Source organism: Erinaceus europaeus, chromosome 2 (genome assembly GCF_950295315.1).
Source record: "Erinaceus europaeus chromosome 2, mEriEur2.1, whole genome shotgun sequence".
Classification (NCBI taxonomy): domain Eukaryota; kingdom Metazoa; phylum Chordata; class Mammalia; order Eulipotyphla; family Erinaceidae; genus Erinaceus; species Erinaceus europaeus.
The window spans coordinates 56,991,903-57,062,941 of NC_080163.1; the positions used below are offsets into that span (position 1 = coordinate 56,991,903).

The 71,039-nt window shown below is 49.6% G+C and overlaps 1 protein-coding gene across 3 annotated transcripts; it reads right to left on the reverse strand.

The window, feature by feature from the left end:
* Positions 1-289: 289 nt before the first annotated feature.
* Positions 290-50,784, reverse strand: PDGFRB (platelet derived growth factor receptor beta). 3 transcript variants are annotated; one of them, XM_060181051.1, is made up of 24 exons: positions 50,351-50,784; positions 44,896-44,983; positions 31,131-31,176; positions 29,684-30,007; positions 28,025-28,291; positions 27,124-27,269; positions 26,834-27,008; positions 26,015-26,207; positions 25,254-25,369; positions 23,609-23,732; positions 21,866-22,077; positions 19,198-19,292; positions 17,958-18,090; positions 17,305-17,409; positions 16,942-17,052; positions 13,939-14,098; positions 12,740-12,900; positions 12,100-12,218; positions 11,495-11,617; positions 10,722-10,833; positions 9,299-9,398; positions 7,883-7,988; positions 7,055-7,287; positions 290-2,194 (listed from the first exon to the last, which is right to left on the reverse strand). In XM_060181051.1, exons 3-24 carry the CDS (start codon positions 31,150-31,152, stop codon positions 2,023-2,025), a joined length of 3,309 nt encoding a protein of 1,102 aa, XP_060037034.1. In that variant the 5' UTR covers positions 31,153-31,176; positions 44,896-44,983; positions 50,351-50,784; the 3' UTR covers positions 290-2,022. The 3 variants fall into 3 exon arrangements, with proteins under 3 accessions (XP_060037034.1, XP_007516463.3, XP_016040782.2); XM_007516401.3 differs by lacking the exon at positions 44,896-44,983 and having other exon boundaries at positions 27,124-27,251; XM_016185296.2 differs by lacking the exon at positions 44,896-44,983.
* Between the last annotated feature and the right edge of the window lie 20,255 nt (positions 50,785-71,039).

Consider the following 71,039-nt stretch of genomic DNA (forward strand, 5'->3'; position numbering starts at 1 on the left):
TCTCACTGGGTTGGTCATGTGTCTTGCCATGTGTACAGCCCAGATTCTTGCTCCAGCACCACATGGAGGTGCTATGGCAACGAAAAGGCAATCCAGAGGCAAAACCACATATGTGAGGGCCTGGCTCCACCACAAATATATAAATGAAATGAAATAAAATCCTTATTTTTACTGATGGTCATGAGACTCAAAGGGTCTCCTATGGGGACCCTGTGATGGGGCAAACCCCATCCTGCCATCTCATCAGCATGGGAACCCCATAACCCAAGAGAGACCACCAAGACCCAGGTGAAAAGCACTGGGTTTAATATTAAAATCTTTCCCTTAAAAAATAGTACACAGATAGGAAAACATGACATCATATATATATATGCACATCTGTTGTATAAACGTCAGTTAATGTGAGTCCTACTATATTTGTAAACCTAGGCGATTACATCTTTGGTACCATAGTGAATCCCTCCTTCAAGCTTTAGGGGGCTAGATAGGGAGATGCCAGCCATCACAGGGGTATTGTTGGGGTAAGGCGTTGGTCTTCTCTCACCTCCTCTGGTTCCCTTGGCCATGACCTCAGCCCCCTGGCACCTCAGAGCCTGCTGGCCTGGAGTTTATCTGGCAGTGACATGGACAGGCCCGGCAGTGAGGAAGCCAGATCCTTTGGTACTAGGCAGCTGGCAAGTAAGAAGACAACACCCCCAACTACCCATTTCTGGCGCCTCTTTCTCAGGTTCCCCATCTGAGGCTTCTTGTCCCTTCTGGGGACCTCAGGGGCCTGCACTGTCCATCACAGGAATGGCACAGACTTTAATGGCAGTGAGTCCAGTGTGCCCTTCTCTGCCTGCCTCTTTAGCCCAGGAAGTCACTGTGGGTGCTGAGCGGAGTTCTGTCCTCTTGCCATGTTGCTAGGAGCAGTCAGGGGGCCTTCCCAAGACAATGGCTGCCACTTCCAGTCAAGGTCTGGGCAGCTGGCCTTCTGAGACTTGCTGGGGACCTGGGGAAGGGAAGCCCAGAGTGTTTGGTGTGTAGCCTGGGGCCTCCCTGGGCTTTTGTTGACTCTCAGGGTGGAGGTTTGCCTTTGCTTTGTGCGAGCAACTGTGCAAGCTCTGGAATATTCTGGAATGTTCACACTGGTAGGGCAATAGAAGTCAGTGAATTTGCCTTGCTCATGTTCCCAGGAGGAAACCTGTTTCCAGAGAGAAGCGAGAGAGTCTTCCAAGGCCAAGGAGAGGGGCTGACACTGGTCCACTGGTGTGGAGGCTTCTTAAAGACATGCTAACACACAATTACAGATGTGAGGCCTGCCCAGCCCTGGAGACAGACTGGCAGTGATGAGGACAATGACTCCAGGACTCCCAGGGCCTGGAAGACTAGGACACAGGCACTTCTTATGGAAAGGTATATCCCAAGTGTGTGGGGCTAGGTGGCTACAGACCAGGGTGTCTCAGAAGTGACTGAGCCCCCTGGCATCATGAAGCATGTATGGCCCGAGACCAGCTTGGACCCAGGAAAGCAGAGACTGGCATGGGGATGGGGGGAGGGATGGGGAGAGGCTTCAGAATGAGGCACTACTGCAGCTCAGTCAGATGCCAGGGTCCTGGCCCCAGCTCCTGTGCAGATCAAAGTGCAAAGAAAGCCATGGGTCCCTTCATCAGCATTTGACAGAGTGGGACAGAGCAAAGTTCATCTCCTAAGCCCCAAGCCTCTGCCTTCACCCTCGTAATTCCAACCTGTCAGCCATGAAGTGAATGCCTACTTCTCCTTACAGACAGGGAAACTGAGTCCTTTGGGGAGAACCCTGGCTCAGAGTCACATGGCCTCATGGCCCCTGCAGTCCTGTGACCTCTCAGGCCCGTCCCTAGATTGGGGGGGGGGGATGATATGTCAGGGGCACAAGCTTTCCAGAAGGGGGCACTGTGGGAGGCAGAAGCCAACAGGCAAGGTGGGCTGGGCCAGGCCAGGAGGTGCTGGGTGCTGGGCTGTAGATGGGGAACTTCTGGAGGGCAGGCTTGGGGGGCCCACCCCCTACAGGAAACTGTCCTCCACTTCTGCCCGAGGTCCCAGGCAGCTTGGGATTGGCTGCCACTCTGGCTGAGGCTCCTCCTGGGGCTGCGGCTCCAGCTCAGGCTCCTCCTGGGGCTCCAGGGGGCTGTCACAGGAGATGGTAGATGAGGTGTTGGCTTCATTCAGGGTGGAGCTAGAGAGAGAAGAGTAGGGTATGAAAGGGTGGTAGGGAAGCATTGAGAGACAGTGACACTGGCCTAGAGCTCCCTGTGCCCAGCTATACACCATGCACCTGACACCTTTGGGCTCATTTCCTCCCCAGATGACTACTCAAAGCAGGCCCCACAAGGCAGATGTGGCTCAGAGAGTTCATGTCACTGCCCAGTGTCACAGAGCAGCAAGTGTAAGAGCTGGGACTATGGAATTGTCACCAGAACTCATTCTTTTTATATATATAGTTTGCACATGCATAACATTTCCCAATTTTCCACATAACAGTTCAACCCCCCCTACGTCTTCCTCTGCCATCATGTCCAGGACCTGAACACTCCCCACCAACCCAGAGTCTTTTACTTTGGTGCAATACACCAACTCCAGTCCAAGTTCTGCTTAGTGTTTTCCCTTCCAACCTTGTTTTTCAACTTCTCTCTATAAGTGAGATCATCCCATATCCATCCTTTTGTTTTTGACTTATCTCACTTAACATGATTTCTTCAAACTCTAAAACTCATTTTTTGCCCATCCAACCCTTACTCCCCCAAAGCCACACATAAGTTAATCTGATCCCACAATGGCTTCCAAACAGAAGTGCTCTTGGTGGTACACCTGGTTGAGGGCACAAGTTACTACATTCAAGGACCCAGATTCAAGCCACTGGCTCCCACTTGCAAGAGGGAAGCTTCAAGACTGGTGAAGAAGTGCTACTGTTTTTTTCTATCTTTGCCACCTGCCCTGCTTCTCAGTCTCTCACAAGGACCCTGGTTTGAACCCCCAGTCCCCACCTGCAGGAGGGATGCTTCACGAGTGGCAAAGCAAGTCTGCAGGTGTCTATCTCTTTCTCTTCTTCTCTTTCTCCTCCTTCCTTGTCTCTGTCTCTATTCAAAATAATTTTTTTAAAAATCAAAGAAGTGGGAAGTTGAGTGGTAGCACAGCTGGCTAAGCGCAGGTGGCACAAAGCGCAAGACCAGCATAAGGATCCTGGCTCGAGCCCCTGATTCCCAACCTGCAGGATAGTCACTTCACAAGCGGTGAAGCAGGTCTGCAGGTGTCTATCTTTCTTTCCCCCTCTGTCTTCCCCTCCTCTCTCCATTTCTCTCTGCCTATCCAACAATTACGACAGCAACAACAACAACTACAACAATAAAACAACAAGGATAACAAAAAGGAATAAATAAACAAATAAATATTTTAAAAATCAAAGAAGTGCTCTTAATGTTTTCATTTGACAGATGAGGATCCTGAGGTGCTGAGAGAGGAAGCAGTTTGTAGGAGGAGACAAAGTAAGACCAGAATTCACCACCACCACCACCACCCCCATGGTTACTAGGACTCTGAGCTTATGTCCTCTGCATCTTGGTTATCTAGAACCTTGGAACATTCCTTTTATGTGAATGCATGTGTACACCTGTGCATTTGTGTGGATAGGACTGGGACCCAGCGCAGGACTGGGACCCAGCGCATGTGTGCTTTCATACTCCAGGGATGCCGTTTCATTTAAATAGCAAGAAGTCCAGAGGGTGCTGGGGGCTTGTGGTTGGTTTCTCTCTTCTCTGTAGGGACTAGAGGGGAGAGTTGAGATGACAGGGGCTGGAGGGGTTCTTTATAGGTGTTGAGGAATTATACAGATGCAGTCTTTGCCCCCAGATTTTACCACTCCCTGCGATATCCTCGCAGTGCCCTTTTCAACCAATCCTGTCCCGACACGTCACTCCTGGTTGTTGCCCAATAAAGCCCTCCCACTTCCTCTCTCTCTCTCTCTCTCTCTCTCTCTCCCTCCGGTGATGAGGTAGCGGGGGACGGCCATTTTTTTGGCTGACTCCACGTGGCCTGAGCCACCCTGTTTGATCCGTAATAAAGATTTGTGTACTCCATTTGCTCCAGATCTCCTCTCTCTCTTCTCCACGGTGCAGCCCGACACCTGGCGCCCGAACGAGGGGCTCGACCTGCCCACTGGCAGGTAAGTATACAGCCACTTGACCCTCTGTGGACATGGGACAGGCTTTCTATCTCAGAGGTGTTTCACTTGGGGCTGCACTATGGATTCTCTTGACCATGATCGCAGTGCTTGAGAGATGTGCAGGGTCCCTTCCCATGTCTCCTTTAAGGAGCACTGACTCTGGCCTGAGAAGCAGCCCTAGTCTAGGTGACCATGAGGCTGTTGCCCAGAGACTCCTATTTTGGCAGACATGTCTTAGGCTGCTGCCACAGCTTCTGCGGCCCCTCCCTCTGCCACTTTTGCTGGAGGCAGGACGCCCTCCGGCACTCCTGATACAAAATGGCAGAATCTGAAAAATTAGTTCACAGAGCCCAAAAACAAAACTTCCCTACCATTTCTTCCCCCCTCACTCTCTCTAAATACCTTAAGCCTGCATCTGTCTAACCTCTCTGCTTTCAGTAGTCTTAAACCGTGTGAGTAAAAATGGTTCAACTAAGATGGTACAAATCTAAATTTGTGTTTAAAATGACATGTCTTCATAACAAAAGTTTTTCTCCTTGTGTATTGAAGACCATGTGTATGTGTGTGTTTAAAGTTTGGTAAACATTAACTTTAACATTAAAAATGTAACTTTAAGGCTACATTCTTACCAGGCAAAGTTAAATGAAAAATGTTTTCAACATAGTTCTCATAAAGGTAAAATTAACTTACATTTAAAGTCTGAGGTAAAAATTAGTTAAAAATCAATATATTTTAACTAAGTTGGCCTAAAAAAAACTGCGCACACCTAGGGTGTGTCTCCATCTTGAATGGATGTAACAAAAGGATAAATAAGATGATATTGATATATAAAGTTCTCAAATACCTTCTCAATCAGGAACAGTAGACTGCACAATGGTTATGCTAATGATTCTCGTGCCTGAGGCTCTAACAATGGTTCTTTGCCTTACCCCATTCTATTGAGCTTAAACTGGTTAAGCAGCCTTAAAATGAAATGAGAAAGACCTTCCAAGTTTATAAGATACTTAAACCAATTATAATCATCGAGTTATCAATTGTAGTAAACCTCTAACTTGTTACAAGTTTATTTTTTTTCACAAGTAAGTGATTACAGCTATCAAGCCTTCATACGAAGAATCATCTGTTCATATGGTAAGGTATTAAACTATAAAAAGTTCTTCCATATACAAGTTATGTGAATTAACAACATTCACATATTCTTCTACACTTAACTGATGTATCTCATCCCCCAATACTCAGTTGGCTAAGGCACCAAACTGCTTTTTCTAAAAAAAAAAAAAAAAAAAATTCAAATCAGATGCCCTGCTAACCACAAGAAGCATATTGTTTGTGTTTCTTTTACAGAAATCCCAGGAAAACCATCTGAATCCCTGCACACCCTGACATCACCCACTAGACGGCATGACTACAGTGGCACACCCCCCAAAACCCTAAATGTCACCTGACGCAATCTGAAGAACCTGATTCAGACTCCAAGGACAGAACCTTTTTACTACCTGTTTGCCTTTCCTGCTTCTGCCACGTTTTGGTGGTTCCAACTCACTCTCTACAGAAAAGCGGTCCAGTGGCTGACGTTCCTCATGGAGATAGAAGTGCAGTGTTTCATCCCCTGCCATTTCTTCCCCTAGCCACCTACTATGAACTGAGACTTCTATTAGAATTGCTGGTATATGCATTGGACACTTTAGACAATTTTACAGCAGCTTCCTTCCCTTCACGCTGCTGGTTTTTCATAGACTGACCCTGAGTAGTTCATAGACTCTACAGACTGTTGCCTTGAGGACTATACAATGCCAAATAGCCCCTCTGCTTGGTGGGTCATGCCCTCCCGCTTACAGGTCCTGCCCTTTGAGGCAGGAAATGCCCCCTCATTACGAACCCCCCAGACAGGTAACGTTTCTTTACACACCAATCCTTCCCTTGACATCACATTGGCTTTTACTACTCCCCTACTTGTCCCTTCCTGTTTTATTATATCATTTAGGTTTATGCCCAAAAGGTTTCTGCTCACCCCTACACTACTATTCCTCTGTCATAGATAGAGTCTTTTACAGACATTGAACCATCTTATGCGATGACTAGATAGAAAGATTGAAAAAGATGTAGAGATATTGTGAGGAGATGGTTGAGCCTGGCAGAGCTTAACCTATGAGATGAGTCCCTCCAGGTAAGTCTCTCTCTCTAAAGAGGGGTTGAGCACAGGGGGGACACATGAATCTCACAAGGTTGGCGGCCATGTAAGTCTTCCCTCCCCCACAGAAATGTCCTACATCTTCCCACCTGAGCACGGCATTCCTTAAAAACATTTAATCCTGCTCCATTCTATATTTCCTTACTGTGTCCATTTAGATATAAAGGAAAAGGAGGAGATGTTGAGAAATTATACAGATGCTGTCTTTGCCCCCAGGTTTTACCACTCCCTGCGATATCCTCGCAGTGCCCTTTTCAACCAATCCTGTCCCGACACGCCACTCCTGGTTGTTGCCCAATAAAGCCCCCCCCACTTCCGTGCTCTCTCTCTCGTTTTCTCTCCCCCCGGTGGTGAGGTAGTGGGGGACGGCCATTTTTTCAGCTGACTCCACGTGGCCTGAGCCACCCTGTTTGATCCGTAATAAAGATTTGTGTACCCCATTTGCTCCAGATCTCCTCTCTCTCTTCTCCGCGGTGCAGCCCAACATATAGGCTGAACCCTCCTTCAAATATGCCTGAATCCATTCTTTCTCTTCTTGCCCTTTCTACCTGGAGTCATCAAGGGTCAGGTGAGTGTCAGCTTCCATTCTCTCTTCTAGTCACTGGTAGGAGCTGAGGACATATGGACACACACACACACACACACACACACACACACCTATACTAGGCCTGGGTTAGAGCAGCTACCTGGTAAGGCTGGGGGAGCCCTCCAGAGGACCTTCATCGGAAACCTCAGGTTTGGGGTCTGGCAGGGGAATGATGTAGTCATTGTCTCCTTCATTGGGCTGCACAGCAGTGTAGAGGACAGAGCTGGTGTCCAGAGGGGGGCGGAGACCATGAAAACCAGGCAAGCGTGCCTGGGAGCGAAGGACAGCTGGGTGGTCACTCCTCAGGAACTCCTCGTCTACCTGCTGGTACTTCTGCAGGGAGAAGCATGGGGTGGCCAGGCCAGACGTGTATTAGGGCATCTCTAACAAAGTTTTTCCATTTGTTTCAGCAGCTAGGGCCTTGTCTATATACAATTCCATTGTTGCTAGGTTGCTTTTTTTCATTCAGGGACATAGAAAGAGAGATATCAAAGCACTGGAGCTACCCCCCAGTGCTGTGGCACTCCCATGTGATGCCAGGACTTGAACCTGGATCATGTGATTGGCAAAACACAAGCCATCTCTCCAGTTCTCCTGAAGTTTCCAGTTTAAATCTAAATTGGTCAGCACCCTCTCCTAAGATTTCACTTCAAAATCATCTATGCTGCTGAAATGATCAAAGCCTGTCCTTCCAACCCCTCCCTTACTTGTACCCACAGTGAAACCAAGGCCCACAGCCATGTACTCAGTTCTCTATATTTATCTTATCTTATCTTATTTTACTGAGAGAGGACCATAGTGATACTCAGCTTTGGTTTAATGTGGAGCTCACCTGGGAGTTCAGAGCCTCAAACATGAAAGTCTAACTGTCTTCCTGGCCCCTTGTACCCAGTCTCTGCTCCCCATCTGCCACCCTGCCTCACCATACCTTTTTGTAGCCTTCACCCAGCAGTCTTTCAAGCAGTAGGACCAGTTGAGAGAAGGGGGGTCGGATCTCGAACTTCTCTTCCCAGCACTTCTGCATGATCTCATAGCTGGAATGGACAGGAGTCTATTTTAAGAAGCCAATGATGGTCTGGCTTCCCCTGGAAGGGGAGGGGCTACATCTTCTAGCATGAGAAAGAGACCAATGACAGGCCAGCCTTTCTGAAAGGGGTGGAGCTACATCATTGAACTCTAGAATAGCACTGACGGAGGTTGGAACCCCAAGATGGACAGCTGCTGTCCTGCTCTGACCATACTGGGCTCTCTTGTTCCATGAACTAGACCATTTTTGGGTGAACCCATGACTCAGGCTTGACCATCAGGCATATTCAGCCCTTACTGCAGTGATTGGTTCTGGATGGACATGTGTCCCTAGTCCAGCCCTGATGACGGGCTTCGGACCTTGAGTCAGGATCTATTTACATGGATTGTGTAAGCTCCAAGAGGTAGCCAGCACAGAGGAAAGCAGGACCCTAGGGCCAAAAAGAGAGTTCTGACTTCCTGAGCCCTTGACCCAGCTGTACCTCGATTTTCCCTTTTCTTCCTTCCCTTCCCAGATATCTATTTATGTAGATATAGAAAGAAGAGAGAGACAAAGAACCAGAGCACCACTCTAGCACATTCCATACTGGGGATTAAAACTCAGGACCTAATGCTTTTATGCCCGATGGTCTAACCACTGCACCAACTCCCAAACCACTCTCCCACTCCCCCTCTCACTTCCCCCCACCTTTTCCCAATCTTCCTCTGCCTCTTCCTCCACCTCTTACTCTCTTTCTCACTCCTTCCCTCTCCTTTTTTAAGATTTTGCATAGAAACAGATAAATGGAGAGAGAAAACAAGGTGGAGAGATAGAGCGAGAGACACCTCCAGCAGTTTCCCCAATTGTAAAGCTCTCCTTTGCAGGTGGGGACCGGAGATTGAACCTACATCCTTGCACATATAATGTGTACATTCAACCAGGTGTGTCACCAACTGGCCCCCTTCCTATACCCCCCCCCACTTCTTGTGACTAGCCAGGGCCTCAGAAAGGTGTGATTTCATTTCTTCAGGTCACTTTTTCATAGAATGGGGGGGGGGTGAGGTCACTGGAGCTTCCTCTCGTGCCATGGCAGCCCCCTGTGGTTCCAGACTCGAACCTGAGCCACACATGACAAGGCAAGTGCCCTACCAGGAGAGCCATCCCTCTGACCTTGCGAGATATTTTTCCTCTCTGAGCTAACGTGTCTCCCTTAGATTCAGACTAGTAGTGCGCACACACACGCGCGCACACACACACACACACACACACTCACCCAATACACACACACTCGCCCAATACACACACACATTTACGCACGCGGAAAGAGGCTCCACTCACATCTCATCAGAGGCGTGGGTGGGCTGGGCCATCCGGTAGCCCCGCTTGATGGCGTTGTAGAACTGCTCGTTCATGGGCAGCTCGGGGTAAGGGGTGCCGCCTGGTGGGTAGGGAGACAGAGATGCACATGCTGGAGGTGCTGGGGAAGTGGCAGGGGGCCTTTTCCAGAGGTAGGGGGAGACCCACCAGCACTGCCCTGGGTGTGGGCACAGTGGCCTCACTACTGGGACATGGCAGCCCATAACAGGCTGTGGACAGAGCCTGCTGCCCTCCCCCAGATAATCAGAGAGCCACAGCCCAGCTGCCTTTTCTGGTTATTTCCTGCAGAACTGGAGCTTCATTTGTGCATGATTACAGCACTCTTGGGATGTTTTTTTTTTTCAATCAAACAGAGACAGAGATAAAGAGACAGAGAGACAAAGAGACACCATAACATCAGAGCTTCACCCATTGGGTACTGAGGCTCAGATCTGTCCCATGTTCACAGCAAGGCATATGCTCTTCCCAGTGAGCTATCTCTCTGGCTCCCTCCCCATTTGCCCAACATATAAGAGAAGGTAAATCAGGCAGAAAAGACAAAAGTACACTCCAGGCAATGAGTGTCAGTCGAGGTGTGCTTGTTCTGTTTTGTTTCTGTCATCATCAGGACTTCACTGCTCCAACCAACTTCTTCAGATAAACAGAAGCAAAGACAGCGGGAAAGACACCACACCATCGAAGCTTCCACCAGGGTAGCAGTGGCTGGGCTCAAACTTGGGTTAGATGCACCATCTTTTGGAGAGCTACCTTGACATCCCCCTCCCCTCCCCCCCCCACAACTGGCTTTTATTTTTTAAATTTTATCTTACTTTATTTTATTTTTTTAATTTTTATTTATAAAATGGAAACACTGCCAAGACCATAGAATAAGAGGGATACAATTCCACACATTTCCCACCAGAACTCGGTATCCCATCCCCTCCCCTGATAGCTTTCCTATTTCCTAACCCTCTGGGAGTATGGACCCAGGGTCACTAACCCTAAATTTATTTTATTTTATTTTTTTGACAGGACAGAGGAAAACTGAGAGATGAGGAAGAGATAGAGAGGAGAGAGAAAGATACCTGCAGCACTGTTTTACTGCTCATGAATTTTCCCCTCTGCAGGTGGGAGCTGGGGGCTTGAACTGGGTCCTTGCACATGGTGAGATGGGCACTCAACAGAAGATCACTGCCTGACCCCCCCCAAGTAAGCTTTTGGATTGTACTGCCCAAAAGCGTCAATATGCAGGAAGGGAGGTACAGAACCCCTAAGGGCTCTGCCAAGGTTACACAACACCAAGAAGACAACAGAGCCGAGCTTGAACCCCAAGACCTGTCCCACAACACCCCCCACACACACGCCCTGGGGCTGCAAGTGTGTGTGGGCAGAGGGGTGCACGTACCCAGCGTGAAGATCTCCCAGAGCAGGATCCCAAAGGACCACACGTCACTCAGGGTGGTGTAGAGGCTGTTGAAGATGCTCTCGGGGGCCATCCACTTCAGGGGCAGGAAGGTCTGTGGGTGAAGGACAGCTGCTAAGCCTAGTGGCACCCAGTCCACTCACCTCCCACCCTGGAGCCTTCTCTGTCCCCACCCCTAGGGACCTGCCCAGTAACAGCCTAGTGCTGGCTGGAGGAACACAAGGCTGTGTTTCTTTCTCCAACAGCTGGGGACACAGCAGTTTTTTGTCCAGAGAGATAGGTCCTAGAGCCCTGAAATGTGTACCCACCAGGATGCTGGAGATAAGGTGGGGGGGGGGGCAGAAATCTGCCGAGGGCTGCCCCAGCTCTCATCCTAGCTGCCTTGGTTCTCTGAGACAGACCCTTTACGCCACCTCCCTACCCCCAAGCTCAGGGCCTCAGAGTCCCCAGCTGCAAAGGGCTCACATCCTGCCTGCTCCCCCTACCCCCCGCACTCATGTCCTGCCCTGCATCCCCCAATGCTCTGCTGAGTGGACACCTTGACTTCAATGCCCTCCCAAACTCCTCAGAGTGGGTTATCCACCCCCCTGCTGTTAACAGAAATCTAGGTCCCTGCGTCTCTGTCCTCTACACACCACACACAACTGAGGGCTTTTCTTGTAGGCCCTGGCCTGTTAGCATCAGGAAGTCAAGCCACCAGGAGACCCCCTTCTGAGTTCCTAGGAGGAGATCCTAGGATAGGACCAGGCACTCACACTGCCCTTGGAGATGTAGTTTGAGTCCCGCATGATGTCCCGTGCCAGCCCAAAGTCACAGATCTTGACCAGCTTGCCTTCACAGATGAGCACGTTCCTGGCTGCCAGGTCCCTATGGACACACTGGAGAGGATGGACACAGGGGCCATTTGGGGGAGACTGTCCGTGTCAAGGGCTTGGGGAGGGCTTGGGGAAACTTATAACTTCCCTGGTGACAGAGGCACACGGCATGCACACATTTGCTATTCTCAAACAGCAGAGGGACATTGTTCCCTATAGGACTGTGGGCTTGGAGGCACTTGGCTGGTTGGGTGATGCCCCACCCCCCCACACACACTCTTGACCATTTTGCCTGCTGTGGATACATACACACTATTCTTCCCTCCTTCCCTTCCTTTCTTTCCTTCTTTCTTTCAGAGACAGAAATTGAGAGAGCAGAGAGAGATGAGGAGGAGAAAACAACACCTGTAGCTCTGTTCTACCATTTATGAAGCTTCTCCTCCACCTCCCCCATAGGTGGGGGGACAGGGCCTTCCACCTGGGTCCTTGCACATGGTAATGTGTATGCTCTACTGGGTGTACCACTGCCCGGCCTCCACACGTACGTTCTTGGAGGCCAGGAATTCCATGCCATTGGCCACCTGGTAGCTGAAGCCCACAAGATCCGTGTAGCTAAGCACAGGGGACTCGTTGATCAAAGTTGCCCGACAGGTCCTCTCGGGAGCTAAGAGATAGAGCAGGAAGGTCACCTGTCACTAAATGTCTCCCCACAGCCACAGAGCCCTGGTCTTTGGCTCCTGGGTGTCCTCAACTGGTGGTGACTACTCCTCTATATCTCCCTATAAAGAAATAATTTGAAAGTCTCTAACTTAAACCTCAGCTACTTAGTGCTGTCAGTGGCCAGGCAAACAAGTGGCATTATTTCTGGGCCACCTCTACTCAGCCTGGCCTGCTTCTCAGGGACAGTCCGTCAGCCTGAAGCCTGTTCTTTACAGATCAGCACCATCATCATCATCATCATCATCACCACCACCACCACCCCAAGGCCCAGGACCCAGACTCAGGGGCAGATGAAGGGGCTCCACCTCAGCAACTATGGGCAGGAAGGCAGTCACCCTCAATCCTGGCGTCTGTGAAAGGGGCACAAGGCCACTATCTGCCCATGGGAAGCTTCCAGGCTGGGCACAAGAAACACTTGGAAGAGTGACTTCACTACTCAAGTGTGAGGACGCTGAGAGTACCCACCGGGGGGGACGTAGTTGTCATAAGGGGTAAGGTAGTTGGAGGACTCGATGTCTGCATATTTGATGTCCCCTTTCATGTCCAGCATAGGCACATAGTCCACCGACTCGTCCTTGCTCATGTCCATGTAACCACCGTCACTCTCCCTGGGATGGGACATGTGGCTGGGGGTGAGAGGAGCACCATCAGAGGAGTGACAGTCTCAACAGTCTTTCCAGCCCCTGTCTCAGCTCTGGGGTCTGCAAGACCCTTCCACCTGTGTGTTCTTCCTGTCACTCACTCATCCTCCTCTGATCTGTCACAATGCAACTGGTCACAGTTTGAGTGAGCCCTTTTGACAAAGTCTTAAGGCCCTGGGCATGGCAGGGTAACATAAGGCCCAGTGAGTGTCCTCAGAGACCTCACACCCAAAGGTTATGACAGCACCCCAGGGCAAAGGTCATGAGACAGTTGTGGCCCAAGTTGCCTTTCCAGTTGCATCTGGCCACCCTGTGCTACAACCCCGAACCAATGTCTCCCTGCAGCACCTGCTCTCTGAGTGACAGTCGAGGGTCTACACACACACACACACACACACACACACACACACACACACACACACACACACACACACGTCTGGAGTGAGGGAAAGGCCCATCAGAGCATTGGGGAGAAGCTACTCTCATCTGTACAATAAACATACATTGCTTTGCAATCAGCCAAAGAACGAGAAAATGCTTTGGGAAATGTTGGAGAGCATGGCCTAGATGTAAATGGGTTGGGAAGCTGCAGCAGGAGCCAGGTGTGCAGAGCTGAGCAGGCAGCAGAAATCCCCAGAGCTCTGTGGAGACCACGACTGGCGAGGGGCCAGGTCTGCAGAGAGCGAGGCATGGACCTGTCTGCCATACTGCAGTCAGTCAGTAGGTGGCAGCAGACCCCACCAGCCTCAACCTGGGCTCTAATGCTAAGTCCTTGCCTGGGGTGACCAAGCTGAAGGTCTCTGAGAGCAACTTGAGAAACAGCCCTGGCTCCAGGAAAAGTCTACCTATCCTGGGCCCCCTATCAGGGTCCTGGACAAGAAAGGAATTAGTGAGCGGGCACAACACAGGGCTGCCCCCTGAATCAAATTCTGAGATTCTGTCCAGTTCTGTGGGCAGGTGTTCCTGAACAGGGTTTACCTGGGCAGGAGTTGCCTGGGCAGAGGCACCCCGGGCAGGGCTCACCTGGGCAGGCCTAGGCCAACAGGCAGGGTGTTGCTATAGAGCTCAGCGCTGGGCGGGCGACGCTTGTCAGAGTAAAGCTGCAGGAAGGTGTGTTTGTTGCGATGCAGATAGTCTACCAGGTCGCCGTACCGGCAGTACTCGGTGATGATGTAGATGGGCCCTGAGGAGGGACAGACTCAGGGATACACAGACGCCAGGGAGATTAAGGCTCCCACTAGAACAGGCTGCGTGCAGGAGAAGCAGTAGAGTCAAATGGCCAAGAGGCACAGTAGCCAGCATGTTGGGGCTCTCTTCCTGCCTCTGTGTGCAAGGTCCCAAGTGTCCCTGAGCTTTGACCAGTGGGACTAGCAAGACCACTGCAAAGGGTTGTCCTTTTAGTTGTGAGATAATGCTTTTGTCAGCTGACCAGCATATAGCAGACACACATTATTAGTTGTTATTCATAGGTTTCTTTCTTTAAAAAAAAAGATTTATTTAATTTAATTTATTGCCAAGGAGAGAGTTTCACATCAGACAGAGAGAGACAGGAACCAGAGCATGACTCTGGTACATGTGGGGCTGAGGATTGAACCCGAAACCTCAGGCATGCAAGTCCAAACCTTTACCAGTTGAACCATCTCCCAGCCACTACTCAATCTTCAGCCTAAAGCTCATTTGGGAGCCTAGTGTATAAGGCCCATAAAGGAACTGTTTATAGGGAGTCAGGCGGTGGCACAGTGGGTTAAGTGCATGTGGCGCAAAGCGCAAGGACCGGCGTAAGTATCGTGGTTGCAGCCCCCTGCAACCAGGTGAGTCGCTTCACAAGCGGTGAAGCAGGTCTGCAGGTGTCTATCTTTCTCTCCCCCTCTCTGTCTTCCCCTATCTCCATTTGTCTCTGTCCTATCCAGCAACGACGACATCAATAACAACAACAATGTTAAACAACAAGGGCAACAAAGGTGGAAATAAATAAATAAATTTTAAAAAAGAACTGCTTATTATCAGGTTACTGTCTCTATCCAAATGCAACATCTATATTTAAAGCTGATTGGTGGGAACTGAAATCTATAGCAGGAAACATTTATTTATTTATTTATTTATTTATTTTAGATACAGAGAGGGAGGGGGAAGAGAGAGACAGACCGCGGCACCAAAGCTTCCTTCAGCGTGTGGGGGACTGGCCTTGAAACTGGGCTGCATACGTGACAAAGCAGCACACTATCCAAGTGAGCCATTTCACTGGCTCTGAAATGCACATTTTGCAATGGATAACCACTGTAGACACACTGGCTCAGGGATGCTTACACACTTCTGCATTTCGTTACAGTTGCACAATACTGGGGAAAATCCCACATCTCACAATAAACAGCTGCAGAGAACAATAACATTTCCTGATTGCAACTTAACTTGCAGTCAAAGCTTCAGATAAACACAGGCGGGTGATGGGACTTTGTGAACAGAGCAGAGGCAGCTCCCAGTTCCCATGATAGTGGTCTCCACTCATAGAGCTCATCACCGCACCACCCAATCCAGCATTAGTTACTTTTAAAAATGCATTGCCTGGTTAGAGAGATACCTTCGGGTGTAGCATATGTGCCTTGGTCATGTCCCAGGGCTTGTGCCCTGGAACCACATCAAAGTACCATGGAACTGGGGGTAGGGGTGGGGGACTCTGGAACTGTGGCACTCTGGTATCTATCTATCTATCTATCTACCTATCTATTTTTCTATCTATTCATCTATCTATCTACCTATTTACCTACCTACCTATCTCTGTCTCTTCATCTGAATGGGAAGTCAATCCCAGCAGCAGTGAATGACACATGTATCAAACCCAAGCTCCGACCAAAAAGAAAAGTGTTTTGAAAGTTAAAGTTAAAAAATGTTGGAAGACTCCTCTATTTAGACATTGATTTTGAGGGCTGGTGAAATAGCTCACTTGGGTAGTGCACTGCTTTGCCATGTGCATGACCCAGGTTTGAACTCAAGTCCCACCACATAGAAGGAAGCCTTTGTGCGGTGGTGTCTCTCTCTCTCTCCCTCTCTTTCTCCATCATAAGTAAATAAATAAATAAATAATCAAAGAAATAAAATGTGTTTCCATCCATAGACTCCTGTTCCCACCAATCAGCTTTAAGTATAGGCAATGCATTTGGATTGAAACAGTAATCTGATAATAAAGTTACTTTATAGACTTTATACACTAGGCACCCAAATGAGGTTGAAGACTTATTTGTTATGGTTGCCCAATACCAAGGAAAATGAATAATCGCTGGGAGATAGGTCAACTGGTAAAGATTTGGACTTGCGTTCCTGAGGTTTCTGGTTCAACCCTCAGCCCTGCATGTACCAGAGTCATGCTCTGGTTCCTGTCTCCTTCTGTCTCATATGAAACTGTTTCCTATATAATAAAATAAATCTCTATTTTTAAAGGAATAAAAACCTATGAATAATAGCTAGAGAGTGTGTGTTCTATTCTCAATCTCTTTTTGTGTCTCTCTGTCTCTAAAGAGAGAGAAGACTGGAACTGATTTTGAGCATCCTGGGTGGTCACAGAGGATAAAGAGTTGGACTCTCAAGCATGAGGTTCTAAGTCTGAACCTTGTGTTGCATATGCCACAGATACTTTGATTCTCTAGCGTGCTCTCTCTCCCTTCCTCTCTCTTTCTCTCTATCATAAATATATCTAATTTTAAAAAGGATAGAGGAAAGAAAGAAAAGAGAGAAAGGAAGGAAGGAAACTGATTTTGAAACTTCTGGCTTTGATTGCTTCTGAGAGTGTGTGATTGCCACCCCCATGAGGGTCTGTGGAGGGAGGTGCTGCACGAGACGGGCACGTTCTCACCCCCCACCCCACAACCCCCACCGGCGCCCCAGCTGCTGGGGTCTCTGGGCGCAGGGAAGATAGGCGAGGAAGAGGCAGAGAGAGGGGAAGGGAGTTGAGTAGAGAACCTGGAGGGAGGAGTCTGCGCACTGGCGCCGCCCCCCACGCCCTCCCCCAAGCCTCGGGCAGCAATCAGCTACCTCCTTTGGTGCAGGCCCCCAGCAGGTTGACCACGTTCAGGTGAGGCCCCAGGTGGCTCATGATCTTCAGCTCCGACATGAGGGCTTGCTTCTCGCTTGTGCGCGCAGTGGCTGTGGGACAGAGCGGCCTCAGGCCCCGTCCCCTCCCCCTCCTAGAGGCCCCACCCCCTGCAGGTGGCCAAAGCAGTAGGTTGGGGGTTACAGGGGGCTCTCGGTTCATGCAGAGTCAAGGGCCGGTTGCAGTGTGACCGTCCTTCTAGGATTCAGCAACCAGGCAGGGGATGGGGTAGCGGGCTGAGTGTGGAGGGCACCTGGAAGGAGGAGGGGGAGAGATGCACGGGAGGGGCGCCCCCCAGGACTCACATTTCAGCATCTTGACAGCCACCTTCATGGTGGCCTGGGAATGGCTCAGGCCGTGGGCGGTGGCTTCCACCACCTGCCCAAAGGCTCCAGAGCCTAGGGTGCGTCCTGGGGAGAGAGGGACCCTCAGTGCAGGCCTGTCGGGAAGTCACAGCTCCAAGACCAACCCGATATCCCGGCAGCCACCCGGGACTCAGTGCTCCCTGGCACTCGGGGAGGAGGAGTCTTTTGTGGATTTGAGGTGTTCCACGGAGGCTTCTGACATCTCTGTCTTTCCCAGAAGCCCAGCTAAATCCTGCCTGCTTTCTGGACCATCTGAACCCTCAGACACCTACCACCCTTCTTCCCTCTCTTCCTCATTCCCCAGAGGGGGAGCACAGTGCTTCTATAACCTTCAGCCTCCGTAGCAGGGCGCAGACAGCCCTGGATGAGTCCTTCCTCCCTCACCATAGAGGAGTCCCACCTCAGAGCCATTCAATGACAGCACCTCAGTGGGGATCCCCAGATCATCTTGTTCCCATAGTACTGAGGAAGAGACTGAAGGTCAAAGAAGAACTCAAGTCTCCAAAGTCGGCTATGCGTGGCAAAACGTTGGGGCCAGACCCCAGGCTCCCACTCTCCTGAAGTGCCCACCTAGAGGCCTCCCAGGGACTGACCGAGCACAAGCTGGTCCCGTGGGAGCTCCCAGGTAGAGTCGTAGGGCAGTTGCATGGGGTCCACGTAGATGTACTCATGGCCATCGGAGCTCACAGACTCAATCACCTTCCACCGGATCTCATAGCGTGGCTTCTGAAGAATCAAGATGCAGAGGTGTCCTGGCCTTGGCCCACCAAATCCAGTTCTTTCTGGAACATAGGCAGCAGGAGACAGCCCCCCACAACCCCACCTAGGCCCAGAGCAACCTATTCATAGAGCTAGGTGACAGCAGGTACCAAGGGGTGCAGTGTGTGTCTGTGTGTGTGGGGGGGTGACTGAAGAGAAGCTCACAGCTGAAGACCCAGATTATTAGAACTTTCCCTTCTCTCTCTCTTTCTTCCCCCCCCCCTCCCCAACCCCCTACTCCTTTGGTCATTACTGTGACTTGACTGCTCCAAACTTTTCATTAAAAAATACAGGGGCAGAAATGAAGAGAAACAGAGAAAGATATCACAGTACTGAAGCTTCCACCAGTGCAGTGGGAGCCGAACTCAAACCTGGCTTGTGCCCATGATAAAGCAGGTGCACTAAGTGAGTTGTCTTGCCAGCCCCATTAGCATCAGCTTTTCTTAGGGCCCTATCTGCTCCTCAGATAGGATAGAAAAGCAGGTGCCCTGAGACTGATGGGGAGCAGCACTGGGAGTGTTTCCCAACCCCTTCCCATGCTGGCTCAGTCAGTCACAGCCAGAAGGAGGAAAGACACAGCTTTGGAATGTTGAAACCATTGACTGCTGGAATCACAGGGTTGGAATCTTAGAATGACAGCATGGAGTGTGTACGTGTGTGTATGTGTGTGTGTGTGTGTGGGGTGCCACAGTGGTGATTCAAGGCTCATAAAATGCTGGGTGAACTCCTGGCATAGAACATGGAATCTACACACCTCGGTCTTTAGCATGTCCCTATAGCTGAAAGTTGGGAGAAACCCAGTGTCTATGTAATTCAGCCAAAGTGTCCCCTGTCTTATGGCTGTGATGGACAGGGCTGATGGCTGAGAGGACAGGGGAAGGGACAGTAGGGTCTGGGAGCCTTGGATGGCCCCTGTTGGCTTCAGCTGTGAGGTGAAGGCAGCCCAGATGTCCTTCTAGAACATTTTGCACTGAACTCCTTGCCAGGTCCAGATGTCACCATATCCTATAGTGTTTAAGGGTGGCAGAGCCCTGGAGTGGGGTGTGTAGGGTGTTGGCCAGGACAGGGACTTACCTTCTGCCAGAGCATGACGAGGATGATGAGGGAGATGACTGTGAGGACCACCAGGGCCAGGATGGCTGAGATCACTACCACCTTGAAGGGGAGGGCTGGAGGCAGAGACAGAGATGGCCATAGCAGACGGAGCACCTGTGGCAGCCTGCTCCTGCCCCTGCCTCTGACCCCACAGAACCCTGTGCCTGCCCTACCCAGAGCACCACCTGCACCCCAATTCAGGCTGTGACATTAAACCCTCAGTTGCTCCCCCAAATGTCCCAACCCCTAGTAGCCTCTCTGGATTACTGGGGAGGGGGCTATACACTCATGACAGCTGATTGAGGTCCACCCCTCTTCTGAATCTACAGCCCAACTTGGAGCCACCCCAGTTAGGACACTGCCTGACCAGAGGACTAAGAGAGATCTGTAGCCGCAGTACAGAGGACCAGCTTTCCCCAGCCCCATGTCACCCAAGTACCTCACTGGGGTGACTGTATAGGGCTGCCTCTGCCCCCAAACCCATGCCCCAAGCTTCCTTCACCTGAACTCTAAGCATCTTTGCCACAAGGTTCCCCATTACTGTCCCCTCCCCCTGCATCCACCTGGCCAGACCTCGTCTCCCCTGTCCTGCCTCACTGGCCACCAATGGCACACCTCCTCGTCTGTCTCCCACCAACCCTTCTCCCATCTCCAGAGAACCCTGTCCCTCATTCTTAGGGTCCCCCACCCCTCTTCCTACCAGATCATGCTCTGTGGGCCCATGAAAAAAACACACATCGGAGAGTCATCTCCAAGGAGAAAGGGGCATCTTTATCCAATCAGTTGGCCTGAGGGTCCACCCATCCAGGGCTGTGTATGTGTGTGTGGAGGGATTTGAGAAGGCTAAGATATCAACCTCCATCTTTCCCTCTGCAGGGCACAGGGAGGCAGGTGCGTCAGAAGAGTGCCTACATGTACAAAGGGTCTGCCTGAGTGTGTGCATAAGTGTGTTCAAAATGTCTCAGAGTGATTGAAGAGAGAGCATAGTGGTTATACAGAAGTCTCTCATGCCTGAGGTTCGAGGTCCCAGGTTTAATCCCTGGTACTACCATAAGTCAGAGCTGAGGAGTGCTCTGGTAAATAAATAAATAAATAAAGTCTTAGATGTCACAGCCTGGCTCGCAGTGGTTGCCCTCCCACTTTGCTGCCCGGCCTCTACACACACACACACACACACACACACACACACACACACACACGTGATTCCTTACGTTTCCCTGCCAAAAGTCACACCTTAGGACTTTTTTTTTTGCCCCTTGCTGGGGCTCAGCGCCTGCACCACGAATCCATTGCTCCTGGAGGCTATTTTTTGTTCCCTTTTTGTTGCCCTTTTTTAAAAAAATAGTTGTGATTATTATTGTTGTTGTTGGGCAGGACAGAGAGAAATGGAGAGAGGAGGGGAAGACAGAGAGGGGGAGAGAAAGATAAGACACCTGCAGACCTGCTTCACTGCTTGTGAAGCAACCGCCCTGCAGGTGGGGAGCCGGGGACTTGAACCGGGATCCTTACACTGGTCCTCACGCTTCGCACCATGTGCACTTAACCCACTGTGCTACCACCCGACCCCTCCTCACTTTAGGACTTTTTTTACAGACAGCTAGAAAATCCTTCCTTATCAGGATAATGCCTGCTTATCTTCAAGGATTTGATCTTGAATTTCCGTTCCCCCACCCCAAGAAGATACTTCCCTGAGTCCCACAAATAGTCCTGAGGCTGAGTTCCACAGAACAGTTGCCCAGTTCCTCACCTGCCTCCTTTCTGAACTATGGGCACCAGGAAAGAAGTAACAGTCAGCCTTTGGCCTTTACACCTCCAGTGGGATGCTGGGATGCTATAACCATTCACCAAGCGAGGTAGCAGGCGAATGCCAATACATGCACAGAAATGCACTCATATCATACACAAGGATTGGCAGGCAGCAAAGGAATCCATCTGGGAATAGAGGGGCTCTCCACATGGGCCAGAATCACATATATGTGCTCATGACCCTGCTAATAGGCATGTGCCATCCACCAGGCACATGTGTTTTGACTGTGCTTGCAGCTCCTCACACACAGGCACACATAAGATAGGTTTGCATGCACACACACACACACACACACACACACACACACGAGTTGTGTGCACCTTGTTTACATGCTTGCCTGCACACCTGCATGTGGGTTGTCCACCCATGTGTTCCCACACAGAATTCTACTTCTGGTTTCCTCTGTGTGTTTAGGGATTGCCTGCACTCTTGTGCATGGCTTACAGACACTCCAGCTTTGGGCATCAATCTTTGGGAGACTGGGTGTTTCTTATTATATGGTTTACAGTCAGCACTCGGAGGGTTGGCTCCTGTGTGTGAGGACCAGGTCTGCTATTGATGCAGCTCTGGACACACAGTGCAGAAACACCTCACAGAGGCAAGGGAGCTAGTCCCAGCACAACTTACAGACAAACGCTTGGGATGCACATTTCAGGGAGAAGGTAGGCAAGGTGGTCTTACCTTATGAGTAAACAAGACCACACTCTGTGGAGTCTCAATGCCCCCTGAATGCCTGTGAACCTAATACCTTGGCCAGCTGCAGATATAAGCACAGACCCAGGTATGAGTGGGTTGAGGTAGGGAGAAGGCTGCCGGGGGTACCCAGGCTCCAGGACTCACTGTGCGGCACCACGGTGACCTCCAGCATGTGGTCAGTCTGCCCGTTGCTGGCCGTGCAGCGCACCAACACTGGCTGGTCCACCTGAGGCAGGCGCAGTATGCTCACCACCTCAAACACCTGCTCTTCCTTCCGGAAGGTGACATTAGTCTCCAGTTGGCTCTCCACCTCGGAACTATTTCCCAGATGCGTAGGCAGTGGCTTGCGGGGACACCTGGCGGGAGAGCAGACCTCATGGGCTTCCAGTGTTTCCTGCTGCAGGCCAGGGAAAACCCAGGCCAAGAGCAGGTAGCACAAAGCAGAGGTAGAAAAGACACAGGATGACCAGTCCCAGCTTTTTCCTGTGGTTCCCTGCCTTGACCAGCAGGGGGAGATGTTTCACCCTTGACCATCAGGTCCCACTCCAGAACAAAGGTCCCCAGATTGCAAAATCCATCCCTTTCATTTGACCATCATGTACAAGGCAAGGCAAAGGGTCAAGCTGGGCAGTGGAACCCCTGGTAGAATGCACAGATTACAATATGCAACGACCCAGGTTCAAGTCTTCTGTGTGACTTTCAGGGTTTTTTGTTTTGTTTTTCTCTTGCTGTCGAATGCTGGTCTCCCTTTGCTAGGATGCAAACTATATAAAGGCAGGATCTCGAGAATCTTGAATGGACCGGCATCGTGCTGCTTGATAAATATATATTTATCTAATTAGGGCTGGCAAAATAGCTCACAAGGCTAGAGCCTCGTGAGCAGTGTTGTGGGTATGTCTCACTTTATCTCCCTGTTGCCTCTCAATTTCTGTCTCTGTCAACAAAAGTTCTTAAAAAGAGGGGGAGGGGAACCACTAAGAGTGGTGAATCTGGTTCACCATGTTAACACCGAGAGGCAGCCATGACTCTGGTGGCAGTTACAAAAAAAAAAAAAAAAAGAAGAAGAAGAAGAAGGGGGAGCTGGGCAGTAGCCCAGCGGGTTAAGCGCAGGTGGCGCAAAGCACAAGGACCAGCATCAGGATCCCGTTTGAGCCCCTGGCTCCCCACCTGCAGAGGAGTCATTTCACAGGCTGTGAAGCAAGTCTGCAGGTGTGTATCTTTCTCTCTCCCTGTCTTCCCCTCCCCTCTCTATTTCTCTCTGTCTTAGCTAATAATGATGACATCAATAATAATAACAATGACAACAATAAAACAACAAGGGCAACAAAAGGGAAAATAAACAAATAAATAAAGAAATAATACTTAAAAAAATTTTTTTTCCTCCAGGCTTATTGCTGGGCTCCGTGCCTGCACCATGAATACAGCGCTCCTGGAGGCCATTTTCTCCCCCTTTTGTTGCCCTTGTTGTTGTAGTCTCACTGTGGTTATTATTATTACCATCGTTGATGTTGTTCATTGTTGGACAGGACAGAGAGAAATGGAGAGAGGAGGGGAAGACAGAGAGGGGGAGAGAAAGATAGACACCTGCAGACCTGCCTCACTGCCCATGAAGCGACTCCCCTGCAGGTGGGGAGCCGGGGGCTTGAACCGGGATCCTCACATCAGTCCCTGCGCTTTGCGCCACATGCGCTCAACCCACTGCTCCACCGCCCGACCCCCAATAAAATACTTTTAAAAAATTAACAAGGACACCTTGAGTTTCCAGGAGGTCATATCTTTTCGGCTGTGGCTGCAGCCTGGATTCCTGTGCCCAGAGGAAAGGGCCAGACTCCTGACTGTCCCTCAGTTCATCCAGCCCTGCCTAACTGTGGCCTCCCATCTGCTCACCTTTTCAGGTCACTGCAGGTAGACCAGGTAAGGTGTGGCTGGGGCATGCCACGCCCAAGGCAGCGCACTGTTTGCTCACCACTGGCGGGATGGTTCTCATGCAGCTCCAGCACACGAACAGGCACTGCAAGGAGAGGATAGGTAGACAGGGAGGAAGGAGGACCTGAGCTCAGGCTGGGAGTTTCCATGAAGAGCCTGCCCCAGAGTCCCCTCAGGGGTGAGGAGGGGAGAAGGGAGCTGAAGATGAATGTTCAGTCCCAGGCAATCCCTGTGTGAAAAACTCCTCTGGGCACTTCAAAGCACAAGCCTCAGTAGGGTGCTTCTATGGCTTCCACACCTCTGACACTTGCTAATCTCTCCCTTTCAAGAAGGAGAGAGAGAGAGAGAGAGAGAGAGAGAGAGAGAGAGAGAGGACACAGACCTCAGGATCAGAGCCCTGGGAAGACAAGAACTAGAAAGCAAGGGCATTCAAGGTCATGTTTCCCTGAAGGAGTTTGTGTCACCGGGTGCTTTGTATTTATGCCTCAGGATGTTGCTTTTCCATCTGCAATCAGAGACGTTGCACTGTCTCCCCAGAACAGAGGTTTATTTTTAGAAGGTCAACTGACAAAAATAAGTACATACATAAAAAACATGAAGTCACGGCCATGTAAGTCTTCAGGGCCCCAACCCCTACAACTGGCTCTTAGTCTCAGTCACAGTAAAAGGCAAAGTCTACAGAGGGGTCCCGCAAGGGCCCACACTAAGTGCATCCCGCCCCCTTCACACACACACACACACACACACACACACACCCTGTCTCAGCTCTGACCCCATGGCTCAGCACTCCTCTGTTCTGGTCACACAGACCTTTCTACACTGCACTGACTGATGTGCCCTTTCCCCAAATAGCCACTTGACTAATAATGTCCCCTGTGCTTCAAGTCTTCCCGCAAATGCCATCTCCACTGATGGCCAACCCTGATCATGCTATTAAAAACTGCAGCCCTCGCTGCCCCCCCCCCCGCCCCTTCGTCCCAGAACTCTCCATTCTCCCTACCCCAAAATTTTTGTGTTTGTTTTTCTTCCACAGCACTTTGTGGCATTCTAACCTTCCATGTGATTTGCAGGGGGGTTTACTCTTGCTGTTGAAAGTTGGTCTCCTGCTAGGATGCAAACTATATAAAGGCAGGTCCTCCAGGACCTTGAATGGACTGGCATCCTGCTGCTCAATATATATAATTAGGGCTGGCAAAATAGCTCAACTGGATAGAGCACCTGCTTTGCCATGCTCACAGCCCAGGTTCTAGCCTGGTCCTCACTGAACAGTGAAACCCTGGTGTTGACAATATTATACTATACTGCCAATATTACTAGTATAGTATAGATGGTATGTTTCTGAAAAGGGAAATCATTGGTACACAAAGGCCTTAGGTTTTTAAAAAATAATCAGACTAGTCCAATAGCCTCTTTGCACAGTTGGGGAAGTGGAGGCTCAGTCAATTTCACAGTGCAGGGAATACTATCAGTGCTGGGTCAAGGACCCAGCCTTCTGAGTCTCTGGCTTTCTAGCTCTTCTATTTCTTCTATGAATGACTTAACAGTGAGGAGCAAGAGAGGCTGGAGATTGGGCAAGAGCCAGGAAGCAGGGTGGAGAGGTTCTCACCATTGACCTGCAGTTGGAAGGAGATCTGGACCTCAGCGTCTTCATGGTGGGCCAGTATGGTGTAGTTGCCAGCCTCAGCCACCTCCACTCGCACCAGTGTCAGTTCTGACACATACCTGGAGGGCAGACCAGACCACTACACTGTCAGAGCCAGACCTGTCACTGCCCTTGGCACTTTGCTTGGACAGACAGGAAAACAAGGCCCAAGGAGGGGACAGGTCTTGCCAAGGTCACATATAGATGTCAGCAGCAGAAATAGAACTCACTCCTGGTCTCATGAGTCCTCACCTACAGGTGGATCCACTGAGTCAAGAGGACGAACTAGGAGGGATGGGGGGGGCATGGAGGAGAGGTGCAGCTCTTCCCTCCTCTTCCATATCTCCTCTTTTTCAGAAAGACTAGACACTGCTTAATCTTAAAGCATCAAATCTCAAGTAGATCTACTAATCTCCAGCCTCAGGGCTACCATCCACAGGAGGTGGTCCTCTTCAACCATCCTGCTTTTTCTCCAGGACATTGTTTCCTCCTGTTGATTCTACTCATCCTTTGACTACCCCCCAGCTTGTACCACTAGACAGGCAATTCCAGGGTGGATGGAAGTCTGCTGGGGATCCCCAGTACCTGGCAAGATATCTAGCATACAGGAGATTCTTAGCAAAGAACAGAAGGACTAGGTTATCCAGCGACTGAACCTGTAACCTGCTCGGTAGCTACAGAGGAGGAGAGTTTCAAAAATGGGATGGGCTGTCAATTGTCCTCACCGAGTTTCGGACACATTTCGTGTAGTCACGGAGTATTCGGCAGCGTTGGGGTCACTCAGGGAGGTGTTGTCCTTGTACCACACTATAGTAGGCGGAGGGTAGGCCTCAAACACCACCTGCAGTGTCTGGCTTTGGTGCAGCTTGGCGATTTGTACAGCGTCCAGATCCCCCAGAAACACCAAGAAGCCGCTCTCTGTAAAAGGCCACTGTCAGAGGCGGGGCTATTCTCTGCCACCAATGGAAGGGACCAGTGGCTTCTGGGGGAGGGGCTTTTCCTAGCCCCCAATGGGGCAGCATCTCCCAGGGGCGGGGCTATCCCTGGCTACCAATGCAGACCAGTGCATACTGGGGGCGGGGTCCTAGAAGTAGGGCATCAACTGGATACTCAAGGAGCCAAGCCCTCTTGGGGCGGGGCTAGCCCCAGCCTCCAATGAGGCCACAACTCCCAGAGGCAGGGCTATTCATAGCCACCAATAGGAAGTAAGTCCTGGGATGGGGGTGGAGTACTGGGGTCAGGGCATCAACTAAATGTCCAAAGAGGCCAGCCTTCTGGGGGCGGGGCTTCAGGCTTTAGAGACTGAACCAACGATGAGGCTACCAGAGCTGGGGTTGAAGATGGGAATGGGCCTTGAGGCAGGGGCCCAATATTGGTCTGGGGGCCAGGTTTGAGGGTGGGACTGGAGTTGTGTAGTTTTCACTGTGCATGTGCTGGCTAAACAGAAAGTCACAATTGAGATGAGGGTTGAGTGGGATCCCTAATTGGGATGGAATTGGGATCCACCTTAGAGTGAAAGTTAGGGCTGAGCCCAAGGCACCCACCGACAACTGTTACATTGATTTCCTTTTCATCCTGATGGTCGCTCAGACTCTCAGAGACATTGCAGATGTAGGTCCCGGAGTCCCCCGTTTCAGCATTGGGGATGTGCAGGATGGAGCGAATATGTGATGGTGTGTTGATGAGGAAGTCAGTCACTGGTTCCACCATGCGCCCACTCTGTAGGAACAGGGGAGGCAAGCCCCTATATCAGGAGGGGCCCGAGAAGGTAGACTGCAAGTCCAAATGTCCATTCCTGGCAGGACCCTTCTGCTAACCCCTAGCTCAGTATTACCTCCATACGAGGATATGTCCACTCGAAGTTGACCACCTCGTTTCCGGTTACAATGCACATGACAGTAATGTTTTCACCCTGACGGACCACAGTCTGCACGGCACTCACAGAGATATTGATGGACGACACTGATGGAGACAGATTGGCTGAGAAAGACACCACCGGTAACCGGTACTTCAGTTTGGGAATGGGGTTGGGAGTCCAGAGAGGGCAGGGATAACTGGTCTGGACTAGCCATTCATTCAACAAATATTTACTAAATACCTACTATGCACCAAGTACTATATTTAGGCTTTTGCAGTAAACGCAGAAGATAAAAAATTCCACCTTTCATGGAGCTGACATTCTAGAAGGGGTAACAGTCTGAGAATCAAAATACTCTCTGGACATCTAAGTATAGATAGCACTTATTATGTTTAGCCATGTATCAGGCACCCGGGGCCTTTTGTTTTATTTAATCTTCACAAAACTTCCATTAAGTACACAGTCACCGTTGTCCCTAAGTTACAGAGGGAGAAGTAGGCAGGGGAGACTTTTGTGCCCTACGCTGAGTGACTCAGATGGAAAGTGTGGGGTGGTCTAGTTAAGTAGGACTCAAGTCCACATAGCTCCAAAAATGAGCCTTTGCCCAGGTGTGACCTTGGGCAAACATTTTTCGCCATGTGCGCTTAACCCACTGCTCTACTGCCTGACTCTCCGGTAAACATTTTTCATTCAGAGCCATTTCCACATCTGTAAAATGGCAGAACACTACCTGCCTTCTAAGAACTTAGCAAGAATCCAGTGAAAAAACTGTAAGTCTGGAAAACCGGAAGGGGTTTGTTCTTGTTCTCCCTCTCTCTCTCTCTCTCTCTTTCTGAAGGGTCAGTGGATCTCTGCTAAGACCAGAAAGGAGACTCACCCTGGAGGCTGTAGACATGGTAGGCGTCAGATTCGATCTCCCTGTCCCCAATGATGGTTTTGCAGACAAAGGTCTTGTCCTCAAAGATGCCAGTGAAGCCATGCTGGGGATCGTAGGGGACAGGCAGTGGCACGTCTACTTTCTTCTCATACAGTGTCACTTCCAGTTGTGGGTCTGTCACCCGGCATGGAATTGTAGTCTCACTGACTTCCGTGAGAAAGATGAACAGTTCCTCAGCATGGACAGGAAGGAAGCCCACAGTGGGATCTGCCAGGAGGAGGGCCAAAAATAAGAACCAAGGAATTGGGTCTGGATTTCTCTATGATTGTGGTCTCTTTCTTCCTTTCTTCTCTGGCACTCATAATTATTCTTCTCCTTCTACTACTACTCCTAAACCTCCTTCTTTTAATCTTTATTATTGGACACAGCCAGAAATTGGGGGGGGGGAGATAAAGAGGAAGAGAGACAGAAAGACACCTGCAGCACTGCTTCACCACTTGCAAACATTTCCCTTTGTAGGTGGGGGCTGGAGGCTCGAATCTGGGTCCTTGCTCATAGTAGCATGGGCGCTCAATCAAGTGCACCACCACCCAGCCCCTCTTCTTCCTCCTCTTCTTTTACTCCTCCTCTTCCTTCTCTTCTTCCTCTATTTCCTCCTCCTCTCCCTCCTCCTTTTCCTCTTCCTCTTTTTTTTCTTCCCAGAGCACTGCTTAGCTTTAGCCTCAGGCATGAAATTCTTTTTGCATAACCATGATGCTATCTTCCTAGCTCCCCCTGCTTGTCAATTACAGAATAGGGTGCTCCCCCAGGGTGCCTTCCACCCTTCACATCTGACACTGACAGCAGCAGAGAGGAAACAAAACTACTTCATAAGTTGAAGGGCAGGTGGCACTTGGAGCATGGAGCATGGAGGAGAGGAGATGTGGAAGTCAAGGAGGAGAATATTGGAACTGGCTAGGAAGGCCGAGTTCTTGGAAGCTGGGGAATGGGTGGGGTGGTAGGGAGCAGAGTGATCCAGACCCAGTAGTGGGTGGAAGTGTATAGACTCCTGGCCTGGGCCTGATTGAGTTCCATGATTCATCTGCATATCTAAGGTGGCTACGTTTCAATTTCCTTCCGTTCCCTTTCCTTTTTACATTTTTATTTATTTGCCCAACAGGGTTAGCTCTAGGATTCAGTGCCTGCCTGATGAATGCATTGCTCCAATAGCCAATTTTTCTCCCCCCCTTTTTTCTTTTTATTTGATAGAACAGAGAGAAGTTTACAAAGGAGTTAAAGACAGAGAGGCAGTGAGAAAGAGAGATACCTGCAGCACTGCTTCATGACTCATGAAGATTTTCCTCTGCAGGTGGGGATCAGGGGCTTGAACCTGTGTCCTTTTGCATGGTAATATGTGCACTCATCCAGGTGCACCACTGCCTGGCCCCTCTTTTCTTTTCATTTAGATAGAGGCAGAGAGGCAGAACGTGAAAGAGACCATAGCACCAAGCTTCCTCCAATGTGTTGGGTGCCAGGCTCGAGCCTGGGTCATGGCCATAGCAAAACAGTACACTATCCAAGTGAGCTATTTCACAGGTCCTAGTGGCTGTATGCAATGCAATTACTAAAGAGCCCCTTAAGGTCCCCTAGATGCCTGTAATGGATGGCAGGAGAGCTTACCTGGCACAAAGATGTAAAGGCGCTTTTGCTCACTGGGCTCTAATTCTGTGGAACCATTGTAGACACAAATGTACTCTCCTGTGTCAAGCCCAGTGACATTGGCCAGTGTCAGTCGACTGGAAAAGTTGCCATTCTCAGTCATGGTCACTTCCTGCTCGAGACTTTGGGACATTCGTTCCCACACCACCGGGGCTGAACCCATGCAGGTGGCCACGAAAGTGCTGGAGATGTTGAGGATAAACTCTGCTTCTGAAGGGGTGATGACTAGGCCCTGAGAGGCCTGGGTTCCCAGCAGCAACAGCAGGGGCAGCAACAGCATCCGGCCTTGGGGAAACGAAGCAGCCGGTGTCATGACCATGAAAGGCTGGTGCATCCCCCCTCTGCTGAGCCAGTGCCAGCTGTCTGTACACTGGAGCCTGAAAGGACACTGAGGCTTGCTCTCCCAGTACTCTGGGACCTGTGGGACTCCATTTGCTAGCAGAACTGTGATTTCAGACTCCCCCCCCAAGTCCTTCAACAACCTTCCACCCAGGCTGTAAGCACGCTGTCACAGAGGCAACAGGAAGTGGTAGGGAAGCAATCTCCATGCCTCCAGTTCCTGCATTACTTCCCAGGTCACTCGCTGAGCTTCTGCTTGAAGCCTGAAGCTGCTCTGTTTAGGAGGAGGGGGGAGTGAAACTGGGGAGGAGGGAAGACAAGATAGCTCAGAGGGAGGAGAAGCACTGAGGCTCCTGGAAACTGGAGGAGACTGGGGGTGGGGGGAGGGGTGACAGTGTGGATGAATGATTGGTCCTCCATCCCTCTTCTGACACTACTCAAGAATTCTTCAAGCCAGGCCTGGGGGTGAGGGCAGCATTCCCTGATGATGAAAATGAGAGTGTGTTCTGGGAGGGGGTGCCGTGGATAATGAAGTGTTGTACTCTTCTTAAACAAGAAGTCCCAAGTTCTATCCCTGGCATCACATGTGCCAGAGTGATGCTCTGCTGCAGTCTCTCTTTCATTAATAAAAGTATTTAGGCAAAGAAAAGACAAGTAGGAAGGTCTAGACTTGTAGGTGTGGTGTTCTGCCAGCCAGTGGGTCATTCTGGTCATTCTGGATGAAGCCTTGGTTGGTCATCTTCCCAGTGGGTAGTAAGGAGGGAGGGAGGGGCTAAGAGAAGCTCAACTGTGACTTGGGGGGTTACAGTCAGTGCAGGGCCTAGACAGAATAAAGCTGGACAGACTGACCCCAGGAAGTGCTGAAAAGAAGCTAAGACAAGGTAGGGATAGCAGGTGAGGGGGCGTGGGGCATAGGAGTTCAAGTCAAAGGCTGTAGCTGATGCTCTGGACAAGCTAGGTGGGCAGGTGGAGAGGTGGAAAATTCAGGAGCGAGCATGGCACTGTTGTGCCTGCCATCTCTGGTATGCTGCTGAATGGTATCCCTGTGCCCCTATACCATTCTACCTACCTTTAAAGACTGGAGCCCACATGGCACTCTGAAGTCAGATGGTGACCTGTAGAATTAGACAGAGTGAGTGCCAGGGCCCATCTGAGCCACCAGCTCCTGCAGAGTAACCCCCACTACTACCACCCAGGCCACCCAGCCTCCATGTTCCATTCTGTGGGCCACTCATGTTGCCAGACCCCCTCCTCCTGTACAGGGCCCAGCCCCTCCCCCATCTTGGCAGCCTGATTCTCCCCACCTCCACTAGCCCCTCTCAGGGCCTCTGTTTCTCTGGATATACAGTGGGGGCAGGGGTCTTGGCTGGGATGGTGTCCAGTGGCCCACAAGTCCTGACAGCCCATCCTCCAGGTGATAGTTCCAATACCAGGCACTTATCTGCCAGGACAAATATTTGGGAAAGTGTGATGAAAGGCCTGGGGGAGAGGGAGTGGGGACAAGCTGGACCTGGCGAACTCCCACAGCTCTGCAAGCACAACAGGAAATGGAGGCGGCTGTGGGAAGGGAAGCGGGGGAGTCAGGGTTGTGGAATGTGTGTGGGGGGGTGCCCCATGCATGGCCCCCTCCGCTTAGCCAGGAGCCACAGCACAGGGAGACCCAGGGGAGAGGAGCCAAGATCCTGTCCCAGGAGAGGCCCTGACCACATAACGAGCCCCCAAAGATCCTTGCAAACCACTGGCTCTGAGTCCCCTCTCCTCACTCTACTCCCAAGGTCCAGAAGGGGAAACTGATGCTTTGAGAGGGAAAGAAGTTCACCTGAGATGATACAACAGACTTAGTCCCAGAGGGAAACAGATTTGAAATGATGGGGGGGGCGGATAGCAAAAAGACAGAGAGTTAGTGTCTGGAGAGACAGTATAATGGTTATGGAAAAAGACTTCTATGCCGGAGGCTCCAAGGTGGCAGGTTCAGTCTCCAACACCACTATAAACCAGAGCCGAGCACTGCTCTGATCTCTTTCTGTGTGTATGCCTATCATTAAAATTAAATAAAACTTTTTTTTAAGCGAGAGAGGTGGTGATAGAGGCAGGACTCTGTCCCTGTCCTTGGAAGCCCCACCTGAGAGTCCCAGATAATTCCCAGTCACCTAAATTTGCAAGGTTCAGCCAGCATAGAGCCAGAAGTAGAGGGTGTCACATAGCAAAGTAGGTGGGGAGCAAGGAGTCCTGGGGTGCTGTTTTCTCCGAGTAGCTGTGCAAGACAAGCCCCAGTCCCCTCCCCAATTTACCAACCCACTTTAGTTTATAATCCAGGGCTTGGGTTCAAGTTTGCTCCATTAGGGCTACCTCCAGTGCCATCGCCACTTCAGAGGACTGGGTCTCCAGCTCGCAAAATGGGGTGATGGTAAGGATACCACAAAGTGGGGAGGAGGCAGAGGCAATGCCCCTGGCCTGTGTCCCCAGCTGCTGCCCAGCTACCCCCCCCCCCAATTCTCTGCATACTCTTCTCTTTCTCCTCCCCATCCCTGGAGACTGGCCTTTCCGGGTCTCCCCAGTTCCTCCCGCTTGGAAAGCTCCCCTCCAAGACTCCCCCACACACACATACATACATAATGCCCAAGCTTCCATCCTTCCTGCCCCAGCCCCTCCAACTGGATCCCAGTGAGCTGCAGCCCCTCTTAGAGGCCCATCTCCCCCCCAGGAAGTACCCTCCTGGCGCCCCTCTTCCTGCCCCAGATCTCAGCCAAAGAAAATCACTAGCAGCCAGTGCTAGGGGGAGGGGGTCACCAGGCCTAGCTGTCCCTCTTCTCAGCCTCTGGCTGGCCACACTGTTTATTATTCTAAAGGAGGAATTTGGTGGGCGGCCCAGTGGCCTGGCTGTGAGAGAGAGGCTGGGCCCTCTGGGCTGCCCCTTCCTCCCGCCCCCCCCCCCCCCCCCAAATCTAGGCAGGCAGGCAGGCCCTCCCCAGCTCCTCTCTCCTGCTGTGCCTGGGACTGTGTTGAGACTGAGCTGAAGTAGGAGTTTCTAGTAAGGTACCTGAAGCCCAGAGACAGGCAAAATTGGGGCAGGACTATACAGAGAAACCAAGCATCTTAGACTGGCTTCTCTTTATGAAATGAGTGTTTTGGCTGTGGTATGAAATTGAGTGAATTTCCAGTCCTCACTGGGACTGTTTCTTTATTCATACAGGAGCGGTTTGGATAGTTTGTTTCCCTTCTTCTTCTCCTTCTCCTTCTCCTTCTCCTTCTTCTTCTTCTTCTTCTTTTCTTTTTCTTTTTTCAAAGATTTATTTATTTATTAGGGGGCTGGGGAGACATCATAGTGGTGATGTAAAAGACTTTCATGCCCAAGGCTCTGAAGTTCCAGGTTCAATCCTCAGCACCACCATAAGCCACAGCTGAGCAGTGTTTCTAATAATAATAATAATAATAATAATAATAATAATAATAATAAAGTGTTGACACACACCATAATGAATTTGTGAGACAGAGAAAGAACCAGAGCACTAATTTGGCACATGTGATGCAAGGAATCAAATGCAGAAGTTTTTGTTTTTTGAACTTATTTTATTTTTATTTATTTATTTATTTATTACCAGAGCACTGTTCAACTCTGGCTTCTGGTGGTACAGGGGATTGAAGCTGGAACTTTGGAGCCTCAGGTGTAAGAGTCCCTTTGCATAACCATTATGCTATCTACCACCACCTCAAATGTAGAACTTTTAGCTTGAGAATCCAACACCTTATCCACCACACTACCTCCTGGGCTGCAATAGGTTCATTTCTTATTTATTTATTTATTTATTTATTTATTTATTTATTTATTTGCAGGGGGACTTGAACACTGTCCAGCTCTAGCATAAGAAGGTGATGGGGATTGAATCTGCTCTTATAAACTGAACTATCTCTCCTTAGTCCTGAGAGGTTCATTTTGAAGATTCACTTCTGAAAATGCTACAGATGGAGAGGAATCTCAATGGGTAAAGCTCATTCCTTTCACAAGTGGGACACTGGGTTCAAACCTTGACAATGTAGATGGCGGAGTGGTGCTCAATCAATCAATCTTGAAAAACTAAAAATGTTCTAGAGAAGGTGCTAGTCACTGTAGGTGATGACTCATATAGTTTATATTTGCTTTCTATTGCTGGTAGAGTTCATTGACCAAACTAAGTAAACATGCACAGTTCAGGATGACTCCTGATCACTCCAGCATCTGGTCACTGTCATTCTTACTGGGTCTATTGATGGGAGGGGAGGAAGGAGGGCTACAGCCCTGAGTGTAGAAGCTTCTCTGGGCCTCTTGCCTGGTGTCCAGACAAAGGAACCGGGCGTATGGAATCCCAGGAGGTGGCAGGGAGTAGGTGACATGGACAACAGGGGACTAGAGGGACCAGAGTGGGATTTGGAGCATCTAATCATGCCTACCCAGGTCATATTTATCTTTATTATGATTATGATTCTTAATTATTATTATTTCAACCAGAGCACTGCTCAGGTCTGGCCTATGCTGGTGCTGGGATTGAACCTGGGACTTTGGAACCTCAGGCATGAAAGTCTTTTACATTGCCATTGTGCGGTCTCCTCTGTCTTTCTCCCAGGCCATCTTGAGTAGATGCCCTGACACTCTCAGCTGTCCATTCAGTGCTGCTCTGTGCTGCCCAGAGAGCCCCATAACCCCACTAAACTCAGAGAGGCCAGGCAGGTGATTTAGGGGGTTTGCCTATGATAGTTTCCCCCTGGAGGGATCCACAGGCACAAGATAGGTGTCACAGGTAGAAGATCCTGGTTCAAGCCCCTGGCTCCCCACCGCCTGTGAAGCAACTCCCCCTCTCCGTCTTCCCCTCTTTTCTCCATTTCTCTCTGTCCTATCTAACACAATGACATCAATAACAACAACAACAATAATAACTACAACAACAATACAAAACAACAAGGGCAACAAAAGAGAAAGTAAATAAATACATATTTTTTTAAAAAGCTGACCTGCTTCAGCAGGTCATAACCTACTACTTGGGGAGACCCCCTGGGAGTGGGGGAGAAACTCCGGGGATCCCTGCCTTTGCCCATGCAGACAGTGTTATGCACTGGAAAGCCCTCAGGACTGCTTCAGTCTTGCTCAGGCACAGGTGAGAGTGGTCCAAAGACGGGGTCATTGCTCAGTTCCTGATGATGCATCAGAGGGACACTTGGCAGGCAGGCAAAGTAAGAAACCTGAGCTCTGGGACAAAACGTGCTGGAGCGTCACTCTGCGAGCCATGGCTTTCCCTCCTTCCAGCTCATGCTAGTCTTAGCTTCTTTCCCACCGTCCTAATCTAAATAAAGCTGGTCCATCTTGGCCACATCCGCCAGCAGCAGCTTTCCTCCCTCGGGGTCCCAAGGCTCCCACGACACCAGCAGGCTGGGGGTGGTGGAGTGGGAGGAGGTTGGCCCTCACGGCTGCCAGCGGGGGAGGCCCGCACACGGTGACCATATGCACACCAGCCCAGGCTTCTGCCTCCTCGCCAGCTCACAAAACACCCCAAAGCACAGCCGTAGCCGTGTGTGCAATGAGTGTGTCTAACCTCCACCAAACATGCGTGCACGAAGCTCCCTGTGCCCCAGAGAGCTCATGCTCACCTGAACACGTATTGCTACTTGTGCAACGATAAAGCTCAGAGCCACATATATTGTGCATTTACTTGATTCATTTGCTCCTCAGCCAACTCGACCAGGGAGATAGAGACATCAGATGGAGAAACTGCCCAGGAACATAGTAGAGACTGAGCCACACCCTACAAACCCCTTGCCTCCAAGCCCCCACTCCAATCATCACCACCTCCCACCCTAAAAGCCATCAATTCTCTGCTTACCCGGCTGGGGCTAGGGAGAGGTCTGCAGGGTTGGCTGAAAACAGATGTGTTTTGTTTGGTCTGGGATTTTGTGCTACACAATTGTACATCCTATGGCTCCCAGCAGACTCCCTGCCCCACCCTGCCCTCTTTTTAATTCAGATAAAGAGATGTCTCAGGAGACAGAGAAAGATAAAAGGAGAGACCTGGCAACACGACACTGCTCGATCGTTTTTTTAAAGCTCCCCATTGGCACTATGCACAGTGTGATGCCAGGGGCTCAAACCTGAGTCCTCATACATGGTGTGCTCTACCTGATGAGTTATCTCTCAGCCTCAAAGCAGATGGTTGCAGATTATCTGACAGAACCAACAGGACTTGGTGATTAGATATGGAAGGGATCCTACAGAGAAATATCATAAATAATCCCTACTTATTTCTGGCCTAGAACCAGAGGCAGGGTGCAGAGCAGGAGTGTGTGTGTGTGTGTGTCTGCACTCTGGGCTCTAGTGTCATTTTCTGAGATAAGATTGAGGGGTGGAGGTGTGTCATAGAGAGCCACCCCAGCTGGCTTGGGGTGTGTGTAGGGAGTGAGGGAGAATGGGACACTCATCCTGAGGGCAGGGGAAGGCTGGGATGGAAGAGGAGTGTTCCTACTTCAGGAAGGAAGAGGTATTTGGGGCCATGCTGTCTTGGAATTGGGATGGTCTGAATCAACAAGATGCCAGAGGGAGGAGGAGGCATGACCTTGGGGTCATGGGGTGAGAGCAAGGAATGTCAGAGTTCCCCCGCCCACCTCAGCCATCACTGGCTCTGTGAGGAAACTGAGGCTTAGAGAAGGTCAGGGGCGGAGCCCAGTGTTCTGAGCTTGACAACAGGGTGCTGAAGCTCAGGTGGGAGATAGGTGCCCAGGCCTAGGACTGCTGCTTCTGCCTGCCTCACTCCCAACACACACCTGCCACCATCTCCTCCCTCCCATTCACAAACTCTCCATCACCAGCCCTGCATCGCATGCTATCCAGGCAGGCAGGAAGTGTTAACTGGCTGGCAAAATTCAAGGCACAGCCTGCAGTCTCCCCAACTCCTGTGGGCCCTCCCAACCACTCCCACTCCCCCAGACAAGCTTTCAGGGCACACAGCTCTGGCTGGGAGTGAGGCAGTGCAGGTTCTAGTCTCAGCTGTCATCCAAATGGGAATGCCATCTTGTCCCTCTCTGAGCCACAGTTTCCCCATCCATGCAGGAGGTAGGCTGGGCTGCCCTGGGGGCGGGAGGGCACTTTCAAGGCTTCAAGCCCTTTCAGAAGGCAGCTGTGCTGAGCAGGAATGCTGGGGGGGGGTGCTAAGTAGGGGAGAGCAGGGCCCAGGCCTCTGGGATGTCATGACTCAGCTCAGGGAAGGCAGCCAGCGCCAGGCGTGCATGCATGCATGCGTGCGTACGTGGAGGCAAGAGGCATCTGCAGCCAGAGACCAAGAGCTTTCTGCCATCCTGCTCTTAAGGCACAGGCTCTTACTGTGCCATAGCTACTGGAGAGATGCCCCAAATGAAGCAGCAAAGTGGACTCAGTTGAAGCTCAGGAGGCAGCACAATGGGTACAGCACTGGACTTGCAAATATGAAGCCCTGGTTCAGTCCAAACATTGTTCTGGTTCTCTTTCCTTCATTCATTAATAAATAAGCTTCTGTCTCCTCTCTTACCTCCTCTCTCTCTCTCTCTCTATCTCTCTCTTTCTTTCTCTCTTTCTCAGTATGTGTGTGTTTGTGTATTGTAGTTGCTGTTGTTGCCCAGATTCATTGCTCAGGAATGATGCTTTCAGAGAGAGAGACAGAGAGATATCCTAGCACTGAAGCTTTCTCCAGTGCTGTAGAAGCTGGACTCAAACCTGGGTCATACACATGACAAAACAGCACACCGTCAGAGTAAGCTATTTTGCCAGTCTTAGACTTAAAAAATGATTCAGAGACAGAGAGAGAGGGAGAGAGGGAGACCATAGCACTATTCCACCATACAGTGCACAGTGCTTGAACCAGGGTCCTTGCACACAGTAAAATGTGTGCTCTACTGTTGAGTTACTATCTGAGCCAAATAGACATATAAATCTTTAACAGGAAGAAATGGACTAAACTGAAGTCTCTTTGGGAAGGTCAAGCTGCAAGAGAAAAGTGCCAACTTGCTGGGATGTCATTCTGATCTCCTGCCTCAGCTCCCCTACCCCGCACCCCACCACACACACAGACAGCTCCACTGCCTTGCCCTCCCTTACATACCCCCTCCCCTGCCCCCCCTTGCCTGCCCTGGACCAACCAGAGGACCCTTTCTAAACCCTGAGGTCCAGCCTTTAAGCATCTCCTACAGATCTCCAGCTCCAAGTCCCCAGAGCACAGCTCTGCCCCCACACTCCTCTCTCAGTGCTCCTCTCCCCAAGGACACAATGGAAAGAAATGACCTATTTTCTGGAAGTTCAAAATAAAGTGAAACATCTGTCTGGCCACATGCCAGACTGATCAAGGACAGACTGATCCTCGCCCCCGACCCCCCAGCACACCCCCTCCCTGCCTCTGTGTGTGTAGGGGTGTGGGGTGGGATGGATAGAGGAGCCCGGATTCTTGGAACGGTTCGTGGGAAAGCTCTCAGTGTGTGCCTCAAGGTCTCTGGGGGCCCAGGGAAGGGGGTCTGGGTCCCCACAGGGGCTGGGAACTGTGAGAAGGAGGTCAGGGAGGGAGGGAAGCCTCCACTCCTGAGCACAGCCCAGCCACCCAGCAAGTGCTTCCAGCCTTCTCTGGCACCTCCAGAGCCTCCCTGCGAGCCCCCACAATTACCCTCTGGGCTGAAGGCCTGGCTTTGCTCAGCCCAGTGGGCCCCTGGCTCAGAGTGCCCAGATCTCTTGAGGGACAGGCCCTTCAAAGAGGAGCAAAGCCTTCGAAGATCTTGCAAATAACCACAGACATAGTAACATCACAAGCAAAGTGATAGCTACTCTTATTTAATCTGCTCAGCCCTTGTTGTAAGAGGCCTCAGAACAGCCCCAGAAGCCTTGGTGGCTGCCCCATTTTACAGAGCAGGAAGGAAAAGCACCCAGAGACCCGCCATCCCCGGGACACCTGATGCCCCTGGCACAGCAACTCCTCCCACCTCTCCAGTATAGAGCAAAGACTACCCCACACACAGTATGAGTTTTAGCCTGGCCCTTCCCTAGCCCTGGACTTCCTTTAGCTGGTTGAACCTGAGGAAGGGAGACACATCATCTCTGGGTTGGAAGGGTCAGAAATGCTCCCTCTTCCTGTCTCCACCAGCTTCTCTGCAAACAGAGGGGCCTTCCAGGTTATCACTGCACATTTCCCATGATGGGATGCTCACTACTTCCTCTGTGGCTCATTCCATCCTTAGACAGCTCAGCATCTCAGAGGCCAGGACATTAGAAATATTTGTTTGTAGGGGTTGGGTGGTAGCGCAGTGGGTTAAGCGTATGTGGCGCAAAGTGAAAGGATCCCGGTTTGACCCCTGGCTCCCCATCTGCAGGGGAGTCGCTTCACAGGCGGTGAAGCAGGTCTGCAGGTGTCTATCTTTCTCTCCCCCTCTCTGTCTTCCCTTCCTCTCTCCACTTCTCTCTGTCCCATCCAACAACGAACAGCATCAACAACAATAAGAACCACAACAAGGGCAACAAAAAGGGGGGGGGAGAGAGAAATAATTTGTTTGCAGCTTGGGTGATGGAACAGTGAATAAGGCATTGGACTCTTAAACATGAGGTCCTGAGTTTGATCCCCAGCATTGCATGTGTCAGAGTAATGCTATAGTACTCATCTTATTGAACAAATAAATAAATAATCTTCTAAAAATATTCCTATGGAACTGAGCAGTGGCAAACTCAATAAAATGCACACTTTACCATATAGGAGGAAGACCTGGGTTTGAATCCCTGGTCCCCTTCTGGAGGGGTGAAGGGGTGGGGCAGTGCTGCAGGTGTCTCTTGGTCTCTTCTTCCTTTCTATCATCCCTCACTGCACAATTTCTCTGTCTTAGAAAAGAAAAGAAAGAGAAAAAAAGAAGGAAAGGGATGAAGGAAGGAAGGGAGGGAGGGAGGGAAGGAAGGAAGGAAGGGTGAGCCATCAGGAGCAGTATATTTGTCATGAGCTACCGAGCCCCAGCGATAACCCTGATGGTAACAAGGGGGAGAGGAGGAGGAGGAGAAATATTTGCTATATTGGATGCAAGCTGTCTCATGTTCTTTCTCCTCTACCCACCAGTTTGTTTTTGTCCACCTTCCACCTACCTCCCCACCTCAGTCTGTGATGCTAGTCTTCACTCTGCTGGCCCCCACAACCTGAGAACCAACACAAGCTCTTATGAGTCTAGAGCCTGGCACGTCTGCTAAATGAGATGACCTATATTTCATTTCATCCGTACCACAGTTCTACATTTCAAAGGAGAGGAGTTGGAGTTTCAGAGAGGTTTAGTAAGAGGCCTGAGGTCACAGAGCCACTTAGTGCTGGTGCTGGGATACATGCCCAGGCTGCTTCCACTCCAAACCTGCTTTCTTACTGTTGTGCTAGACAACTCGACTCATCCTCAGGAACTGGCCAGCCCACAGAGAAGTACACACACACTCCTTCAGCCCAGAGGGACTACACCTAGCCCAGGCTCTCAGCTCTATATCCTGTCCCTCTCCTCACTAAAGCCTGTTCACTCACTGACTGGAAAGCCAAGCTCAAGACAATGCAGGTACTTCCTGCCCCTTGGCTGTGGGGCCTGCATACTTCAGAGAAGGGTCCTTGTAGCAGTTAGCCTGGGGCTCAAGGGGGAGATCCACCCATGCCACATGCAATCCAGGGCTCTGAGGTGGAGCTTTCTGGCAGCCAGATAGCCAGGCTAGGAGGTGGCAGTGCTGCCCAGAGCCTGCAGTGCTCAGGTCCAGGAGTGCCCTGCTTTTGGGGGGGGATAAATGGGGACTGCACCACTTCACTGTGAGAACAGGGGGTAAGAGGAGCAAGGGGAAGCCTCTGCAGCTGCATTGTTCCAAGCATCCTCCATCTCTAGTTGCCCTCCCCACCCCCAGAGCCTCATCTCAGGCTGGTACCATAGCAACAGAGAGGCCAGGCCTGGCAGCCAGAGGAGCCCCTGCGAGGGGTCCCAGACTGAGGCTGGGGAGGGGGGCACCGTAGGCGCAGACAAGCGAACCTTCTGTTCTGCAGGAAGCTGCCAGCCTGGGATCAGCCTTGGGCCACAGCGGGGGCTGCAAACAGAATGGGTTTTCAGAGCTCAGTGGGCAGGGGGCAGGCAGACCTTGGGCCCTTTGCACTGACCCGAGAACACTGGCCATCCCCCAGCAGCCGGGCCAGGGGAGCGAGCCACTAAGAAGACTGCCACTGACTGATGCCAACTGCAGGGCATTGAGATTCCCATCAGAGGCCTTGCGGGAGAAAGCTCCCACATTCCCTTCCCCTCTTCTCCTACATATCCGCTCTCAGCCCTTTCTCCATCATCAACCGGCTCAGTCTTCCCTTTTGCTGTCACTCAGCTTCTCTGGGCCTTGGTTTCCCCATCTGTAAATGACACTTGTTGAATGGCCAAGACCGTCAGATGGGTTCGTCCAAGTGAAATGTGGGGGTTGGGGCCTGGCACACAGTCTGAAGCACAAGGTGGCCATGTTTTCCACTCACTGCCTGGGGGTAGGGGTGGGGCTCAATCACTTGAATCTGGGGTTCCTAAGCACAGCCCCTTGAGGTACTTCTTGTCACTGAAGGGTGAGTGCACCCATAGAAAAGCCTTCCCTAGGGATTCCTCAGAGCAGGGTTGCTGTGGTCACTGTTAGCAGTGTCCCCAGGAGAGTTGGGGGCGGAGGGTGTCCCAGAGTTTCAAGGACTCAGGCCAGTCCCAGAACAGAACCCCAGTTCAGTGACTCCTAGTCTATCCTCAGCCACCCTGCAGTTTCCTGTATATTTTTTTTCCCCAGAGCACTGCTCAGCTCTGGCTTATGTTCATTTGAGAGACTGAACCTGGGGCTCTGGAGCCTCCAGTATGGAAGGTCTTGTTTTGTTGTTTTTTTGTTTTGTTTGTTTGTTTTGAGATATCCCCTACCCAGTTTCCTGTACCTCTTGCCTTAGCCCCTTTATTTGATGCCCCACAAGTGAGGAAACCCACTTAACAAATTTGGAGGCATTTCCAAATTCCTAGCATGGCATTAGGCTTTGGGGGTGTTGGTGGTGATGGTGTGCTCACTGGGTGCCCACACAAGCATGGGGGAGCAAATACACAGGGGTCAACTCTTCCAATGCTCAGGCCCACCCCTCAGCCACCCCCCTACGATCTCAGGATATGCTTACTGAAGAGTGGAATGGGTTGGAGACAGTGACCTGCTCCTGAAGGGAGATGACAAAATGGGGTGTGGAGTGGACAGGACTAACACAGGGGACCCTGACACCTGCAGTCTGTGCCAGAGGCCCTGTGAGGCAGAGGAAGCACATGGAAGCTTAGTCAGGTCAAGTGCAAAAGTTCTAGCTCAAAGGGGCCAGGTGGTGATGCACCTAGTTGTCTCACACATTACAAAGAGCGAGGACCCAGGTTCAAGCTGCTGGTGCCCACCAGGAGGAAATCTTCACGAGTGGTGAAACAGTGCTGCAGGCCTTTCTCTCTCTCTCTCTTTCTCTCTCTCTCTCTCTCTTTATCCCCCCTTCTCTCTTGATTTCTCTCTGTGTCTACGTAAAAATAAAATAAAGTAGCACATGTATCCATAAACTACTGCAAAATATATACCTGAAAGCAGAAGTACACTAGAGTTTGCAGTGAGTACCTCCCTAACACTTCCTCTCCACTATTCCAAGCTTGGGATCCATGATTGCTCAACAAATTGTTTGGCTTCATATGTTAACTCTCTTTTCAATCACCAGGTTCCAGATGCCACCAGGATGCTGGCCAGGCTTCCCTGGATTGAAGACCCCACCAATGTGTCCTGGAGCTCAGCTTCCCCAGAGACACACCTTACTAGGGAAAGAGAGAGGCAGACTGGGAGTATGGACCGACCAGTCAACGTCCATGTTCAGCGGGGAAGCAATTACAGAAGCCAGACCTTCTACCTTCTGCAACCCTCAACGACCCTGGGTCCATGCTCCCAGAGGGATAGAGAATGGGAAAGCTATCATGGGAGGGGGTGGGTTATGGGGATTGGGTGGTGGGAATTGTGTGGAGTTGTACCCCTCCTACCTTATGTTTTTGTTCATTAATCCTTTCTTAAATAAAAAATTAAAAAATAAATAAATAAAATAAAGTAAAGTAAAAAGAGTCCCAACCTGAAATCACTTCTTCCAGGTCTAAGTTCTGGTCCTGTGCATCCTAAGCACATGGCCTTTCTGAGTTGAACCTCCTTGCAAAACTATACAGGGGAAGGTGAGCAGATAACACAGCACAATTGCTTCATAAGCATTAGCTACTATGAATACACAGATATTCCTGCAGGAAGGGGTGGTCTTGAGCCAGGTTCCAGGGCTGGCAGGACTCTTTGGTGGATGTGATACCAGGGAAGGGCACCAAACAGTCTCTAAAGTCTGAACAGTGAGGATAGTGGGACACTTCAAGGACCATTGGGAGAAATGGCAGAGAGAGGCCTGAAAGTTTAGAAATAGGGGCTCCTCAGCAAAGAGGACAGTAACTAACTGGGTGGGAGTTAGGAGGACAGGGATGACTTTGGAAAAGGTCTGGGGTGCTGGTAAGACCTGCTTTTCCCAGGAGGTGCTGGGAAGCCCATTTATTAGGATATTGATTTGAAGGCAGGGACTTGTCACTGAGTGGTGTAACTCCATGCATGGAGGTAGGGGGTGGGGAGGTTGGCCCCTCCATAAAGAAGGCTAACAGAAGCAGATTGGCATTTTGTAGGGGCATGTGTGTTGGAGGGCAATGTCAGGGATAAAGTCATCTCAAACTCATCCTCGAGCTGCTGGCAGGACCAGTTAAATAACTAGAGCTGAGTTCACCATGAAAATGTAGGGCAACTTATTCAAACATTAAGAATTTCAAATACAAAGCCCTTTTTAACATGGAAGCCTTGATGACTGCAAAAGTTAGATGTTTGTGAGGTCATCCCTATTCCCTGGACTAAAACAGAAGTCATCCATCCATCCATCCTTCCTTCCTTCTGTCTTTCCAGTGGTTAATTTAATCATCCATCCATCCATCCATCCATCCATCCACTCACCCACCCATCCATCCATCCATCCATCCACTTACCATCTATCCATCCATCAACCAATCACCTACCAACCCATTCACTCACGTATCTATACACCCACTCACCCATCCAACCAGCCATTCATCCAACCAGCCAGCCATCCAACTACCCATCTGACCATCCATCCATCCATCCTTCTGTTTACCCACCTCTGTATCACTATTTCACTATCCATTCAGCAGGTAAGCCCCATCCCTAGGGTTAATGAGGACATAAATACAAGACAAGAGTCGCTTATATCCCACTGAGCGTTTACTGCAAGTCAATGCCATGGCCTAGAAAGGGCCAAGACATTTTGTCCTTTAGAGTTGACTCTAGAAGCCTCCCCCCCACACACACACACACTCATTTAGGCTCAGCCTCAGGAGTGGAGGAGCTGTTTGGATCACAGGCCTTTCTTTCAGCTCTACTTCCTGGGACCAGAGGTGATATGGGAAGTAGCAGGATGTGACAACACCACAAGGGGAGTCTGGGGAACAAAGGAAGACAGGGCAGAACCTTTAAGGTCACCAACTTTCTTTCCTTTTTGCCTATCTCCCCCCACCCCACCCCACCCCATCCATCACCACCACCACCACCACACAAAGGGAAATTGTACCAGAATGGAGAAGTGACCTGGCCTCAGGGTCTCTTCTAGGGGACAAGGGCAGACAGGGCAGAAACCTTTAGGTCATCAAGTTAACCTCCTTGTCAGCCACCTCCCTCCCCACCTTAACATCAAGGGGAATTGTGCCAGAATGAAGACGTGACCTGGCCACAGGGTCTTTACAACTCAGAACACTACCTGGGGGCATCCTCTTTTGGACTGGGGTGGTGGCACACTTCTTCAGCCCAGTCTTCCCTTTGGCCTCAGACCAGGGAGGGGTTATGCTCTGGATATGAACCAGGAAGAGAAGGTGCAGAGGAACCAGACTCTTGGGCCCCCCTGGCATCAGTGCGGTGGTAGAAGATCAGTACAACCTGACTGTACCCCACTCCCCTCTGCACCTCTGTTTCTCCCTCATACGGTAAAGAGGTTGACCTGAGTGACAGCCCCCCCACCCACCCAGAGCTCATTTCATCTCTGCCATTTAAGAGCTGCCCCAGCCCAAGGGACATCCCTCTCCATCACAGGGTTGGGGAGCTGGCAGATGAAAGGCTTTGGGCACCTGAGACATCAAAGGGAGGAGGGAGAGTAGGCACTAATGCAGTGAAAGCATCAGACTTTGATTTCAAGTGTCTGCACTGGGGTGGAGGTGGGGATATGGGGGGGGGAGGTGGGCAGAAAGCAGGATCCAAGACCTTAGGGTTCAAGAAGCTCTTTACCCGATAATTATTTTGCTTTGGATATATAGTATATGAGGACTGTTCAGCTTGGGTTTATGGTGTTGCCTGAAATCGAACCTGGAATTGTGGAACCTCAATCATGAAGGTCTTTTAGCATAACCAGCATGCTATCTCCCCGGTAAAGAGCTTTAATATTTATTTATTTATTAATTTATTTATCTTACTTTATTTTTTGCCCAGACCATTGTTTAGCTCTGGCTTATGGTGATGTGGTGGATTGAACATGGGACTTTGAAGCCTAAGGCATGAAAATATTTTGCAGAACCATTATGCTTTTTCTTGGGTCCTAGGAAGCCCTTTTATCTGCAGGCTCTGAGACTGGAGTCTTTGGAAAATTTTAAGTGGGCTCCTACAGTGGAGGTGACAGGAATGTGAAGCCATGCTCTTTCCTCCTGTGAGGCACTCCTTCAGCCAGACCCTTAATTGGGGGGGCCCACCCCCCTATCTACCTGTCAACTGTAGAGTGAGAGCCTGGCTTTCTCTTGAAATCAGAGCACATGAAGTTCGACAACAAACCACCATTGGGACCCAGAGGGTCCCAGTGGCTACACATGCCCCTGTTAGTGCCCCCCTACCAGTCTTCCTTTCTTAGCATGTAGGCACGTAGGAACTGGGGGCTCAGGCCTTCAGAGCTCAGAGAAACAGTGCATTAAGGGGCTGCCCTGATGGTCATAAAAAGCCTCCTCCTTGTTCAGATTATGTTTTTTCCATTTGTGGTCATCGATTCTGACCACTTTCAGTAATCCAGAGAACAAGGGTAAGAACACACCCTTCACTGTGAAATATCAGTGTGATCTCTGAACTCACACGGGGTCTGAGCAGCTGCCAATCTGTGCTGGGCTGTCTGGGGAGCAGGCCTTGCTGGGGGGCTGGTAGCAGCTCAGGATCATCTGCTTCAACCCTCTGGCTTTGCATTCAGGAAGACGGAGATCCAGAGGGGCATTGACTCACCCACCTTACACAGGATAACTTCCAGGGCCCAGAGATCCTTTTTTGGGGTGTCAGGTGCCCCCCATAGCAGAAGTATATGCTTGCATGTTCGGAGTTTCTACTATACTCCTGCCCCCAAACCCCCAGCATGGGCCCAACCCCACTCAGACTCTTTGATGTCAAAATCACAAAGTATTGATCCCAGACCAGCCACCTCCTTGCTGTGGGATTCTGGCTTAACCTCTCTGGTCACTCTCTCATATTAGAACAGAGAGTATGTATATTGACTCCTGAAAATTGTTGTGATGATTAAATTAGTTCAGCAATGTGCTCCGGGAGGTGGCTCAGTGGCTAAGGCACTGGACTCTCAAGCATGAAGTCCCAAGTTCAATCCCTGGCAGCACATGTATCAGAGTGATGACTGGTTCTTTCTCTCTCTGCTTTCTTTCTCATGAATAAATAAATAAATTAGTTCAGCAAATATTTATTAAGCACTTGTTGAATGTCTGGCCTGTCCTCGGTGCTGAGGGATAATATAGCAGAGAGCTTTAAGGCTGTGGGTATCAAGTTCAGTGAAACTGCTAAGAAAGTGGGACCTGATATGTAGCTAAGACCTGACAATTCTGACCCTGGAGAATTCTGCACCCAAAGTCCCTCTCCTCTCCTCCTCACCCTCCTGGTTAGGGTAGGAAGGAGTGGGTGGGGGGTTTGCTTTGGGGCAGAGAGAGGAAGCTATCCCTAACCCTCACTGAGCCGTGTGCGAGAAGTGAGGTTGGTGGAGAAGACTGACACCTTTTTTTTTTTTTTTTTTAATATTTTGGGTTTTTTTTTATTTGTTATTATTATCTTTATTGCCTAGAGACAGCCAGAAATCAAGAGGAGAGGGACAATAGAGAGGGAGAGAGACAGAGAGATACCTGCAACACTGCTTCACTACTTGTGAAGCTTGCCCCTGTAGGTGGGGGGCTTGAACCTGGTCCTTGCACATTGTAACATATGCGCTCAACCAGGTGCGCCACCACCTAGCCCCTTTTCTTTTCTTTTTTTGTTTGCCTCCAGGGTTATTGCTGGGGCTCAGTGCCTGCACCATGAATCCACTGCTCCTGGAGGCCATTCCCCTCCCCCCCTTGTTGCTCTTGTTGTTGTAGCCTTGTTGTGGTTATTATTATTGTTGTTGTCATTTGTTTTTGGATAGGACAGAGAGAAATCAAGAGAGGAAGGGAAGACAGAGATGGGGAGAGAAAGATAGACACCTACAGACCTGCTTCACCCCCTGTGAAGTGACTCTTCTGCAGGTGGGGAGCTGGGGGCTTGAACCGGGATCCTTGTGACAGTCCTTGCGCTTTGCACCATGTGCGCTTAACCTGCTGCGCCACCTCCCCTCCTTTTCTTTTTTTAAGATGGAGGCAGCAAGAGTGAAAGAAATCACAATTGTCACCTTCACTGTGTTGGCCAGGCTCAAACCTGGGTCACACACGTGGTAAAGCAGCACACTACCCAAGTGAGCTATTTTACTGGCCCAGGAAGTATATTCCAAAGATATTTCAGAGCTCTCTCATCCCTCCCTCCCTCGCGATCACTCAGCAGCCTGTCTTGAGCCAAAGTCCTGCATCCCCTCCTTCAACCCAGGAAGCACCTTGCCACAGAGTCAGCTGGTGTCTGCAAGACACAGATAGCCTTTAGGGACATCTGATGTATCCAGGTCCCCAGCTGCGGGCAGAGCCCTTTGCTGGTTGCAGGTCAAGTTCATAGTCAAGTCACTCAATGAAGGAGGGAGAACAGCCCTATCTCAGCCTATGGTGTTAGGCCAGCCCCATGCTAATCACCTATACCTACCTCAACAGAGCCCACAGAGGGCCCTGCCACTGAACACAGAGCAGAGCTGAGGCCCAATGTGCACAGTGCTGGCTTAGGGTGACATGGCCCAGCAGAAGCTACACAGTGGGGAGGAGGGGCTCTCTGTACTGGGTATCTGATGCCCACACCCCATGTGCCCACCACCTTCCCGCCGTAGACGCAGCCCAGTGAGAGGAATCAAGGAGAGAGTTTCTGCTTCCCAGGCCTGGGGCGCTTTTGCTGCCCCACATCTGTGGGCAATTATGAGTCTCCACTCTTCTTCCCACAGAGGAGAGGGCAGCCAGATGGGCTCCTTCCTCAGTCAGAACCAATGGGAGGGGGAGTGGGAGTGGGAGGAGGTTTGAGGCAGGCCTGGAACTGTGTGGATGGGGGTGGGGAGCAGGCCTGCAGTAGTGGGGAGGCAGTGAGGTGGGGTGGGTAGAGATGCTCACCTTCTAACCAGGGCCTCCTTGGCAGCCAGAGACTTAAGTGCTTGAGCTCAGGCAGATCACAGTTTACCTACCTGCTCTATTGTGTGACCTTGGACAAGTCACTTAGCTTCTCTGAGCTTCAGTTTCCCTGTCTGCAAAGAAGACTTTGACACTTTGGATTCCAAAGACCTTACTGAGGGGCTCATGGGCATGAATGGCCTCAGATTATGTGTCTGCCATGGAGTAAGAACATCACAAAAGTGACCAAGTCAGTCCTCGTGTCCTCAAGTGCTGCGAATGCTGGGCCCTTCTCATGGACAGGGCATGGGGGTGGGGGACAGGACTTTGGAAAATGGCATGTGAATAAGGACACTCCTTCCTGCCTGAAATAGGAACACACAGCCCAGAGACAAAGTGTGGCATTCCAGAAGGCCACCAAAGGGAGGGAAGGTGCCTGGGAACACACTTAGGGACAGATGATTCCCAGGGAGTCCCTCCTCCCTTTCGCTATCACGTTTCCTGGGGCCCACTGCCCACTCAGTGATGTGAGGGACAGTGCAGAAGATGGGAATACCTGGGACTTGATAGTTTCTGTCGTGCACACAGGGCCCACACAGGGAGAAAGAGCCAAGCAACAAAGCTCTAGCATGAAAGTCATGGCAAGTACATGAAAGACTGGAAGAACCCAGGGAGGCTGCCTGGAGGAGGCAGAGCATGAAGGATCTTTGAAAGGAAAGTGGAAGCAATGAAGAAGACCATGCCAGATAGAGAAACAGGGAGGCAAACTTCCAGGCAGGAAGATGCAAATCCCTTCTGGGACTGGCAGGAATTCTAGATCCAAGTCTGGAATGATGAGGCCCCAGCTCACATGCTCTGAGCTTTGAGCTTGGCCTCTGGACTTGCTGACTACATGAGTGTCACATGAGGTCATGCGTCAGTCCTGGCATGGAATGAGTGTCTATCCACTGGGAGCTGGGGCTTTCTGTGCTGAAGCCAAGGAAGGTATTGTGGTCGGTCTGACCTCTGTTTCTGGGATGGCGTGGAGAAGGAGAGACAGTGAGGAGGCCATAGCTGCCTGCCCCTGGAGGGAAGATTCTCAGAGATCTCCCCCCCCACACACATTTTCTGGAGGAGCTTCCTGATTTGCACCGAGCCCCTGCTGCCTGAAAGCTCTGTTAGTCTGGGGCCCCTGGCTGTCCTTTCCCAGCCACTGGGGGTTTGGAAGGACATTTTAGGAATCTGGAAAATTTGCAAATCCATTTCAATCTCCAGAGGTTGCCTGGAGGCCGAGTGGCCTAAAGCCTGTTAGATTCTTAGGGACAAGGCTTGGGGCTGGGACTCTGAACACTATTGGCCCCTGCTGGGTCCCCTTTCTGTGTCTCTTCAGCCCATCATCATCTCTCAACCTCTCTCTCCTGCCCCTCACAGCGCTCCCACAGTGCTGCTCCCTGTGCCCTACAATCAGTGCTGTGTTTTGGGGGCCCCCATTAGGCAGCCCCCCTGAAATCTCTGAGGTGTGTCTGATGACAGTGGTCTGATAAGGACCCCCACCCAGCCCAGAAGAAGTCAGAGCAGGAGAAGACGAAAGAAGTCGTCCATAGTCTTGCAGCCTCCTCCCATCTGGTTTTGTTCAAAAGATTTTCCATTTTGCGACCTACCCAGGAAACACGGTTCGGTTGCAAGCGGCACAGGACAGGGGGCTGTCCCAGCACTTACCTTGTGGCCACTGTCTTGTGTTGAGGAAGGTTCTGGGCTGTCACCAACTCCAGGAAGTCCTCCCCACTGCCCTTTATCTAAAGGACTTTGCTGAACCGAAGACAGGGCAGCAGCGACTGGGGAGGACTCAGGCTGGAAGGACAGTTGCAGGCTCCAGGAGTGTCCAGAGAATGGAGGGTGTGGGAGGCTGCAGGGTTGAGGAGTGGCCTCACTCCTCAAGCATCCCCAAGGAGAGAGAGAGCTGCTTGGTTGGCAGCAGCCCTGGGTCTGGCTGTTTGGTCTACAGACCCCAGCACAGGCAGCGGTTGCGCTGCTCTGCAGGGCTGGCTCTTTCTTCTCCTTCCTCCTCTCCTCTCTTGTCCAAGTTGCTCACAGAGCGATTCTGGTCCCAGACGGGGCGGGCAGGGACTGCTCACCCCACTGTGGGCTTCCCTGAGCTCCCCCCCCCCTCACTTTGGGGGAAAGGCTGCAGGGCCACCTCTGATTGGCTCAGCTGGGAGAAAGGGGGGCGGTGGGTGGGGTGGGTGGACGCGTGTGTCTGTTTTCAATTTCAGGTTCCCCCCTTCTCGTTCCCATCCCCCCAGACCCAGTTTTTTTTTGTTTTGTTTTTCTTCTTCTCCCTGGGCTTACCCACCTCCCCGTGGCCTGCTTGCTCAGGATGTGAGGGGATGTTTAGAAATTCCAGAGCCCACGCCAGCCTACCAGCCAACCCTCCAGTGGCTGAGTCACATTTATTAAAGAGTGGCCCAGCCTGTCTCGAGTGGCAGTCTTCCCCCCACCTCCCCTGGGGGAGACTGGACCATTTTTCCTATGTCACAGTTTTCCCATCCGTAAAGAGAGCTCTGTTCATCTATTTACAGTTGATTGGGTCAAAATTCCCTTATTGAACCAACTCATAGAGCACCTACTGTGTACATTCAGGGCAGCTGGGAGGCTGGGGATACAGTAGTGAGGGGGGTATAGTAGCCAACTCTGATCTGGGGGGGCAGGGCAGGTACCCCTAAGGAAGGGCAGGGTGCCATAGGAGCACCTGATTGAGAGGCTCAAGCAATCAGAGAAGACTTTTGAGAAGAGGCAACTTAAAGATGGAAAGACTTTACAGGATTATCAATAGCACGTGAGGAGAAAGCAAGCCCCTAAGGTGAATTGGCACAGAGAGGGAAAGAGGCTTGTCACCCAAACTCACCCAGAATACTTCTGATCCCCAGATATATTCCTTCCTTTCTGTCATCTCATAAACTCCTAAGCTTCCAGAAAAGGATTTGAAGTTTCCTTCAATACAGTGGGGATCAGGCTTGAACCTGGGTCATACACATGGCAAAGCAGTGCACGATCCAAGTGATCTGACTTCTTCCATTCTTCTCCATATTCCGCCCCTTTCTTGTCGTAGCCAAGACTTTGCCATTTTCTGAGCCAAGTTTTTCATGTAGAAAAAAAAAAGAAAAAGAGAGAGACAGCAAGATAGAGGGAGAGAGGGAAAGATACCATAGCACCAAAGCTTACCCCAGTGTTTTGGGGGCCCAGCTTGGACTCATGTGTTCTGCATGGCAAAGTCAGTACCCTACCAGGTGAGCTATGCTGCCAGCCCCAGGAAAGCATTCTTGACTCATTAAAACACACACACACACACACACACACACACACACACACACACACACACAAACACACACAAAAACACATTTATACAAGAGAGAGGGAGGGAAAGAGAGAACCAGAGCATCAGTGACACATGAAATATTTGATTTGGGCTGGACTCAGGACCTCATGTTTGAGAGTCCAATGCTTTGTCCACTGCAACACCTCCAAGAACCCATTCTTTAGGGGAGGAAACTGATCCCCAAGGTGTCCTAAGCTTTTCCAGCTCATACACTGGCAGCAGAGCTGGAGCAGAGCCAAGTCTTGGGTTCAACACAATAGCCACAGTGCAGTTTAGAGATTCATTCCCTCCTGCCTTGCTTTCTGGCTGGGTTATGCCTTTCTGTTACTGCCTCACATTCAGTCACTTAACAGACATTACACTCCTTTCTGCCCCTACTTTCCCATCCTCCCCTAGGTCTGTCCAGGCTTCCCTAGAGCCTTGTGCTGGGCCTCTCACACCCTCTCCCCACACTCCTTCCACCCCATTCCTTCAGAACAGATGTCATTACTCAAAGATCCCCCTGGCCCTTAGATGCCTGGGAGCAGCATTTTTTTACAGGGCTTAGAGAGCCAGCAAGACAGCTCACCTGCATATGCATCTGCTTATCCACAAGAGACGCTCTGGTTCAGTCCAGCCTCCACTACACTAGAGATAGCTTCAGCACTCTGGTATCTATCTGTCCCTCCTTCTTTGAAAAAAATTAGCCTGGAGTGGTGAAACTTGGGGGCAAAAAAAAAAAAAAAAAGACAGGAGTGAAAGGAGTAGCCCGGAAAGTGGGACAGTAGATAAAGCACTGGGTCCTCAAGAATAAGGTCTCAAGTTCGGTCCCTGGTATCACAATGCCAGAGTGATAAATAAATAAATAAATATTTTTACAATCTCTCATTGGCAAATAAATGAAAAAAAAATTTTTTTTTAAGAGGGAGGCTTAGGGAGTTGGGCGGTAGTGCAGCGGGTTAAGTGCACATGGTGCAAAGCGCAAGGACTGGCACAAGGATCCCAGTTCAAGCCCCCGGCTCCCCACCTGCAGAGGAGTCGCTTCATAGGTGGTGAAGCAGGTCTGCAGGTGTCTATCTTTCTCTCCCCTTCTCTGTCTTCCCCTCCTCTCTCTATTTCTCTCTGTCCTATTCAACAACAACAACATCAATAATAACTATAACAATAAAACAAGGACAACAAAAGGGAATAAATAAATATAAAAAAATTAAAAATTTTTAAAAAAGAGGGAGGCTTAAAGCAAGGGATACACCATAACGGTTATTCGAAAAGACTCATGCCTGAGGCTCCAAAGTCTTGTATTCAATCTCCTGAACCATCATAGGCCACAGCTGAGCAGTGCTCTGGTTGGCTGGTTGTTCTCTCTCTCTCTCTCTCTCTGTGTGCCTCATTAAAATCAAGCAAATAAATATATTTAAATGTTTATTTAGAGTTAGAGGGGGAGTGCTTAGAAAGTAGGATTGAGTCATGTACTCACGGGGGAAACTGAGTCCCAGGGAGGAGAAGAAAGGGACAGCTCAACTCTACTCAAGGCTGATTCCATCTGGACCTCTGGACCTCTTTCTTCCTGTGGGCCTCACCTCAGGCTCTGTTCACAGGGCAGCAGGGGTTCTGCTTGTGCTGGGATCTCATGCCAGCTACTGTCCCACGTCAGGATTTTGTCCCTGTGGGAGAAGCTCAGCCCACTATCAGACGGGGTCAAGGGGATGGGGTAGGGTGGGAGGATCTTCAGACTATCTCCAGGTCATGGAGGTGTTGGGGTGAGAGTTTCCCAAGAGAGGGGGCCCAATCCCAGGCTTGATGACAGCGAGATCATAAGACAGTACAGGGGAGTCTGCACAGCACAGATCCAGGCCTGCATGGGGAACTGTCTGCCCACAGACACCCTATCGCTCTGTAAAAGCCTTTCTCCCGACAATTGCTGTGGCCATTCCCCTCCAAAGCCTTGGCCCAGTTGCCAGAAGTAGGGAAATTTGAGGGGCAGCAAGGAGGCATCTCTGCCACTGGTCCCCAGAAGAGATGTAGCACAGTTTTGCTATGTGGTCTTAGGTAAGCATGCTGCCCTCTCTGAGACTCAGTTTCCTCTCACTGTACATAACAGGATGGGAAACCCTTGGGATGCTCTGTAAGCTCCTCCCAACTGGACTCTGGCCCAGGCTGGTGGTCCCAGAGCAAGAGGACAGTTGGGGGACAGAGGTGCCATGAGGAGTGGGAGGGGGGAAGCTGCTGGTGGCTTCCCTGGGAAGCTGGCAGCCCCACTTCCGACCAGCCCCCTATCACAGCCCATCTGGAATCACTTAGCTGTTGCCACCATTAACCCTTGGCAGGCTGCAGGGCTGCTCTGACTCTTGGTTGAGAGGAGTTTTGGGAGACAAAGTCATAGGAGGCACTACAGGCCATGCCCCATCATGACTGAGAGTGGCCACTGGAGGGCCAGAGATGGCAGTGGGTTCAAATCCCAGCTTCTGCAGTTTCCAGCTACATGAGTCTCTTCAGCTTCTGAATCTCCATTTCCAGCTTTTGAAAATGGAGACAGTGAAGACATCCAGAAATCACTCCCATTCACTGTTTCAGCAAAATCAATCAAATACCTAGGAATAAAGTTGACCAAAGAAGTGAAAGACTTATATACTGAAAACTATGAGTCGCTACTCAAGGAAATAGAAACTGATACCAAGAAATGGAAAGACATCCCATGCTCATGGATTGGAAGAATAATTATCATCAAAATGAATATTCTCCCCAGAGCCATATACAAATTTAATGCAATACCCATCAAAGTTCCACCAAGCTTCTTTAAGAGAATAGAACAAACACTACAATCATTTATCTGGAACATGAAAACACCTAGAATTGCCAAAACAATCTTAAGGAAAGGAAACAGAAATGGAGGCATCACACTCCCAGACCTTAAACTATATTATAAAGCCATCATCATCAAAACAGCATGGTACTGGAACAAAAATAGGCACACAGACCAGTGGAACAGAATTGAAAGCCCAGAAATAAATCCCCACACCTATGGACATCTAATCTTTGATAAGGGGGCCCAAAGGATTAAATGGAAAAAGGAGGCTCTCTTCAATAAATGGTGCTGGGAAAACTGGGTTGTAACATGCAGAAGAATGAAATTGAACCACTTTATTTCACCATAAACAAAAATCAACTCCAAATGGATCAAAGACCTAGATGTCAGACCAGAAACAATCAAATACTTAGAGGAAAACATTGGTAAAACACTTTCCCACCTACACCTCAAGGACATCTTTGATGAATCAAACCCAATTGCAAGGAAGACTAAAGCAGAAACAAACCAATGGGACTACATCAAATTGAAAAGCTTCTGCACATCCAAAGAAACTATCACACAAACAAAGAGACCCCTCACAGAATGGGAGAAGATCTTCACATGCCATATATCAGACAAGAAACTAATCACCAAAATATATAAAGAGCTCAGCAAACTTAGCACCAAAAAAGCAAATGACCCCATCCAAAAATGGGCAGAGGATATGAACAAAACATTCACCTCAGAGGAGATCCAAAAGGCTAACAAACATATGAAAAACTGCTCTAGGTCACTGATTGTCAGAGAAATGCAAATTAAGACTACACTAAGATACTACCCTCACTCCTGTAAGAATGGCATACATCAAAAAGGACAGCAGCAACAAATGCTGGAGAGGTTGTGGGGACAGAGGAACCCTTTTACACTGCTGGTGGGAATGTAAATTGGTACAGCCTCTGTGGAGAGCAGTCTGGAAAACTCTCAGAAGGCTAGACATGGACCTTCCATATGATCCAGTAATTCCTCTCCTGGGGTTATACCCCGAAGACTCCATAACACCCAAACAAAAAGAGGTGTGTACTCCTATGTTCATAGCAGCACAATTCATAATAGCTTCTTCTTCTTCTAGTGTTTGCCCTTCTTCCGTAGCCAGTCAACAGCGTCTGCTTGTTGCTGGCTTTGAAAGCGACTGGGATCCATGTGGATTCAGTCAGCTAGGAAGGATCGTCAGTTTCCCCAATGAATGGGTACTCACAGGATGCACCACAGGAAGGTCGATCCAATGCATCCCTCATAATAGCTAAAACCTGGAAGCAACCCAGGTGCCCAACAACAGATGAGTGGCTGAGAAAGCTGTGGTATGTATACACAATGGAATACTATGCAGCTATCAAGAACAATGAACCCACCTTCTCTGACCCATCTTGGGCAGAGCTAGAAGGAATTATGTTAAGTAAGCTAAGTCAGAAAGATAAAGATGAGTATGGGATGATCCCACTCATCAACAGAAGTTGAGTAAGAAGATCTGAAAGGGAAACTAAAAGCAGGACCTGACCAAATTGTAAGTAGGGCACCAAAGTAAAAACCCTGTAGTGAGGGGTAGACATGCAGCTTCCTGGGCCAGTGGGGGGTGGGACTGGATGGGAGGGATGGGTCACAGTCTTTTGGTGGTGGGAATGGTGTTTATGTACACTCCTAGCAAAATGTAGACATATAAATCACTAGTTAATTAATATGAGAGGGGGAAAATCAATTGTATGTCTCGAAGTTTTTCAAAACACAAACTGAATCTTTTCAATATATAGGCTGTAATTGATATGCAGACTCTCCCAAAAGCCTAGACCAAGTAGATCAGAAGCAACCAATACCACAGCTATATATAAGATACTGGGTACTGTACAGCAAACCCTAACAAAAGGACTTTTCAAAGTTAACCCAATTGCCAAATAATGTGATGATAACATTAACTATCGATTGTCTTTTTGAACCCTAAGACAGCAGGAACTTCACATCTCCACTATAGAGCCTCTACTTCCCCCAGTCCTGGAACCATTGGATAGGGCCCACTTTCCCGTATGCCTCTCCCAATCCATATCAAATAATATTGCATCTGCTGATCACAACCTAACCAACACAACGATTGCCACCTCAACATGCTTCACTTCAGACTGTGTCCAGAGACTTCACGTGTGGAATGACAACCCTTCAGCTTCATTACTCGGTGAGACCTTTCCTTTCATAGTATACTCTAATTCCATCTCAGGTGGTTCACTTTCTAACAAAGTCCCAAAACCTAGATATACACCAGTTTCTGTGAGAGAGAGCATATGTTCACAAGTATCCATAAACTACTGCAAAATATATAACTGAAAGCAGAAGTACACTAGACTTTGCAGTGAGTACCCCCCCAACACTTCCTCTCCACTATTCCAAGCTTTGGGTCCATGATTGCTCAACAATTTGTTTGGCTTCATATGTTAATTCTTTTTTCAGTCACCAGGTTCCAGTTGTCATCAGGATGCCGGCCAGGCTTCCCTGGACTGAAGACCCCACCAATGTGTCCTGGAGCTCCGCTTCCCCAGATACACACTCTACTAGGGAAAGAGAGAGGCAGACTGAGAGTATGGACCAACTAGTCAATGCCCATGTTCAGTGGGGAAGCAATTACAAAAACCAGACCTTCTACCTTCTGCAACCCACAATAACCCTGGGTCCATGCTCCCAGAGGGATAGAGAATGGGAAAGCTATCAGGGGAGGGGGTGGGATATGGAGATTAGGTGGTGGGAATTGTGTGGAATTGTACCCCTCCTACCCTATGGTTTTGTTAATTAATCCTTTCTTAAATAAAAAAGAAAAAAAAATGGAGATAGTGGGAGAAATGACTCACTAGATGGTGACTGTTTGCTTGTCTAGAGAATTTTATTATTTACTGATAAGAAAGAGACACAGAGAGAGAGAAATAGAGAGAGAGAAGTAGAGAGAGAGAGAGAGAGAGAAGAAAACACAGAACATAACTCTGATACATGTGATTTAGAGAATCGAATATGGAACTTTATATCCCCAATTCTTTCAGAACTTCTTTCAAGGCAGGCTTGGTGATGGTTGCTTCCTTCAACTGTTGCTTGTCTGAGAAGGTTTTGATGCTTCCATCTAGTCTGAATGACAGTCTAGCAGGATATAGTATTCTTGGCTGAAAGCCTTTCTCATTGAGCGCTCGATAGATATCTTGCCATTCTCTTCTGGCCTGTAGTGTTTGTATGGAGAAGTCTGCTGCTAATCTTATGGGTTTTCCTTTGTAGGTGACTCTTTGTTTTTCTCTTGCAGCCTTGAGGATCCTTTCTTTATCCTTATTCCTTTCCAATCTAAGTATGACATGTCTTGGTGTCTTTAGGTCTGGGTTAATTCTGTTTGGGACCCTCTGGGCTTCTTGAATCTTTATGTCTTTGGTGTTGTCTAGACTAGAGAAATTTTCAGCTATTATGGCCTGGAGAACGCTTTCTTCCTCCCCTTCTCTTTCTTCCTCTGGTAAGCCAATAATGCGTATATTGTTTCTTTTGAAGTCATCCCATAGGACTCTGTTGTTGTTTTCAGCATCTCTTAATCTCTTTTTGAGATCTCTTACTTCTTCTTTAGTTGTCTCTAATTCATCCTCAATATTGCTAATTCTGTCTTCAGCCTCATTGATTCTATTCTCTCTGCCCTCTACTGCTTTCTGGAGTTCATCTATTTTGTTGCCCTGTTCTGATACTGTTTTAGCTTGTTCAGCTAGTTGCCTTCTTAGCTCAGCAATTTCAGCTTTCAGCTCTCTAATAACCATGAGATAATTAGAATTTTCTTCCATATTCTTATTTGTTGTTCCTGCAGTTCTGATTACAATTTTTTCAAATTCTTTACTCACTCCTGTTATTATTTCCTTAGCTAATGTTTGGATGTTGAACTCGTTGTTTTGTGCTTTGCCCTCTGGAGGACTTTTAGCTGGACTCTTGTCCTGGTTCGAGTCTCCATTATTTTTTCTTGTTGTTTTAACCATTTTATATAAGTTAAGAGGTTTTTCAATCCCTGAGTTGGAGTTCAGTGGTGTAAAAGCCTTTTTTTTTTCCCCTGTAGGCTATGGTAGCCTGAGGGCTTTTAAACTATCAATAGGCTTCTTGGCTTAATCAATGACTCCTGACCAAGAGATAAAGCAGGGTGTGGCAGAGATAATCCAGTGGTTATGCAAAGAGACTTTCACAGCCCTTCAGCTATGCCACCGAGGTATAGGTCTTCTCCTGAGTTAGATCTCTGTGCCCTGGTGTCCCTCCCTGTTGCTGCTCCAGATTCTGAGGGTAGTAGCAATGGAGACTCAGAGTTGCACTTGGTGAGTCTCTGGGGAGTCCTTTCCTCCCTTCAGCTGTCCCCTTGTTGGTGGAGCAGACTGGAGGTGGTGTCTCCACTGACAAACTGTCGAACTGTTAGCAGTCACTTAATCTCTCCTTAGTCCCCTCTCTCCTCTCTGTCACCAGCCACGCGTGTTTGTACTCACGGGTGATTTACTGGGTTTCTGTGGTCATTCTAGTCCTGTCTTGTTTTGTTCCGGGTGGTCTCCTTTGGTATTCCTAGTTGATCTGGGAGAGGAGAGGAGAGGAGAGAAAGCGATCTGCTGCTCGTAGCTCCGCCTCCGGAAGTCTTCTCCTATATCCCCAATTCTAAGGTACTAGCTACTGTGCCACCTCCTGGGCTGTTCGTTTATTTATTTATTTATTTATTTATTTATTTATTTATTTATTTATATGTATTGGTTGGTGTCCAGGATGGAACCCAGGACCTCACCTGTGGGGGGTATGCACTCTACCTGATGATCAATCTCCCCAGCCCTGGATGGTGGCCATGTGCGATATGCTTCTGGGGCTGAGAACAGTGTCTGGATGTGTTACTGTGAAAGGGGTGGGGGGAAAGTTTCAGCTTCAACCTCCCTGTGTGCCCCTGGGCTGGACCTTTCCTTCTCTGGGTCTCACTTTCCCCTTTCCACGCTGAAAGAGGGGGTGGTGCCTCCCCCACATTGCACAGTGCTCCCTTGGAGTTTAAGAGGCTGAACTGGGCACCCCAGGAGGTAGCTAAGCGCTGTCCTGAGTCCCATATCTAGCTCATAGCACTGTATGAGCTAGAGTGATGGTCTGTTCCCTTCTCACTCTCATGATAACAAATCTTTTTTATATTTTTAAAATGTGATTTGATTTGATTTGGCAGAGAGCACTGCTCAACTGCTTGTAAAGCTTTCCCTCTGCAGGTGGGGACCAAGTTCTTGAACCTGGGTCCTTGCACATAGTAACCCAAGTACTTAACCAGGTGTGCCACTGCCTGACCACCTAAATAAATCTTCTTAGTTTTTTTTTTTCTGATGGGGTTAATGCTTTAATAGTGCAGTCATTGTTACATAGTATAATTTCATTATGCACTAGGCCTCCAAAGTTCTCTTCCATCCCTCCCTCCCTCCTTCTTCCTTCCCCAGGGTTCCTTGCTTTGATGCTATGCACCATGTTCTTATTTATTTACTTGTTTATTTATTTATTTATTTAGGGTTGAGGAGATAGTACAATGGTTATGCAAATAAGTTTGTTGTCAGAGACTCTGAGATTCCTCATGGCCCCATATTCCAGAGATAAGCAGTGCTCTGGTGTAAAATAAATTAATTCAGAAAGCTAAACTGATGTCAGCAGTCCCAATCTAGTGTGAGCATTTCCCACCTGTGTGACCTAACAGGTCATGTTGCCTGAGCTCCAGGAGTCCCTGAGCTTCTAGCTAGAGGATGGAGATACACGGGTTCACCTCACAGAGTTGCCAAGAGGCCTGTATGAGTGATGCATATATTTTTTTTCTCTGCACAGTTCCACCACTCCCTGTGGATTCTTTTTCTCTTCCCTTCCTTCCTTCCTTCCTTCCTTCCTTCCTTCCTTCCTTTCTTTCTTTCTTTCTTTCTCTTTCTTTCTTCTTCTCTTTCTTTCTTTCTTTCTTTCTTCCTTTCCTTCCTTTTTAATGACAGTGGATGAGAGAGAAAGGGACAGAGAGAGGAGTTAAGATTCTACAGCACTGCTCCATCACTTGAGAAGTTTCCTCTGCTTGGTGCTCCTGTGAGGCAGTCAGCGGTTTGAATCCTGGTCCTGGTTCATGGTAAAGTATATGTTGCTCACTAAGGCTTGTGTCCTGCTGGGTAAGTTGTCTTGAGCCTCCCAAAAGGTGTTTTGTGCAAGAGCAAAGATAGAAAGTATCCCAGTAGGAGACTATTCCTCAGCTGTAGTCAGGAGTTACTCTTAGAGAAATCCCCAACAGTACCATCCAGGAAGTGGCAGAATGGATAAAGTACTGGACTCTCAAGTTTAAGGTCCTGGGTTTGATTCCCAGCTTTTCATGTACCAGAGTGATGCTCTGGCTCTCTCCTTCCATCTGTCTCACAGAAATAAATAAATTTTAAAAAAAGTTCCCGAACTCCTGGGCTTCACCCCCGCCTCCCCCATCAGATTAGAGGGTGATTAGATCCACGGAGCCCACTTTTTGGTGGAAAGAGCACACAAACCCATGCAAAACCAGGACTCACATTGAGAGTCTGTTTAGACTTTTGGGCCCCTGCTCTCTCCTGAAGGAGGAAACCAGGCTGAACTCCCCCCACCTCACCCTCTACCCTGGCCCCCACCCACGCCTGTCAGAGCCGGAAGCCACAGCTCTCAGTGGAGCCAAAGGAGGGGGTTCCGGAAAGGGCGACTGAGTGGGAGAATTCCCAGTAGGCCGGCTCAACACTAGTTAACACAGCCAGCGGCCACCACATCTGGCTCTCCCACGCTCCCAGTGCCCCCGCTGCAGTACCCCGCCCCCTACTCCCCAGGCCTGAGCCGAGGAAGCAGTACATGTGTCCCAAGCAGCACAGAACAGGCCTTCCAGATGTGAGGGGCTGAAGGGTCCAGAGCACATCATGTTATACCATCCTACAGGAGCTGGGTTGGAGCCCCAGAACCACCCAGGAGCACCATAGACATGAGGGGCATCCCAGACAGTGGAGCAAAGATGAGGTCTTCCTCTCTCCTATCTGAAATAGAAAAAAAGTTAAAAAAAAAAAAGTCCACCTGAGAGCAGTGGAATTACCACCAAAAACAAACAAACAAAAAATTGGTGCAGGGGGCAGGGGGGTGGCACAGCGGGTTAAGCATACATGGTACTAAGCACAAGGCCTGGCATAAGAATCCTGGTTCAAGCCCCCAGCTCCCCACCTGCAGGGAGGTCACTTTACAAGTGGTGAAGCAGGTCTGCAGGTGTCTATCTTTCTCTCCCCCTCTCTATCTTCCCCTCTTCTCTTGATTTCTCTCTGTCCTATTCAACAATGATGACAGCAATGACAACAATAATAGTAACAACAACGAGACACAAAAGGGAAAAAATGGCCTCCAGGAACAGTGGATTCAGTGCGGGCACTGAGCCCCAGCAATAACCCTGGAGGCAAAAAAAAAAAAAAATTGGTGCAGCCTGAGAAGTGACTTAGTGATAAAATGTTAGACTCTCAACTATGAGGTCCTAAATTCAGTCCCAGCACCATAAGCGCCAAAGTGCTGCTCTGCTTCACTCTCCCCTTTTAAAAAAATAAAATAAAGTAAAAAGATAGATTTAACAAGTGAGGTCTAGGAACAGAGGGGCATTCTCTGAGGTTGGCAGCCAGGGTAAGGAGGCCCTTCTCAGTGCCATCCCACCTGCCTCAGTCACCGAGCAGGTGGAGCCCTGGACCCACAGCTGGGGAGTCAGGTGGCCTCTAGATACCCTAGAGTGACTTCTGGGCTGGTAAAGCGAGCAGTGGGGCTCTGGGCTGCATCCCCACACTAGATTCCCCAAACTGTGCCGAGTGGACCAGACATGACAGGTTCCCTGGAGACGAGGGCCTCACGTCCTTGCCCTCCTCTCTGTGGTCTCCCACTGGACTTCTTCTTGTGCCCCATGGAACAGTGATACTCATACATGACTCTGGGGCCATCAGAACAGCAGAGACCACAGAACCTGCTGCTTCCCTTTGCTGGACACACTGCGTCGTGAGGCCCAGAGAAGGTTAGCACATGCTTCTTCTTCTAGCGTTTGCCCTTCTTCCGTAGCCAGTCAACAGCGTCAGGTTGAGCCTGATGTAAAGTTTCGAGACCTCCTTTGAATCTGGAGAGGTGGCAGTCTTTGACTATGTGGGTCATAGTCTGTCTGTAGCCGCAGGGGCAGTTCATGTCGTCTCTGGCTCCCCAGCGATGGAACATAGCTGCGCACTGGCCATGGCCTGTTCTATAGCGATTGAGGAGGGCCCAATCATAACGTGCTAGGTCAAAGCCGGGTTGACACTTACAGGGGTCTGTGATGAGGTGTTTGTTCTTTACCTCAGCTGACTGCCAACTCTGTTTCCAAGAGTCTGGAACAGAGAAGTTCAGTGTAGGTGTAGGGGACCAGATTGGGTGATGAGACGTCAAGCGTTGGACAGGGTGGGAGAAGATATCCGCATATATTGGCAGGTCCGGTTGAGCGTAGACGTGAGACATGAACTTAGATGATGCCGCATCCCGACGAATATCTGGCGGGGCGATGTTGCTAAGAACTGGCAGCCATGGAACCGGGGTGGAACGGATGGTTCCAGAAATTATCCTCATGGAGGAATATAATTTGGAATCGACCAAGTGGACATGGGGGCTACGGAACCATACTGGGGCACAGTATTCTGCAGTGGACTAGCATAATGCCAGAGATGATGATCGTAGTGTGGAAGTGCTCGCACCCCATGAGGAGCTGGCCAGTCTTGCAATGATGGTATTCCTCAAGCACATGTTTGAGGACACACAGCAGGTCTAGAATGGGGCTTCTGACCCAGAAACCAAGGACGTCCTTGTCCTTTTACCATTGAGATACACAACAGATGTGAACTTAGCACTTAGTCCATGCCTGGTCCTTCTGGATTCACAAAGCAAACACCGAGGAAACCACAAACCCACAAAACCACACAGCCATTGGTGGAACGGAGAGGGATGATGGGCTGGCTGACTGGAGGTTCTTGGGGAAAGTGATTTAGGCTTCTCTGGGGAGAGACACATTTCAACAGAGACCTGAAGGTAAGAGACCATAGATAGCGCAGAGGGCAGGGGCAGTGCTCCAGGCAGAAGGAACAGCATGTGCAAAAGCAAAGAGGCCAGAAAAGGCTTTTCTGTGTTTGACCAGAGAGAAAAAGATGGTTGAGACACTAGAGAGGGGATGTTTGGGGGCACAAGCTGGAGGCAAGGGTGGGGGGATGGGGCTAGAGGTCGGGATTGTAGACCTGAGAGGAGACTGTTCTCCACTGTGGGTCAGGAGGGGGACACTGAAGGATTTCTTCTTTCTAAAACTTTTATTTATTTATTTATTTATTTATTTATTTATTTATTTATTTATTTTAATGAAAGAGAGAGATACTCCAGATCACTGCTCATCTCTGGCTTATGGAAGTGCTGGGGATTGAACCTGAGACTTCCATGCCGCATGAAAGTTTTTTTTTGCATAACCATTATACTATCTTCCCAGTTTGCCTCTACAGGATTTCAAACTGGATGGAAAGGCTCTGAGACACAGCCACTGTGGAGTATGGGCCAGTGAGGATAAGAGAAGGGGGTGGGGCTTATATGAAGGTACTCAGCCCTGTGAGTCTGCCCTCCAGGACTCTCTCCCTCTGAGAGGCTACAGGAATGCATTCCCTCCTCTGGGAGTTCAGACTTCCCGACCCCAGTCTGTACTTGACCACAGGCTCACACCATGATCTTCCTGTCTTTCCTTGACCTCTGGATCTTCTGTGCTTTAGGGTCAGACACAGAACTCCTCCAGCTGGAAACATTCTGCTCCTGGGCCTCTAGTTCTAGTCTCCCCATCCCCATCCCCCCCCCGCCCCTTAAGCTGTCATGGGAACATCAATAACAACAAGAATAATAACTACAAAAAGGGCAACAAAAAGGAAAATAAATAAATAAATAAAATTTTAAAAAGCTAGGCAACCAACCAGTGTCCAGTAGTACCAAACATGGCCAGCAGGTGGCGACCACAACCTCAAGAGTGGTGGGGTAAAAAGAGGCTGAAAAGGGGAGGGAGCCTCTGAGAGGGGTGAGGAAGGCAAAGGTCTGTGGAGCCCCAGTAGTCGCCTGTGATCCTCACATCTAGCCGTGGAAGTGGTGGGGTTCCCAAGGTCACAGAGTAAGTTTACAGTTTAGAGAATGTTAACAGGATAGTGGACCTGGTGCCACCAAGAACTATTTATTCACTTATTTTATTACTCCATTTATTTATTTATTTATTTATTTTACACCAAGGCACTGCTCAGCTCTGGCTTATAGTGGTGTCAGGAATTGGATCTGGTACCTCAGAGCCTCAGACACAAAAATCTTTTTATTTTATCTTTAATCTTTATTTTATTTTTATTGCCACAAAGCTCAATGCCTACACTATAAGACAAATCCACTGCTCCCAGTGGCAATTTTTCTTTCTCTCCCTCCTTTCTTTTATTTGGTAGCTACAGAGAGAAACTGAGAGGAGAGGGGACATAAAGAGGGAGAAAAAAAGAGAGACATTTCCAGCACTGTCTCACCATTTGAAGTTTTCTCCTTGCAGATGGGAACTGGGGGCTTAAATTTGGTTGTTGTTGTTGTTGTTGTTGTTTTCTTTCTTTCTTTCTTTTTTGCTTCCAGGGTTATTGCTGGGGCTTTGGTGCCTGCACCATGAATCCACTTCTCCTGGAGACTATTTTTTTCTCCTTTGTTGTCCTTGTTGTTTTATCCTTGTTGCGGTTATTATTATTATGGTTATTGATGACATTGTTGTTGGATAAGACAGAGAGAAATGGAGTCAGGAGGGGAAGACAGATGGGGGGAGAGATAGACACTTGCAGACTTGTTTCACCGCTTCTGAAGTGACCCCCCTGCAGGTGGGGAGCTGGGGGGGGGGCTCCAACTGGGATCCTTATGCTGGTCCTTGTGCTTCACGCCTTGTGTGCTTAACCTATTGCACTACCGCCTGACCCCCAAACTTGGGTCTTTGCATATGGTAATGAGTGCACTCTGCTGGGTATGACACTGCCCAGCCCTCATGAAAGTCTTTTTGCATGCTGTCTCTGGCAACTTTCAAATCAACTTCCATCTTCCTTCCTTCCTTTTTTTTTTTTTTTTAATTTTTACTAGTGATTTAATAATGATTGACAAGATTGTGGCATAAGAGAGGTACAGTTCCACACAATCCCCACCACCAGAATTCTACATCCCATCTCCTCCATTGGAAGTTTCCCTATTCTTTGTCCCTCTGGGAGTATGGACCAAAGATCTTTATGGTGTGCAGAAGGTGGGAGGTCTGGCTTCTGCAATGCTTCTTGGGCGTTGACAGGTCCATCCATACCCCCAGCCTGTTTCTATCTTTCCCTAGTGGGGTAGCGCTCTGGAGAGGTAGGGTTTCAGGACACATTGATGAGGTTGTCTGCCCAGGGAAGTCAGGTTGGTGTCCTGGTAGTATCTGCAACTTGGTGGCTGAAAAGCATTAAGATATAAAGCAGAATAAATTGTTTAGTAATCAGGAACCTAAAGGTAAGAATATAGCAGATGAGACTTTGGGTCTTTATGTTGGAAGAAGTTAGGAAGTCTATTTTAGGTATATTCCAAGAGGCCCATAACTTCACTAAATTTTGCCTGAGCCCTATAGCTAACATTCAGGCAGGCTAAAAGCATTGTCCAGAAACTTGGAGCCAGAGCTGGGAATAGGACCAGAAAGCTGAATCAGGGCAGAGAATAGCTCCCGAGTATGGGAAAAGTATAAAAATAAACCCAATAGGTAGAACGATAATCATAGAAACTGCCCCACTCCCTGAAGGGAGGTTGTGTCAGGTCAGCATACTCTGCCACTCAAGGCAGACTGGCCCTGAAATGAGTACAGCCCAGAATGACCATGGACTGTGAGCTCAGACTGACAGGGATGCAGAGGTTACACAGACTCTGTGCTAAATATGAACAGACATGGGCTCTTTCTTTCTTTCTTCTTCTTCTTCTTCTTTTTTTTTTTTTTTTTGTCACCAGTGGGGCTTCACTGCTCTGGACCAACTTATTCAGATGGAGAGACAAGAGATAGAGAAACACAGAGAGAGAGAGCGACCACAGTACCAAAACTTCCTTTAGTGCTGTGAGGCAGGGTTCAAACCTGGATCATGACAAAGCAGGCACAATAACCTTCCAGCCCCCCCCACCACCACCACCAGTGCTGGAATCTCAAGCATGGGCAATTCCACTGGGAAATTTTAAAACTTTTTTATATATATGAGAGAGAGATAGAGAGAGCAGTACACAGCATTGCTCCAGCATAAGCAGTGCCTCCCCTGGTACCATGGTGCTCTCATATAGTGCTGGGACTCAAACCTCAGGACTTAGGGCATGGTAAGGCCCATGCCCTACCAGGTGAGCTCTCTCCCATGGCCCTCAAGCCAGTTTTTAAATCCCCAGGGCCATAAACTTGATTTAAAAAAAAAAGTTATCTCCCAGATCTTTATGAGGCCTTGAAGCTCCAGCCCCACCCCTAGAGCCCTGTAGGGTGTGAAAGGGCAGCCCTGAGAGAGGACTTCCACGAGGAAGAGGGGCCAGCGTGGAGCCAGAGGGGTGGAGGGCTCCATAAAGTGCCACTCCCAGAGATAAGAGGCTGTCAGGCAGGGCTGCCCCCACTGCTAACCAGGGGCTGCTCCCTGTTCACAGGCCCAGTGCCAGCGCTGGGCCCCATTTGCAGAGGCCAGTCCAGGTGGGCACAGGGGGAATGTGAAGCCCAGGAAGGCCAGGGGTCAAGGTCACACTTCAAGTCAGAAAGCCACAGTGGGGGAGGACTGGCGGTGCTACAGAGTTGCAAACCCCCCCACACCCCCCACCTGCCCAAGTGTCCTGTGGAGAAGGCAGCTGGGAGTGTCACACAAGCTGGCTCAGGTCTCTGATCAGGGGTCCACCTAGGGGTCAAGGCCAGGGGTGAAGAGCTGAGGCTCTTTTGCATGAAGAAGTCAGAGGAGGAAGAGGAACCTGCTATTTGTTTAAGCAAAAATGGGGTGGGGGTGGGGGTGTAGGCATATACACCAGGCAAAGCTCAGCAGGGAAGGAAAACTTCTAAGCACATTCTGCTATGTGGCCTCAGGCTGGTGACTCCACCTCTCAGAATTCCAAGTTTTTTGGTTTTTTTTTTTTTTTTTCCACAGTGAGCCCAATGATGACAACAGAAATAGGCTGTGTTAGTGGCCTGGCACCATGCCTGGAGCACAGGGAATTCTCAACAGGAGGCAGGAGCAAGATTGTAATTCAGCCTGAGGTGGGAGGTCTACCCACAGCCTGGGGGAGGGGGTGGCAGAGGAGCACAGCACAAGAGGCTAGGCGGTAGAAGGCCTGGGTATATATCTACACTACAGATCTCTCTGCTGGGAGAGACTGGGGATGGGGGCACACAAACTCAAAGCCTCTTTTCTGTCAGATGGTGGTGCCAGGGACTGAACCTGGGAACTCGGAGCTTTGGGCATGAAAATCTGCTGTACTACACACCCACATCTCTTTCTCTTTTTCAGATTTGTTGATTTAGGGGACTGGGCAGTGGCACACCCAATTGAATGCACAAGTTACCATGTGCAAGGAGCCAGGTTCAAACTCCTGTTCCCCACTGGGGGGGGGGGGAGATTCAGAAATGGTGAAGCAGGTTACAGATGTCTTCTTTTCTTCTCTCTCTCTCTCTTTCTCAATCCCCCCACCCCTCTCAATTTCTCTCTGTCCTATAAAAAAGAAAAAGAAAGGAGGAAAGGAGTGGCTGGGTGGCAGCACACCTAGTTGAGAGCACATGTTACAATGATCAAGGAACAGTCCCCCCCTCCCCTCCCCATCTGCAGGGGAGAAGCTTCACAAGTAGTGAAGCAGTACATCAGACATATCTCTCTCTCTCCCCCTCTGTCCCCTACTCCCTCTTGACTTCTCTCCATCTCTATTCAACAATTTTTTTTTTTTTTTTGCCTCCAGGGTTACTGATGGGGCATGGTGCCTGCACTATGAATCCACTGCTCCTGGAGGCTATTTTTCCCATTTTGTTGTCTTTGTTGTTGTGCTTGTTGTAGTTGTTATTGTTGTCATAGCTGTTGTTGTTGGATAGGACAGAGAGAAATGGAGAAAGGAGGGGAAAACAGAGAGGAGGAGAGAAAGATAGACACCTGCAGACCTGCTTCACCACTTGCAAAGAGACTCCCCTGCAGGTGGGGAGCCAGGGGCTCGAACCGGAATCCTTATGCCGGCCCTTGTGCTTTGTGCCATGTTAGCTTAACCCACTGCGCTACCTCCCGACTTCCCAAATAATTAATTTTAATAAAGGAGAAAAAAGAACCAGGAGTGATGGATTTGTCGTGCAGGTTCCAAGTCTCATGGATAACCCTGGTGACAATTTTTCAGAAAAGATTTATTTCCTCATTTTAAGATTTATTTTATTAAACTGACAAGATAGCTCACTTGGATAGAATACCTGTGTTACCATGCAGGTGACCTGGACTTAACCCCCCCACACACACACACACACAGTGCTGGGTGGAGCTACTCTCTGCTCCTCTCTCTCTCTCTCTCTCTCTCTCTCTCTTTCTCTCTCTCTCTTTTGCTTCTAGGGTTATTGCTGAGGCTCAATGCCTGCACCATGAATCCACTGCTCTTGGAGGCCATTTCCCCCCCTTTTGTTGCCCTTGTTGTGGTTATTATTGTTGTTGTAGATATCATTCATTGTTGTATAGGACAGAGAGAAATGGAGAGAGGAGGGGAAGACAGAGAGGGGGAGAGAAAGACAGACACCTGCAGACCTGCTTCACCGCCTGTGAAGCGACTCCCCTGCAGGTGTGGAGCCGGCGGGCTCGAACCGGGATCCTTACACTGGTCCTTGTGCTTTGCGCCACTTGCGCTTAACCCACTGCGCTACCGCAATAACCCATTCTCTCTCTCTTTTTAAAAAGACTGATATTTACGTATGAGAGTTCCACAAGAGGCACACACAGAGAGAAGCCAGAGCACCACTCTGGTACATGCAGTGCTGAGGGATGATCTTAGGCATGGGAACCTTAGGCATGAAAGTCTGACATTCTACTAGTTGAGGCATTTCCCTAGCTAGTGTCTTTCTCTATTTTCCTATCCAATAAAGTCAACCAAAAGTGGGGAGAGAGAGAGAGAGAGAGAGAGAGAGAGAGAGAGAGAGAGAGAGAAAAGAAGAACATCACTCTGGCATATGCAATGCTGGGGACTGAACTTGAAGCCTTATAGTTGTAAGTCCACTGCTCTAGTCACTGTGCCACCTGCAAGGTTGTAAGCTTTCTTTTCATGGAAAGAGAGAGACCAAAGCAGAACACCACTGAGTTCTGACATATGGTGATGCTGGGGATTGAACCTGGGGCCTCTGGAATCCCAGACATGCATATCTGATGCAGTGCCACGTTACTATATCTAGACCCAAACCTTCTGTTTTATTATTATTATTATTATTTCTTTATTGGGCAAATTAATGGTTTACAGCTGATAGTAAAATACAATAGTTTGTACATGTATAACATTTCCACATAGCAATGCAACCCCTCTTCCATTTTTTAAGTAATCACTTAAGTATCTTTTCAAATTGCCACCAAGTTTACGGCTGAACTTCAGTGCCTACAGATGATGAATCTGTCACTCCCAGTGACCTTTTTATCTTTTATTTGATAAGACAGAAATAACTTGAGAGGGAGAGAGATACCCACTTGTGAGACTTACCTCTTGCAGACGGGGAGTGGAGAATTGAACCCAGATCCTTGTGCATTGGAATGTATACACTCAACTGGGTATACTGCTGCCCAGCCAGGATAGAGTTGTTTTCTCTTTATTTTGTTTTGTTTTTGTTATAATTGGAGAAACCAAGGCTTCAGACGTACACGATTTCACCACTCTGGACCACAGTTTTCCCCATTCGTATAGCAAGACAGAGAGTGGGAGAGAAAGCCAGTGCTCTTAGCGGAGCACCTCCTGCATGATGCTGGGGCTAGAACCGGGGTTCCATCACAGCAATGTGGGCACTCCGCTCAGTGATCTACCTCTGGCCTCCCAAGCCCTTCTTTCTTTGGATTATTGGGTCTAATTGCTGTGTGCTAAGACAGTTGGGTCTGCTCTCAGGATCTCCTATGCACAGGTTGCCAGGGGGTGGGGGTCGATGGGGGTGGGAGAGGGATGTTGAGGGGCTGCAGGGCTGGGTGGGGGTCCTGGGGCTCTCC

Excerpts from the sequence above, each read along its gene's own strand:
- PDGFRB (XM_016185296.2), bottom strand. The coding sequence starts at position 31,152 with ATGTGGGCTCCAGTCTTTAAAG. Across the intron at positions 18,091-19,197 it reads TCGTCATGCTCTGGCAGAAG|AAGCCACGCTATGAGATCCG; the intron begins GTAAGTCCCTGT and ends TTGATTCTTCAG. Across the intron at positions 12,901-13,938 it reads GTTGGCCTAGGCCTGCCCAG|CCACATGTCCCATCCCAGGG; the intron begins GTGAGCCCTGCC and ends TCTCACCCCCAG.